A 72,089-nucleotide genomic window follows, 5' to 3' on the forward strand; every position below is an offset into this window, starting at 1 on the left:
ATGCAGACCACACACACACACACACACACACACACACACACACACACACACACACACACACACACTCATTTCACAAAAACTGCACATACCAACTCACAAACATGCAAGCTGAGCAAACTTTTAATGTTGATTGTGATACATTTCCTGTTAGCAGCACTGAAATATTTTCTACATTACTGAATGTTCTGTGTTTCTTCATCACACACATTCACTAATTTGGTGTCAGCCTTGACTTCCTGCCCCCCCCAACCCCCACCCTGTGTAAAGGATAATGATGGTGACATGCCCTTTGTTCATTTTATTTTGACTTAGGGTTGCATATATGTCCGATGCACAGTATGGATAGTTACATCAGTCTTTCTCACTATGTTGATTTTGTGCATGCATATTACATAAGAAACTTTGTCTGATCATGCTGATTTCAGAGGAGGAATTAGTTAGTATTGTAAGTCATGTATTTATATCACTGATATTGCATTCCTGCTTATTGCTCTACTTGTGAAACTGTTGATATAATTGCCCTGTTGACTGTTTTGTGTACAGTGGGTAAGTGAATGGTTTGATGCTGGTTATTGTGTACAATGTATAGCTGTATATTGCAGAAACATTTCTGTATACCAATAATGCCTTTGGTGGGCACCTCACACAGGTTCAGCTTGAATACATTTACGACTTACAGTATGCAGGTATATTGATTAGTTGCATCTTCTTACACATGTGTTCATATACTACAGGTTCCACACTTACCTTGACAGTACTGCAGGTACAAGTCATGTCCTTTGGGGCTGTCTCTTTCTGACAGTATAAGTACACAGTCACATATGGGGAAGTAAAGTTTGTGGCCATTTGCTGGCATCTGTTTTAATATTTATATGTGCTTAGTTGTTATGTGTATTCCTTAGCTGGTGAGGGTGTGTTATTCTTTACCTCTTAGCCAAGTTAAGAGCATATTGTGCATGTCTACATCTACTAGCTCTCTCTGTAGCTGAAGGATCTTCCTCAGAATACTCATCTGTATGGGCTGGAGGTGCTCCAGGAATGTGTAGTCGTGGCCCTTACTGTCATTTTTGCAGCTGTTTTATTCAGGATGATATTGTGCAATGTGGCACAGACTGAGAATTTCTGTGCAAGTGACTCGGTTGTACTGCAGGGCACCCCCAGATGTGTTTAGACAGTGCAGCTGTGACTTAAGCATGCCAAACACACAATCTATGATATTTCTAGTTTGAGCATGCACATTGGTGTATCCTTCTTCAGTGGGTGTGAGTGCATTTCTGATGAGCGTGATGAGCCACTCTTCAAGTGCATAACATGCATTACCCAGTAGATAGCCTTGTGGAATATCAACCCTAGCAAACCTTGTGTAAAGCTCAGAAGTGTGCCAGATGTGTGAGTAATGATTACTGCTTGGATTACATGCAGACACACTGAGGATGATCCTTTGGGCTTTACAAACAACCTGGCAGTTGATTGAGTGGAACCTCATCCTGTTGATGTATGGCTTCCCTGTTCACCAAGTGGGGCTTTTATTTCTATGTGAGTGCAGTCTATTGCCTCCAGTATCTAGGGAGTTATGCTACAGTATAAAATTCTTGCATTGTTCTTGACCTCTCCTCTGGTGTGAGGGGAAATACTTGAACTCCCTTGCATGTTACAGGTTTATAGGTTCATAGGTGTGTACTAGGCTAATGGCCGTGGGGCCTTTACAAGCCTAGACCATAGAAGTGCCCTGGCATTGTGCTGCCCCTCATTAGTTCCCAGTGCCTCTATCCAGTAGAGCCATTGGAGTGATCCCTGGGGTGAACTTTCTATTTCCCATCCTCTCATCAAGATTTCTCTTGAAGGGGCTAGTGAGGTGCTCTGCTTGACATGTATGGGAACTCTATTCCAGAGCATGGGCAGTCTCTGGGTTATGAACCTGTCCCTCCAGCATGTTCTGTTGATTGTGGTAATGAGATTGAGGTCTCTGGAGTGTGTGGTGTGGAGGGATTGGGATTTATTTAGATGTATCATTTCTAACAGAGCTGGGTCAGACATGACTTTGTAAGTCAAGCAGAGATCACCTCTTAGTAGACAATATGAGAAAGAGAATAGCTGGGGTTTTTTGAGTCTGTCCATGTAGGCCTATGATCCTCTTTGTGAGGTACTTTTGTGGCCTCTCCAGCTGTTGCAGGTGTCTAGTGAGGTACATGCCGAATGGGGCATTATACTCTATGATTGGTCTAATGAGGGAAGAGTAGAGAGAAATGATAATCTCTTTCTTCCTGGATGCAAAACCCTTGGCAATGAGATGTGCCACACAGAAGGACTTTCTGACCACAGTGGCAATGTGGTGGTTGAAGGAGAGGTTGCCGTCAACCTGTGTCCCCAGATCTCTTAAAATACCTTCAGTGTTCAGTGGGCTCCCATCAATGTGGTAATTAATGGGAACTGAGTTTTTCCCAAAGGGGATGACAACACATTTTTTGGCATTAAGCTTAAGGCCATGGTTTTGATAACAGTCATTGGTCTCAGTGACGCCTTTCTGTCGGGTGTCTGCATCACTTGGAGAGTTAATAATGGCTCCCAGCTTGGAGTCATCTGCGAATGTGGTCAGCCAGAGTAGATGCCAAACAGGAGAGGACCCATGACTGATCCCTGTGGGACTCCACTCATGACAGGTCATCAGTCTGACTTGGAGTCCGCCACTTCCACACTGAGTGATCTATCTGTGAACAAATTTGCAACCCACCTAACAGTATAGGGGTTGATGCCTAGTCTGGTGAGTTTATCAATAATTCCTGAGAGAGGAATGGTATTAAAGGCCTTGGCCAGATTGAGGTAGGCTGTATGAGAACTGCCTTACCTTCATCCACTGCTCCGGTGGCTGACTCAAAGAAGTCAACCAGGTTGAGCAGGCATGATCTACCTTTCACAACACCAAATTGCATGGTATCTAGAGTTTGGGGATTCCCTGTATCCTTGTTAATTAGGTCCATGATGATGTGCTCCATAGCCTTACATATCAGACACGGCATAGCATTAAAACAATTTTGCAATATTCTGCAGGCTGAGGTGTGTGATACCCCTACTATATCTCCTGTGGATCTCTGGAATGTACCAGAACTAATGTCCTTAATGCTCCACATACTGTAGTTTCCACTGGCATAGGTTCTCTTCAATTTCCCCTGGGTCTGAGGTAGGGGGCAGAAGAGGTTGTAGTGTTCCTGCAGTGTTTTCCTATCAACTCTGTCTCACACTAATATGTCAATATCATACAATCCATGATATGTTCAATGAGGTCTGAATAACCTTCTTCTCCTTGGTTGATGTTTGTCAGTGGCAGTATAGCGTTGAGCCTGTTGCACATACACCTGCAAGAGGGCAGCAGCAGCCCCTTACATTACTTTCTCTCTGAGTGCGATGGTGACTGTATTCCAATAGGTTTTGATATTCATGGCAAAGAACTACACCAAGTGTACACGATTACTTTATAGGCTCCTGAATGGTTCCGGCATCTAGGATAGGTTAATTAGCATGTAATTCCACTAGTTATGCTTTCATTAGCATACTCTGCCATTTACCTTTGTTTTGTGGCTCTACTCAACATGTAGAACCATTTAATGAATGTAAAATAGCGTGCTATTATGTGCGGGTCACCACATAATGTGCACATGGTAACAGTATGATGTGCGCGTGCGAAGGAATCTGGCCCGCTATGATACTCAGAATTGCAAAAATAGTTTATTAGATGAGAACAATTTCCTATGTTAGATATTTATGGACAGATTTGCCATTTATAATTAAGTTATTACTTTTTAACACAGTACTTAATTGCCTTAAATTGTGTAGGCCAGGCTAACTAACAACAACTAAAAATATAAAATCATTTTATTTCTGGAACTATGTACTTTGTATTTTAGAAAATATGACAAAAATGTGGTAGCTGAACTACACTGGAAAATATCTGATTTATTTGAAGTATATGTTTTGATCATCTGCAGTCTGAATGTAATTATAGATAGAAAAACTAAATCTGTTTATATTTCACTTGAAAAAAAAAAACATTAATAAGGGATGATAGCATGTGATACCAAGAGTGCCTTTAATTCAGGCAAGTGCACACACACAAAATGTTCTTTTTCTGTTATTTCCATGGTCTCTTTCATTTTGTTTTGTTTTTTTTAATTTGAGATTTCTGGAGTCTCTGCTAGTTTCATTATCTGAAAGGTAGTGTTCTTAAATGACTGTTAATCTTTTTTTTTATTATTTAGATTCTGGACATGACTTTCAAAATTAAGGTCATTGCCTTTGCACTAGCCTTTTCTGTTCTTTTTTAGGATAAAGTACACAAATTCAGCATTATATGGCAGGAACATATTTACGTTAGAGATGTAATCCATTCATAGAGAGTCCACACATGTAATGAACATTTCATCTCTACATTACATATTTTCTACTTTGTTGTCATTCTTGTGGAATTTTACAGTTGTGTCTATATGTAGTTGGAATCTGCACAGCTGGAGCCAGCACTAGGTGACTTAGGTAGTCACCTAGGTCCCGCTGTCTTGGGTGGCTGCCACATTTAATTTTTACTCAAAATACATTACATGTCTGCTTTTGTTAGCAGTGTTTGTCTTTAAGAACACATTCTGCATGTGTGTGTGTGTGTGCATCGTCGACACACACATGCACATCTACATTCCTGCTGCTTCTATGCATACAACAACGCATGCACATTTAAAACATTCCTGTTGCTGCTTCTTTTGTTTTGTGTGTGTGGAATTTAAACCTGCTTGGGTTCCTTCAAATGAAACATTTGTTCCAGGGACATATCTCCCTTTGGTGAGTAAGTATGTGTGTGGATGCAAGTACCCAGTTATGGATGACAGGTTAATTAATTAACTTGCTCAGGACCAAGCTCTGTACCTTGGTTACAGGAGATAAGAGCCTGAATACTCTACACCAACTACCAGACTGCTAAAGAGTTTCAGTGAATTTTCAAAGAACTGTGAGTTTCAAGGGAAGAGAAGTTTACTGTTGCTCGTGTTAAGTCTGTTTTCAATGTGTACCTGTTTTCTTTAGTAAATGGCTGTCAGTGTTTGTATTACAGAATTTGAAACTAGCACAATAGGCAGTGAGCTTATCTTTGGTGTTGAAAGCTGTGAGTTATACATTCCCACACAGATTGCTGAAATTGTGGTGTACTTTAAGGGGCGATGGTGGTGCTGCACTCCTGAGTGTGTCCTCCTTTGGATGAGATGCCTAGTAACTATAAACCTGCCATGGGTTTGCCAGTCATTCCCTATTTCTATATTACCAGCTTTCCAATTTTTTTTTTTTTTTTTTTTTTTTTTTTTATGTAACATAGGCAATTTATTGTTCATGGGCAGCAGGCAGTGAGTCTGTAGATGAAAGTTCTTTGCTAGCAGCAACCTCTTCATTAGCTACAGATCTCATTAATATGGAATTATTTAGATGACTTTAACTTCTGCAGAGATTGTGCATCTTGACTGATATTGGTGGATTGTAAAGAAGTTTGAGTAGCCTTTTATTTTTGAAATGTTCTGAAATTGTTAGTTCTGTCATTAATGGTTCATACATTTTGTTTCATTGCTCACTGGAAAGGTGAATCAATGAACATGTGCATGGTCCTAAAATGTGTGCCCAAAGGTAAACTTAATCCACCACTTGCCAGATGCATTTTCTTTGAATGTACGTTTCAATGCCATTTCAATGGCAGAAAAGTTTACTGTTCATGCTAAGGCTTTCATTCTAAGATTGTATTACTTTGTTTAAAAAAGTCTACCAGTGTTTGTGCTATAAAATTTGATATAAAAGTTTTAAATTTCATCCAAATATCAGTAATTGTTGTAGAAGTAAAGAAGAAAATAAAATTTACACTGACAGGTTTGAACAGTTTTTATAGTAAATGGGGAGAAATAATCAAGTAATGGTTGCTGTTGGGGGGCCAGATCCATTACCCTGTCTAGTGCCTTATTTATAGGTTCATAGGTTCATTGGTGTTTACTAGGCTAACAACCACAAGGGAGTTTTTAAGCCTAGCCATGCATTTCAAATCTCTGACAAGTTCTGATATTCTTGATAAGTGTAATCAGGGGCTTAGGAGATGAAACATTTACAAGCAGGGGCCTGGAAGATGAAACATTTACAGGTTGCCCATTGGACCTTGAGGAGGTCGGCATTGGGCATTTTACTTACGCTCTGTATTCCTTTAGTGAGGAAACTGTGGCAATTCCAATTGTTGGATATGCCTGGTTAGGTACATACCCAAGCGGGCATTGTATTTTGTGATAGGTCTGAGGAATGCCAAATACAGTGGAATAATGACTTCCTTGAACTTAAATGCCATACCTTTGTCTATAAGTTGTGCAATATAGAATTATTTCCTCACAAAGGCTAGATTACTGTGTATGTGTGCCCTGAAGTCCCTGACTACTGGGTCAACTCCAAGGGGTGTGTTGCAATATGATAGTCACCAGGGGTGGATGACTTCCCAAAGGATACCATTATTCATTTCTTGGCATTTAGTTTTAGCCCCTGGCTCTGACAGCAGTTTTTTGTCTGTGTCAGCCATAGATATCATCAACCCCCTACTTCCCATTTTCTATATGAAGTCAGGGTGTCATGTTAACTGCTACCATCTCTCTCGATTCAGTGCCACACTCCTGCCTTCTTTGACATTCATGCCTGACTGTCCCAGATCTTCTCCCATGCAATCCATTCATCTGTTTGCTGGACACCCTTGTTTTGTTTTCAGAGGTGGGGGAAACCCTACTGAGACACATTCAAACACCCAACAGGTATTAGCTGAAAGTCAGGATCAAACCAGCTCTGCCTAACCACCGATGTCAAATATGTGAGGAACAGATATTGCAGACCTTGAATCCTGAACTGCTGCTGCAATCATATATGTAAGGGAACTATTAGCCTTTAGAACTTACAGCAAAAACACAGTATTGAGTTATGGCCAATGCCTGATGCAGTCAAATACAGTGTATACTGTGTAGCTGTGCAACAGGGTTATAGTCTTTGGCTTTCCAGTATTTCACCTGCCACACTTTTTATACTCACATATATACATAATATTTCCATGAAGAAGATACCGATACCCATCATAGTACACGCTGGTACAAACTTTACTAATCTATAAATAATTGGTCACTGAAATATTTTCCTGTCAGCAAATCAATGTATTAAATTACATTAGCCGAATCATTTTTCAGAAAGAGCAGATGCCAACAGGCAAGCCAGTGTTGTGAGTTTGCCATTTTTAAGCTAATAATAAGACACCAGCCAGAAGATTTCATAAATGAAAAAATTCTATTCATGGGAGTCGAGCCCTGAAGTATGTAGTGTGTGGCATCTAAGTCAACCTCTAGTTATACTACTGCAGCTCAGCCTGCAATTCTAGAGTATAGTAAGAGTAATGTTTAGTACATGGTGTATACTTTATTTTATTATAATACTATATCATACTGAATGTTTTTTTGATTGTACAGTTTAAGGTGTTTCATCTTTGTACCTGTATAGTGTACCATCTTTCATCCTATTTTTAGCTGATGTACAGTTTAAAGTATTATTATCCTAGTTTTATTTGATGTAAAATGTATAGTGTTATGCTTCTTTACATGTGAAATAATACTTTATTAATCTGTGTTATATGTGGAGCTTTTCTCCCCGGGCTTCTGCTGAAAAAGGACTTGTGTCCAATCAGACTTTCCCGGTAACCAAATGTAAAATAAAATAAATAAATAAGTATAATAAATAAAATGTTCAGCCCTATATTGCTCTCTTACAACCTTCAGTTTGTAATGTACCATGGTTGTGTTCTACTCTAGGATCATACTGCTTGTGATTAATTCTATCTCTTTAGCCCTAGTATGGTTCTTATTATACTAAATTTATGTACTGCCCTCTTTCTACTATAATTTTGTACTATACTGGACTACAGCTAAGTACCACTGCTTATTTAGACTGTATTATAGTTTCTTCCATGTAGGTTCAAGTAGTTACTGTATCATCACCTCACCTTGTATGTCTCTGCCACAGCACAATTTATTTTCATCACATATCTTCGTTGATCATTGATTAAATTGGTGTATATATCTTTCCTGACTTTAGTGATTTGAGCCACCTGGCAAACACAGAAGCACATTCTACCTTTATTGTTTCAATTGCTGCCTTCATTCTACTTGGCCTTCAGAGACAAACTGCCTGAGGCTGACAGACAACTGACATATGTAGAACCAAAATGATACAGGTCATGAGAGGTGCAACTTCTATATAATTTGTATGATAACATGACATCTATACAAATGGTAAGTAAGTGACACAAACTTACTCATACCTATACAAGATCACACTAACTAACATAGTCTAAGGTTTTAAAGCATTGCTGTCTAAGCTTCTAATAATCAACAATCCACTAATGCAACTCCCTGATAGAGTCATTAGTCTGCAGACTGCATACTGTCCATTGTCATTATGTCTGGGTATCCAGGTAGAAATGTTCTCCTTACTGGTGACTCCATTGCAGGCTCAATGACTCTACAGTCACTAAGCTGGAAAAAGACAAGTTGATAGTCTTTCTGTCTCTTTCTGGTGCCAGGATCCATAATGTCATGAGGACTCTTCAGTTCATCAAAGAGGACGAATATGACTAGGATCTGGAGGCAATTCATATAGGTGTGAATGACCCTGGGGCACTCAGCCAAGAAGGATATCTAGAGAGACATGTTCTAGTTTACTTTGCATATGTTATGTACATGTAAGACTATGGACCTTAGTGGAATCTTTCCCTCAATCAGAACAAAGAGATGCTAACTGTATTTAGCACTTGGCTAGGTAGCGGTTATATTTCTAGTGGATTCTTTATGTTTTGGTTTGGGATGAAATATTCAACAGCCCAACTTGCTTTATAGTGATTGCCTGCACCTTTTGTTTTAGGGCTTCTGCATATTGGCCAAATAACCTTTTTAGGCACATTCTACTTTCTGGATGTTGCAGAATAAGAAAAGGTTTGCATTGAATACCAGTCTGGCTCACGTTAATGTTGTTACACAGTGCCAGAAATCTCAGCAATAAGCTGCTGGATCTCACAGCTGTCCTGTAACTTGAATTCATTCACATCTGTGTCATTACAGATTCTTATATTCAGTGTGTAAAGACAACATTCACTTTTTACTAGGTGTAGCGCCTAATATGCATTTGGAGTTGGAATCTGCAGAGAGGAGTCTTAGTATTTTTCAGAAATGTGGTTATCTGTAGACAGATTCCTAGTGACAGACAAGTAGAACTTACTTCAAATAACTCTATAAAAGACAAAAAATATAATTTCACAGCCTGGGTTTAATTTCTCCAAGTCTTTGATAGAAATGGACCCCATTCCTAAATCAGGGTTCCATTAATGTTCATGAAATTAATATTGATTCAGTCTTTGATGTTAGCCAAGAGTGCTTTTCTCAGCACCCATTGTGTGCTCAGTATTATCTCTTTCTGTAATTCTTAAGGAGTTACATGTATTTGTAGCATATTTATGCAGATACACTAGACAATCTCGATGTACTGAAATGTTAAAATTCAGTACGTCGAGACCGAATAGTGGAAAGTGCAGTTAACCAAAACTACACTATGCCAAATCCACCGCTACCGTGGTGTCGCATTCATGACTTGTGGTGCGGTTTCTGGAATTTTCTGGGGTTTCAGGTAAGTGTTGTGTGTTTGAGGATAATGGGTAGGGATTTTAGTGTGTGAGTGCGTGTGGTGGTGTTTGTTCTGTGTTTGTGTGTTTAGTGCGACCTCGGAGTTAGAATATATAAGTAGGGGGGTAGGGGGGTGCAGGGGGGCTTGCCCCTCTGCTTATAGGTAGGTTAAGTGTGTTTGTGTGTGTTGTTATGTTTATTTAGTTAGGTAGGTGTATGTGTGTGTGTGATCATGTCCTGGTTTGTGTGTGTGTGTGTGTGTGTGTGTGTGTGTGTGTGTGTGTGTGTGTGTGTGTGTGTGTGTAAATGGTCGCGATTGTAATGTTCGTTATTGTGGGTTTTCGTGTATGTGGTTTTTCGACTATTCAGTCTCGAAATACTGAAATTCGATATTTCAGTATTTCGAGATTGTATAGTGAATCCATCTATGCACAGCTGTGAATTCTTTTTTATTACTCCCATCGCTCCTATTACTGTTGGAACTGTCTGACTATGTTTCTTCCACATTGGTCTCATTTCTGCCTGCAAATCCTAATAGTTTATGACATGTGTATCTCTGTACATAAGATGTTGTAATCACTGTGTGCAGCAATTTCAGTGATTAATGTTGCTTTTGTCATTTTTTTTTATGATATACCTGGTTTTCTCACATCTATTTTTTGAACTGTTGGTAACTGGTGATCCCATGTGATATAAACTTCATCATTCTCTATAATGCTTTCCGGTTCTTTTTTCCAATGCTTCTCAGCTATTTCTATATTGTGGTGCTTGCATAATCTCCAATGCAGCAGTCTTGCCATATTATTGTCCCTCTGCCATGAGTGTATTACATCCAACAATTCATAGCCTGTCATAGGTCAATATCCATGTTCATGAAGGACCTTAGAAATATTTCTAATTGTGCTTAATGAAATAATGCTAAATAAAAATCTTTTTTGATATGTGATTTCAGTCATTCTTTCATTAATTTAAACATATATACCAGAGAAGTTGGGTACATCCAAAGATTCCTAGGCTTATTAAATCTTAAATTCCTTGTATAAAGAGTTAACCAACCATTTAGGGGTCAAATTATTTTACACCCCTTCCTGACTAAGCTCATAACTACTTGAAATACTCCTAATCTTTAATCATATTACAAACTCCTTAGCTCCTCCTTTAGAGCATCTAAATCTACTATAATGAACACCTCTGAATTCAAGGACTTAAAAGACAAAACTATTAAATCTACATGATGAGATGTCAAAATTCAGCTGCAAGATTTCCAGGTCCCAATGTATACTCTTCTGCCATTTATGCCAATGAATTTTTACGCTCATCTAATGAATGATTTAGACTATACAATTCAAGGCAGAACATAATGTATCAAAGAACAGAAAAAAATGGACAACTTTGGCAGAATTTCAGTATCAATAAGCCCTATGACAGAAGAAAAAAACAGTAAGGCATAGAATAAATCAACTTCTACCAGCAATGAAGTCTTTATATCTAAGTTCCTCAAAAAATTGAAAGGTATTGCCAGTCAAAGCAGAACATGAATTAAAAATAACATCTAGAGACAAAGATAATTATATAACTTTTCTACCTACATCAGATAATTAAGAAATAATATTCAGCATTGCATTGAATTAATTAATGATGCTATTACCAACACCGACCTAAGGATGTTGCTAACCTACTTACAGATGCATTTAATGCCAGCTTCACATCAAAAACAGTCACTGAAGACCCACAAATTCTGAAGTCCTTTTCTCACCCAATAATTGTTAAGGAAAACGTCCTAACTGCACTATCCAAACCTAAAATCCCCCCTGTTTGACCCAAAACTAATAGCACCAAGTATGCCTTTTCTGAGACCCTCCTAAAGCTGTTTAATTTAAGTATAACTATAGACAGTGGTCGCTCCAGGCTTCCTTTCATACTTGGGCACACTTGTGATACAGTATCCCAAGACTGGGTACTCTCAATGTCTTTGCTCAAAATTTCTGGGCAAAGACAAAGAAAATGGGGGGTTCAAAAAGGGGAAATATTAAATGTTATTTTATGCATTTGTTAACCAGGTAAAGCAACTGGACAAAGAGTCCCTTTCTCAGAAATAACACAGGATTGCTGTCTGGTTAAGTGACTTGCAGCTGTATTCTGTCATCATATATGTACTGAAGAAGATGCACTAACACACTGCATCCAGTTGACATTTATTTTTTCCCAGTGGTTGGATTAAAGCTACTTATTTCAACATATAGAGTTGGGCTTGTTTATGCTATGCTGATAGTTTACTTCTTGGATTGTTTTTGTTGCATCTTGCATGTTTTGTTTTTTTATGCGTATTGTGGTTTTGTAAGTATACTGGGAATGTCTATATAATTATACTAGATGTTTTCCTTGATTTGAGAATCTTTTAATCTGCTGTATACTTTTAGGATTTTATTTTCTTTTATTGCTGAGTTTGTTTATGATTGTGGACCACAAGGTGTTTTTTTTTTTTTAATTTCCCATTATGTTGAGATCTGGTTGGGATTGACAGTTCTCTACAATTATTTAACTGGCCATATGATTCCTTTGTGAAATAACCTGCCGTGGCACTATCTAGGTTGATGTTGTTGTAAGTTTTGAAACTTTATTATAGAACTTGATGAAATTAGAAGAAATGAAATCTTTAATTGATGATGCTGATTTCAATGGATTCAAAGATTTGGAAGGTAAATGTAAGTAGTTTATGATCTGACTTAACAGAGGAAAGAAATATCAAGGGAGTACTACACAAAGAAGCTATATTTGTAAGGACCATATCAGGAATATCATGGCCAGTATGTGCATGTTTTTTTTCTTTAAAGAATATATAGAATGCTAATATGATGATCTGTTTGTCACATGATTTTACAAATGTATAAAAACATGCAGCTGTATTCTGTCATCACATATGTAATGAAGAAGATGCACTAACACACTGCATCCAGTTGACATTTTTTTCCCACTGGTTGGATTAAAGCTACTTATTTCCATATATAGAGTTGGGCTTGTTTATGCTATGCTGATAGTTTTCTTTCTGGATTGTTTTTGTTGCATCTTGCATGTTTTGTTTTTTCATGCGTATTGTGGTTTTGTAAGTATACTGGGAATGTCTATGTAATGTTATCCTTGATTTGAGAATCTTTTGATCTGCTGTATATTTTAGGATTTTATTTTCTTTTATTACTGAATTTGCTTATGGTGGTGGACCACAAGGTGGTTTTGTTTTTAAATTTCCCATTATATTGAGATCTGGTTGGGATTGCCAGTTCTCTACAATTATCTAACTGGCCATATGATTCCTTTGTGAAACTACCTGCCATGGCACTATCTAGGGTGATGCTGTTGTAAGTAAGTTTTGAAACTTTATTACAGAACTTGATGAAATTAGAATAAATTAAATATTTAATTGATGATGAAAACCATACATAAAGGATTCAGAATTCCTTCCCACAAACGATTCCTCCCACAGATCAGACAGACTCCACAAAAATACGGAGGCATCCCCTTATTATATCCAAATACCTTCTCAGTATTTCCATATTCTAAGCCCATTCCCTCCTTCTCTACCGCAGAATTACTTATCACCTATTTTAAACTGAATAACTATAAAAAACTATGCATTATAGTCATATACATTCCCCAGGCAACAATATTCCCATTCTAGAAGACATCCTTGCCTGGACTACCAATAACATAAAAAATGAAACACTAATCCTAGGCAATGTAAATATTAATTGGTTAGATCAACCTCCACATCTATACCCACCTTATTTCTGATATCATCCGACCTGACACTAAGAATAACAAAGGTTCAATCTTGGATTGGATCATTGTTTCTGACCCTGATAACATATCCACCTCTGGTACTCTTGCAGACAGTATAAGTGACCACTCTCCAACATTCATAATACATAAGCCTACCACCCTACCTTGCAAGCACCAATATAGATACACCCGAAATTTGTCCCAATTCTCCCCAACTACTCTTAATGAAGCTTTGCAAAATACTAACTGGAATCCACTAAAATCTCTCCCTCTTAATGATGCTGTAGCATATTTTAATACTACATTTCTGACTATCCTGAACTCTCTTGCCCCTCTTTGGTTAAAAAGAGTCAAGACAAAACATGCCAGTTGGCTCACGAAGCAAACAAAGCAAATTATGTCCTCTAGGGATAAAGCCTGGAAAGCCTGGCTAAGAAACAAAACTCCTGCTACCCTCATCCATTACAAACCAACTTTGCAACCAGGCCAAATGTTTAGTTCTCAGAAACAAAACAAGATTACTTCCAAAGCCTCCAAAACCAACATAATCAGAACCCCAAGAAATTCTGGGGAACATTCAACTCCTTACTCCATCCTGGAACAATCCATGCCCTGATGCAGAAAATACCCACTGAATTAGCCTCTCTCTTTAATTCTTATTTCATCGATAGTATTGTTAAACTTACTACCACCTTCCCACCCATCAACACTAACATACCACACCCCACCACGCCACTTGCTATATCATCTTCATTACCGACTTTCTTACTGTTCCCCCATACCTACTTCCACCATACAAAAGCTCCTTCACAAACTAAAACAATGCACCAATGCCCCAGATGACCTACCTGCAGAATTCTTAAAGCTATCTGCTTCCTCAGTTGCATACCTCATCAGTATCCTCCGTAACAGGTCCATTTAGGAATCCTGCATACCTGATATCTGGAAAAAGGCATATGTTCTACCACTTCATAAAGGTGGCAACAACTCTGGCATTCCCAACTTCCGGCCCATTGCCATTCTGTCTCCTATCTCAAAAATACTAGAGAAGTGCATTCACACTCAACTCCTTAGCCACATGACTACAAACCACCTCTTTTCCACCACTCAACATGGCTTTAGGCCAGGACATAGCACAAACACTGCTCTCATTTCCTTCCTGGACACTGTTAATAGAGCCAGGGATGATGGATCCATAGTCTCCGCACTCTTCCTGGATCCATCAAAGGCATTCAACAGAGTTTCCCACTCCCTTCTGCTTACTAAACTCTCTAACCTTGGCACCTCTCCCTCCACCCTTCAGTGGTTTTTCCAGCTATCTCAGTCATAGGCACAAGCTACCATATGGCAACACTGCTCCTCTCCTTTCAACAACACCAACACAGGAGTCCCCCAGGGTTCCATACTGGATCCCCTTTTATTTAGTATATTCATCAACGACTTTCATAAAATTCTTACCCACAGTACTGTAATCCAATATGCAGATGATTCTACCATTATCTGCTCTTCCAAATCTCCCTCTACATTGCAGCACCTTACCCAAGAGGCTTTTACCTCAACTGAATCCTGGATGTCACAGAATCATCTTGCCCTTAAACCCAACAAAACTAAATGGATAACATTTACCCCACAAAAATCTAGCCCAGTTAATAAGTCTTGACTTTTCAGTTCATTCCCAAAACAATCCTGTTATTAATGTTGTTCCCAGTACCAAACTGCCTGGTGTCATCATTGACGATAACTTAACTTTTGACCTTCATATCCAGAATAACATAAAAAAAAAACATCAAAAGCTAGGTGCCCTCTATTGGCACAATCACTTTCTCACCTTCTCTGCAAAAAAAGCTCTTGCCTCCTCATTCCTGCTTCCTACACTCCTATACAGCGCCCCCATCCTAACCAATATTCAGTCCTCCCTAAAAACTAAACTCAATACATGCTACAATAAAGTTGCCAAATTTGCTACAAATGCTAAATTCTCCTTCTCACCACTGTTCGACACTACATCAACTTAATTGGTTGGGACTTTCAATTACCTTACATACCTACAACTTACTACTGCCCATAAAATCATTTACTTCCCAGAAATCTGCCCAACCCTAACTGACATCTTAACCATCTACCATCCAAATCAACACTTAAGGTCAGAAAACAAAATGCTACTAAATACTGATAAACCTAAGCTCTCAGATGGTCAAATATGTTACTCTTTCACTGTCTCCAAGCTTTGGAATAAACTCCCTCCTTCAATAAGACCTATCAGTAGCTCCACTGCTTTTAAAAACTCCATTAAACTTCACCTCTCATCACATTGGATATGCACCTGCACCCTTAATCACAATTCCATTCCCTGACCCCCTCCCCAAAACCATCTCATCCTATCTCTATACCTAGACTTTCTTTTCCCTTCCCTCCTATACACCTACTGCTTCTGCTGACACTAGCCAGTGCCATCTCTACTCTAAGCCTTCTGCCTCCTGTACACCTACTGCTTCTGCTAACACTAGCCAATGTCATGTCTACTGTAAGCCTTCTGCCTCCTTTACACCTACTGCTTCTGCTGACACTAGCCAGCCCCCTCTCTACTCTAAGCCTTCTGCCTCTTTTTCCTTTATACAATCTTCTCTTTCATCTAACAACCTTACCTGCCATCCACACCTCCTATTTCTATACTTCTACCATGAGTTTAACAATTTTCTACCAATGTCACCATGTTATACAATGTTATCACCTCACTACTTTATTGTAATTCATGCCATATTATTGTATGCTCTTATTCACTTATCTAATGTACTACCACTACCTGATCTATTCTGTATTATATGTTCTTTTATTTAATTACATGTGGAGCTTTTCTCCCTGGACCTCCACTGAAAATGGGCTCATCTCTGGCCCAGTGGACTTTCCCGGTAAACTAATGCAATAAATAAATAATTATGCTGATTTCAATGGATTCAAAGATTTGGAAGGTAAATGTAAGTAGTTTATGATCTGACTTAACAGAGGAAAGAGATATCGAGGGAGTACTACACAAAGAAGCTATATTTGTAATGACCATATCAGGAATATTATGTCCAGTACTGGATTTATTAACAATCTGGTCCAGGGAGTTTTTTCTTACTAAGTCTAGAAAGTTTTAGACATATACCACATTGGTGGTATCAGTACTACAATTTATTGAGGAGTAGTTAAAGCCTTCAAAAATAAAAGAATTCTTGTTTATAGAGAGTTTATTGGGTTGATTTAGAAATCATACATGATTTTCAATGGACATAGAGGGTGTACTGTAACAGGTTATAAACTAATAGCTGGTCTTTTTTAGTATGATTTGGATTTAAATTAATTCCATTTATGAGTCTCTGGAAATCTGTCTAGAGGTGATATGGTCCCTAACAAATATAGAAATGCCACCACAGTTGCCAGCATGTCTGAAGGCACGATAGTTTCAAAACCAAGGTTAAGGAGTGTTTGTCTTCTGAACATTTAAACCAAGTTTCAGTATTGTTTCAGTATTTTCATATATATAGATATGTTCAACTGCAGGAGAGCTTCAGGTTATCAGCTGCAGGAGAGCTTTAGGGTAGAGTAGTTCGTGGTTGAGACTTCTGGGAATAAGCATATTCACCTTAACGCGATCCTGTTTTGGATTTAATATGCTAGTTATATTGTGAGGTCCATTAGATAAACTCTGCTTAAAAAAGGCACTATGGGGTAGCAATGTCTTTAGCCTGTATGCAGAACCCCTGGAATGAGAAGTGCAGGCCATCCTATGCAAAGAAAGTAAGACTGATGAGTATCCTTTTCATGCTGCGACAAACTGCATCTACATGGAATGATGCTTACTGTTTAGCAAAATGTTGAAGACATTTATTTTTTTTTTCTTTTTTAATCTATTCTTGGAGAAGGAAGGATTCTGCTCAGGGCTAGAGTCTTGCCAGCATTTGTGGCATGCATGAAGAGTTCTGACATATCTCTCTGCATATCTGTCAGGGTTTTGCATCTCAAGTCTTTCACCCCCTTTTGGGCAACCACAATGTCATAGTCATATTTCTTAAGTGAAAGGATCTTAAGGGCCCTTGAGATATCAGAGATCCTAGCACCTGAAAGACAACTTAAAGTTACCCTGCCTTTGTCCAACATACTGAGATAAGACTCATAGCTACTGATCACTAACATATTTCTATTCGTAGAGTAGTCCAGTACAGTGTATTTGAGGTAATTTAACTTTTGGTGACTCTTTGTCGAAACTGTGTCCAAAGGTGATGAGTTGCTGGATGTTTGTTGAGGCATAGTCCTCATGGGTCTAGATGACTTTGGTAATGATTTTTGTTTTTACGTCCACAGCATAAGACATTTTAGAGTAAGATATTATAGACTGTGACAGTTGAGTGTGTTGCTCAAAGTATTTGTTGTTAGCATGAGGCCTCCATAATTGATAAATACTTGCAATTCTTACAAACAGAATTTCTTGGGTTGAGTAACAGTGCAGTATCTGTGAGGTAAGGTAGTTAAAACACTGTCTAAGGACACTAAGTGTTAAGAGGCTGGTAACAGAAGCGAAACAGACATAGAGACCTTCCATCTTGTTACTGGACTGTCCATGAAGCAGGCAGAAATATATGAAGGAGAGGTAAATCAAACTTTAGTAGTCTAAGGAGAGGAACATCCTGTTTGAACTTCTAGTACTGATAAGTACGAACAGATGAGATAAGACTGGGAAGAGCTTCCAAAGACAATTTGTAGTAAGGGCAGGTAAACAACCAAACAACACTGGTTGATTAGGAAGCTACCCTATGGTTAGGATTTATAGAAAATAAATGGACTGGTATAAATATTTGAATAGCTAAAAAGGAATGACTTTGCATAATGTAAGATCTGTGCTTAAAAAAAACAATGAAGGAGGAGGGGGGGGTGAGAGTTTTATGGTGAAATAAAGACAGACAGCAAAGAGAGATATTGAGATTAACAGCACAACATGAACCAGAGTGCAGCTATTTTTTTAACTACTTTGCTTGTTTTTAGATAGCTTGAGACAGACACAAAGAGAAGTTGAAGACTTAACTAAAAAGTAGCTCTTGGGCCTCAGACAATAATAGCAATTAACTACAACCCTAACCCTCCTTGGAGGAAATCACAACTTACACAACTAAAATGATGCTATTCACATTCAATGTTTCTGTTGTAAATTGATCCTTTACCTACTGTAAAATTATCTTTTACCTTTCTTTTTAATCTTATTTAACTATATATATATATATATATATATATATATATATATATATATAGTTTTCCTTCCTGTTTCCAAAAGATCTGTTACATTCATCATGTTCTACATTCCACCCTTTCTCATCATTTTCATATAATAAATACATTGTACTGATTTACTACAGAAACAAATACATTTTCTTCTTCCCCATCAGTGTTTTCTCTCCTATCAATTTTTTATTACCTATTTAATTAAATGAACAACATGCTCTTCTTTCACACCTACATTCACCACTCCTTCCAAACACCATTCCATAAATGCATTTCATCAGCCTTTCTTAAAGTTTGTCCAGTCTAGAAGATTGCCCCAAAAATTCTTAGCTCATACTAAGAAGCTTCTGTAGTTGTGACTTGCATAATTAGTGTATTCGTTTACACCAGTCATCAAATAATCCATGTCACAGTAATGCTTTTCTAGCAAACCTAAAGTTTCAAAAGTTCTTTTACAGAATGTCTCAGAGTCTAAGTGCATCAAGGTCCTGATATATTTGACCTTAAAACTCAGTTGTAGTATCAAATTATACCAACTGTCATACCTGATTGATTTACCATCCTCCATTCTCCATTCAGACTTGTACCTAGTCTCCGTTTTTACGAAGCTGAAATGATAACTACCTTGCCTGCCACAGTTACTCTCAACCATTAACTGCAGCATACAATCTCTGTGTGTTCGTTTCCTCAGTCTCCTCATGTATTTTGATTCTTTCTGTCTAAATTCACAGCTCTTCCTCAGTCATCTCATTATAATCCAGATTGACAGCTCATGTACTATCTTCTGACCACAGAATTTTACAGACTTTTTTTATCATCCACATACTGCAGCATACATTCACTCTCAGTATTTGCAATTGTATAATCCAGTTCTCTTCTACCAACAATTTCACTGCATACTCATCTGGTGTGACTCCTGTAGTCACAGCTATTTCCACCTCATTTTGTACAGAAGTATGCTCTACATATCAATCACCCATATTCTCAAGCTCATCTGTCTCAGTGTTCTCCACCATGACACTCACCATCAACAGTTCCCCAACATCATCTGGCGGTGGAATGAGTATGGACTTTTCCCTGAGTGCCTTGGATACTTTTCTCCTAGTCAGGATAAGGACAGCCTTAGGTCTCCCCAAAAAATAGTTCAGAAACAGAGAGAGAATAACCTGGTCAAGAAAACATAAATAAATTAAATAAATTACATTAAACAAATCAGCAGTAAGACTTTTACGTTTTCCAACTTAATTGAATTTTTACCTATGTGCCACTATCACAAACCCTTCCTAAATTAGCTTGAGCCCACTTGCTCTGAAATTCAAGCATGTGATCAGCTAAGTCACCTTGTTTGGTTTGAAGATATATGCTCATGGAGGGGTTTTGCTTCTGATAGTGATGTCAGTGGCACAGTTGGAATAAAGTTTATGGTCTTTGCTTTCCATGTAAAATGTAAAAGGTTCAGTCCTCACCTATGGCCAACGGCTGTGTGGAATTTGCTTGTTCTTACTGTGTCACTGAGGGTTTCTGTTACCCTCCCACCCCACAAGAAAAAGAATGCAGAGTTTTTCCACCTCAGTTGTGTTTGTGAGCAGCAGCACAGACTCTAGATGGTGCCTCTCAGGCAAAGAGTTGTATAGGCCAACCACTTTGGGCATTAAATGTAATACATGCTATCCCATAGGTAGGCAAACATTGAACATAGAGTGCATGACACATCAGGACCAGTATGTGCCTGACATAAAGCCCAGCCACCCTGGGTCAATAGCTACTGACCGGCTGGTGTCCAGTTTGTCAGCCGGGGTTACCTGGGATAGCTCTGTTGAACAAAAGCTGGATATAAAACCAATCAACCTGCCAAACATGAACTAAGGATTTCTATACTCAGTAAAGGTTCACTGACAGGACACAGCTAGAAAGTGGATGACTGACATGTTGGTAAGGAGGAGGCCGGATATCCTGTGTATCCAGGAGATACAAGAGAAAAGCAGCACAGCAAAGCCACTTGGCTTTGGATCCAGAGTTTACTACTCAGGGGATGGACAGACTAGAAATCATGTGGGTATTGTGGTGAGGGAAGAGACTTCAGAAGACTGGAAGGGATGTAATCAGAATTAGTGATAAACTTATGGCAATCATTCTCCAGGGAAAGGATAGGGCACCATACATAATCTCCTTCTTTTCCCCACAGCTGGGTTGTGATTGCAACAAAATCAGTGCATTCGGGCAGTAGTGGCAGGACCTTCTAAATGAAGCAAAGCAACTTGAGTTGATGTTGATAATGTGGGACCGAAATTCACATATCAGGACAGACAGAACAGGATATGAGGACTGCCTGGGTCCACATGGGCGAGGCAATAGGAACAAAGAAAGACAGGCTGTTCTAGACTTCTATCTGGCAATTGGCTTGATGGCAGCCAACACACTGGTCAGCAAGTGAAGCAGTCACAAAATAACCTACAAGAGCAACCAATATGCAACTCAGATAGACTTCATCCTAGTAAGGAAAGGGCATTGGGGTCCGATCAACAATTGCAAAGCCTCCCCAGTGATGCTGTTGGCCTACAGCATAAACCAGTGGTTACTACAATCAGCTGCAAACAGTGGCCAGAGAAAGCTTTAAGATTAATAAAACCTGGAGGTTGACTGCAGAGAAAACACAAGATTTCAAGGAAATACTCAGGGCTCTATCACCTCATGAAGAAAAAATAGGTGGAGTTGAATAAGAAAGGCAGTGCCTCAAAACAATATGTGTGAGGAATATAGAAAAGATATGCAGCTGAGCCATGTATGGAAGTAAGGTGCATAAAGATAGCTGTTGGTGGAAATCAGAGGTTCCCCTTTATAACATTGAATTCCAATATTGTTGTCTCACTTAACAGCAAGACAACAACATTGTAACTTCAAAATCCCAGAACGGTGAATTTCGCCTCCGGGAAACTAACCACTTGGCCACCACAGCTGTCCTTTGCCCTTTACTCCACTGTAGTGTGATCTCAGAGTTGGAATATTTAAGTATGGGGGTGTGGGGGGGGGGTGAAGCCCCCATTTCCATGGGTTTAATTTGTTTAGCTTTTTGTTTCTGTCAGTGGTGGCCAAGTGGTTTGTTTCTCGGAGGTGAAGTTCACCATTCTGGGATTTTGCTCTTTTGAAGTTACAATGTTGTCATCTCACTGTTAAGTGAGACAATGTTATAGGAATTTGATGTTATAAAGCAGAACCATATCAGAAGCCTGGGCAGTCATCAAAAGAAAGAAATAGTGCCAGAAAAGGTGGGACATAGAAATGATAGACCAGACTAAGAAAGGATATTGGTTAGATAACAAGGAGGCCAAGTAACTAGTAGCAATAGCAAAGAACAAGGCATCTGAGAGCACTCTACTAGCCTCTGTAAAGGAATCAACAAATAGTACAGTAAAAAGAAAAAACAAGTCTGTCAGGGAGCATACAAAGACATAAAGATAAACAAGATAGTTATCAGACACATTTTCTAAGGGAGACCAGCAGCTATCTGCTCACCATTCTACAGGACATCAAAGACAGATGGCAGGAATACTTCCAGCAACTCCTGAAAAAAAAAACAGTTATACTGCTCCAGGCACAGCCTATGATGAAAGAAGAAGAGGAGGCGCCCACCACAGAAGAAGTAAGAACAGCATTAATGTAGTCAGGGAAAGCAGTCATAACAGTATGGAGAGAAAAGTGCATCACAGATAACTGGAGAATAAGCATTCTAGTGTTAGTGCACAAGAACTTAAGGGGTAATATAGAGGTATCAATCTCCTGTCACACTGCATGAAAGTTATAGAGAGGGTGATTGATAAATGAATATGCAGAGTAGTAAAATGTAGGATGAAATATGAACCGTTTGGATTCAGGTCAGGATGCAGCACAATCATCCTGTTGTTTTCAGTAAGCCAGATAGATGAGAAGAAGTTGAATATGAGGAAAGAGTCTAGATGGGCTTTCCTAGACATGGAGAAGGCATATGGCAAGGTCCCAAGAAAGCTGATTTGAGCAGTCCTGCAATTGTTCACAGTCTCAGAAATATTGGTAGAATTAAAGCAGACTATGTAAAAAGACCAAATGACACAAATATGACAATGTTAAGATTCCCAAAGGGGTTCCCAATTGGAGTGGTGTGCATCAGCTTCCAGCTGTGAGTTGCTCATGCTGGTGAATGACTATATTATTAAACATGTTGGAGGGGACAGGTAAATAAAGTTGCTGTATGCAGATTGCATGGCATTTAGGCAGACTGAACAACAGCATCAGGAAATGGTAGGGGGATGAAATGCAAAACTGAAGTCACATGGGATGAAAGTGAGTACAGATAAGATAGTTATAATGGCAACACATGGGGGGAACCAGAAGAAGGTATGAATTGAGATAGAAGGGAAAATAGTGGAACAGGTTAACAGCTTCAAGTATTTGGTAGGTATGACTGAGAAGAAGAAGAATCTGAACGAGGAGGTCAAAGCTAGAATCAGAGGTTCTGCAGTGAAATGGAACAAAGTGTTAGAGATAGTGTGTGATAAAAGAATGCCAAAGAAGCTGAAAAGTAAGGGTTACTAAACAGTGGTGAGACCAGCGCTACTCTATGGTACATAAACCTTGGTGGTGAAGACAGAACAGTTGAAGAAGCTGGAAATAATGGAGATGAAGATGTTAGGATGCATAGTGTGGGCAGATGAATAAATAAGGATATCAGAGCAGAAGCCTAAACAGTTCTAATTTCAGAGAAGTACAAAAGAATATATTATGATTGTCAAGGTACATATGGAAGAAAGCAGAAGGTGACCTGGCAAAGAAGATTTGAGAAAGACATGAAGAAGTCAAGAGAAAATGAAAGTGTCTAGCAAAGAGATGGGTTAATTGTGTGTGAGAGAAAACTTGTTACAGGCAGACATTACTGTGAAGAATGTAGGAGAGTGGCTACAAATCATGAATCATGGCTACAACTGACAATACACTGACCCCATGAAGAAAAATAGGAAAAGGGGTATTGGTGATGATGAGTGATGTCATTTAAGAGACAGGACCTGGATAAGCTGGTGCAAGAACAGTTGAATTACGAGACAGCTTTGATGCTCTCTCACTTTTGAGGGTGGAAAGTTCAAGCTGGGTAGTTCTTAGCTTAGTGCTGAAAGTTAGATAGTCACAAATCTAGTTCCTTGTTGTGACAGTATTCTCAGTCAAGAGTGATACAGTGCTTACTTCCTTCACTCTTGTGCAGTAGTGTGCACACTAAACCTTAGCATGAAAGCATGCTGTAACCTTCTATGAAGGTTGGCAAACGAACAACAGCTCCTTCTTCAACTTAGGCAGACAATAATGGCCACAGATTTTGAGTCAGCCCTGTATGTCAGTGAAGGCTTTGCTCTACTTCAGGACAAATGCCACAATCCCATGTATAACAGAATGAGCAGTAGTGCTAACAGCATTTAAGTTAATAATGCTAGACATGATCCCATGTATAACAGAATGAGCAGTAGTGCTAACAGCATTTAAGTTAATAATGCTAGACACGATCCCATGTATAACAAAATGAGCAGTAGTGCTAACAGCATTTAAGTTAATAATGCTAGACACTATCCCATGTATAACAGAATGAGCAGTAGTGCTAACAGCATTTAAGTTAATAATGCTAGACACGATCCCATGTATAACAGAATGAGCAGCAGTGCTAACAGCATTTAAGTTAATAATGCTAGACACGATCCCATGTATAACAGAATGAGCAGTAGTGCTAATAGCATTTAAGTTAATAATGCTAGACACTATCCCATGTATAACAGAATGAGCAGTAGTGCTAACAGCATTTAAGTTAATAATGCTAGACACGATCCCATGTATAACAGAATGAGCAGTAGTGCTAACAGCATTTAAGTTAATAATGCTATACACGATCCCATATATAACAGAATAAGCATTAGTGCTAACAGCATTTAAGTTAATAATGCTAGACACGATCCCATGTATAACAGAATGAGCAGTAGTGCTAACAGCATTTAAGTTAATAATGCTAGACACGATCCCATGTATAACAGAATGAGCAGTAGTGCTAACAGCATTTAAGTTAATAATGCTAGACACGATCCCATGTATAACAGAATGAGCAGTAGTGCTAACAGCATTTAAGTTAATAATGCTAGACACGATCCCATGTATAACAAAATGAGCAGTAGTGCTAACAGCATTTAAGTTAATAATGCTAGACACGATCCCATGTATAACAGAATGAGCAGTAGTGCTAACAGCATTTGAGTTAATAATGCTAGACACGATCCCATGTATAACAGAATGAGCAGTAGTGCTAACAGCATTTAAGTTAATAATACTAGACACGATCCCATGTATAACAGAATGAGCAGTAGTGCTAACAGCATTTAAGTTAATAATGCTAGAAGTCTCTGTTTACTGAAAAAAGGCAAATGCTTATAAAAAGTAACCTTACTTCATTCGAATAAGGGAGCAGGAATTTTGTTGTCATCCTCATCCCTATGGTTTCTACTTTTCAAACTGTTTTCTTGAAGAATTAATGTAGTTGTTATGTCATATAATACATATGTGGCAATTCACAAGACCATGTTTATATATTTGAGCACTTGTTGTCATTCTGACAGAACAACTGTCATCCCAAAACTCATTTCTCCAACTGTAACCTCCCAGGTTCATGGAAATATACTTTCTAAAGGAAAGAAGACCTGCTGGTCATGTGATAATTGGTTTTTCCACATTTTCCAGTTGAGAATAAAGCTTTCAAATTTCTGAGTTCTCAGAATCTCACAGAGTCTGGAACAATATAATGCTTTCCTCATGTTGCCTGGTAGCATTATATAGCCATTTGTCATTGTCCTTTTATCTTGATAAGGTGTCTACTAAATGTTTGTATGCAGATATCTTTACTGATCTTATACTGGTCCTACAGACATCCTGTCTACAAATCAACAAGTGAATTGTTTCTGCTATTACATACCTTATATGTCTAAATGTTATTTATACATTGAAACGCATCATGTTTTTGATAAGGATGTATGCTAATATAATTGCCATTTAGTTAATTAATGTACCAGCAGCACAGGAATAATTTGATTTCAGAGAGCTACATAAAATGGCATCTCATGATTTATGCCATCATTTATGCACACTGATACTTGATTTATTGTGAAGATACATGCCATGCTTTTCAGTTTTCCTTCCCACTAATGTCAAAGCTTTTAAATGCACTTTGAGAAAACTACTCTAGGTCATTAAAAACAGCCTGATTTTTTAATCAGACTTCCATCAAGCCTTTGATTGGTAAAGAAATAGGATAGAGGAAGTCATAAATGAGATATGCTTATAGTTAGCATGTATACCATTGCACACAGAAAAAAAATAAGTCAGTGTGCTGATAGAAATAGTCATGGTAGAAGAAAAGACAGATTATAGCAATATATGTGAAGCAGGTTACACTTGCCCTGTTAACTAATGATAACATAATATGGCCACAACAACAAACCAATAACAGAACAGAGATGTTGCAGGCATCATGGGCATTACAAGCAGTTGAATTACCATGAACAGGTAAGAAAGGATTAACACAGTAATATAAACAACAGTACCACTGATGCAGTGTTAGCTTATGATAAAAATGCAGTGCTGACTAGCCTGCTTCTCTTCATCCTGAGCTGTATTACTTAGTTTTGTTACACAATTTCCTCATCACTAGGGTGAGTGCCAGATGAGAAGGGCCATCATGGGAGGTTCAGCTTTTTCATTTTGCAGCTCGCTTTCCTGCATGCAGCCACAGAAGTGCCAGGGACAGAATGTGTAATGGGCGGTAGTAAAAGGCAACTCCTCACTTCCTCAAGGTGGATTTCTACTCAGGTCGCCCTCCTCTTCCCTTAAAGCATGAAATGTGATTTCCCCATTCTCCACATGGTAAATCACACCACCAATGTGCCACTGTGGACACATTTCTTCCAACTCCAACAGGACAGACAAGCAGGCTATGCTGCTTCACTACTTCCTCCTTTTTTATAAGCTACTCAGATTCTAGAGTTGCTAATCAAACCCTTGTCACCTTGATCACAGCCAGGGCTCCTTCCTCTGTGCTATGCAGTCCGGCTTCACAATTATATCAAGGTGCCTATGCTTGTATTATTATATATTATTCAATGATGGGTCATTGATATTCAAAAACATGCATGCTGGTTGGAAAGAGAAACCAGTATGCCCACTGTAAATCAAGCATGTACCAATATGTAAATCAAGCATGTACCAATAGAAAAAAGTCCGGCTGCTAAAGTACCATTGCGTGGAAGACTATTTTCTATTGATATATACTACAGAGGCATATTTCTCAACTGTCCATATTTTTATCTCATACTTATGGTCTGTTCCTCATAAAATATGTGTTTTTCTGACAAACCACTAAGGAGTGACATTACTATCTTTAAGACAATGCATGCTAGCACAGACCCAGTTATTCCAGCAGCTTTCATAGTTTATGAGAGCAACCTTTACAATATGTCCCTATTTGGGGGCCTTTGTCCCCCTTATTTAAGAATCTGTTCACATTTATTGAGCTAAGAGGTTGAGAGGTATGTACGAAGGGAAGACCAAATAAAAAAAAATATCAGGTACATTCTGTACAACTAAAGAAACAGAAATGCACCTGATTTTCCTTGTATTTCAGCACTGTCTCTTCTGAACTGTCCAAATTTTAAGAGTAAAAAAAAAAAAAGCAATCGAGATTCTTTTTGCTCTGTTTCTTCTACTGAACAGCACTGATGCACTGTGCAAGTGTAGGAATGTAAGTCCCATACACATGCGCTGTACATCAACAAATGCAGAAGAACAGGAAACAGTGTGGAGGAACACTACAGAACTGTTATACAAAGACATTATTTAGGAAAGGTAAGACAATTTCTTTCTTAAATAATGTAATTGTATAATTGCAATAACTGACTTCTGGGTGTGGGTTTATGAGGATTTACCCATGGTTGGCTTTGTTTAATTGCTCCACCTGTGGATAAATCCTCATATTCGTACACCCACTTGTCGGTTATTGCTTAAATGTGTCATAGACATTTATCTCCCACTAAATGAAAAAGTTAGAACATAGCACTTTTTTGTACCATCTTTGCTTTTGCCTTTGTGTTTGGTTTGCTACTCTGGATATAATGACATTTAAAGTGCAGTGAAAAAAGATGTGTGAATATGTGGATGTGGTTGGGACTGCAGGAAGGTTGAGCTGTGGATGAACTTGAAGGAATAGGGAAATAGGTGGCTGCACAAAATGGGCTGATCTATTGTGGCAGCATATTGAGAAGTACAGAAATCAGAACAAATGAAAATCGAAGTTAGACTACACAGAGGGGAATAAAATGTTACTGAGGCAGTTTGGTGCTCAGAGATGGTGGGCAAGGTTAGAAAACAATGCCAGTAACGAGGCAGAAGTTACAAATTAGGGTAGCTTGATATGAACTTGGAGAAAATGGATATAAATATAAAGAACTGAAAGGGAATATCAGACAAACATAAGAGAAGACAATTGGTTGAGTCATTCTACAAGGGGGGATGGTGAAAGCAGATGAATTAATCTAAGGCCAAAGGAGTGGCACTGAAAAACAAGTTCAGATGGGGAAGTGGAAGGAAGAAATCCCAAGTAATACTGAGCACACACTGGAAAGAAAGGAAAATGATAACAGTTTGTAAGAAATGCTGATAATTTTAATTAATCTGGATGACTGCAATGCGAAACTACTGTGTGCAATATTAACTGTGGACTGTGATGAGGATGATCCAAACGTATTAAAAAGTACAATGAGAAGCATTGTGAAGATGAAAGATCTAAAGATAATGGAATAGACGAGACTTGCATTAAGGATGGATTAATCATGAACCATGAAGCCATGAATGAAAGAAAGTATGCAATATGAACAGCCTGTCTAGACATGAAGCTATAGGAGGTTATATTAGGAAATACATGATGATTTGATTGTTGAGATCAGAAAAAAAAGCACTGAAGGAAAGACAACAGGATAATTCAGAGGCTGAGTAGGAAAAGACTTAGAAGACTGATGGATGAGCAAAATATACTCTTTTGATTCATTTAATTTGGAATAGGACTTCACTGGATACAGGGACTGGAGAGGAATTATTTGATATTTAAGGCAGCTGGCATCATAACCACAACTGATGTAATCACAGCTTCAGCAGTTACAAATGGTAACCTGGTACAGAGCAGGAATTGCACGATTGGGGAAACTTAAACACATTGCAAGTTATCCAGAAAAAAGGTAGGAAAAGTAGGAAAAGAGGCCAGTCACAAGTGGATTACCACAGGGATCAGTCCTTGGATGGCTCCATTTTGGTGTTTACTTCTCAGAAGTCAAGGCCAATGTCAGTGGTCTCTGGCTGATTAAATTTGCAGATGATTGCAAATTAGGAGCTGTCATTGAATCTCACACTGACACAAATATTCTCCAGGAGGGGCTGACACAGACAAACAACTGGTGTCAGAGCCATGGACTAGAACTAAATGCCAAGAAATGCATAATTGTATTCTTTGGGAAGTCATCCATCCCTGGTAACTATCATAATGACAACACACCCCTTAGAGCTGACTAAGTAGTCAGGGACTTAGGGATGCACATTGATGGTAATCTAGCCTTTGACCATTATGTGTCTACAGTGGTGAGGAAACATTCTATGTTCTGTAATTTATAAACAAAGGTATGGTATCTAAGTCCAAGGATGCCATTGTTTCACAGTATTCAGCATTCATCACACCTATAATTGAGTACAATGCCCCCTTTGGTATGTACCTAACCAGGCATGTCCAACAATTGGAACATCCACTGAAACGTCTTATTAAAAGAATATAGGGCATACATGTCCTATGCAGACTGCCTAAAGTCCCTATCTCTGTATTCTGTCTCTACAGGCTTTTGAGGGGAGATCTATGCCTGGCATAGAGGGCATTGTCAGACCCCACTCTAATAGACCTCCTGCATATCCACAAAACAAACAGCACCAGAATTACCAGTTCTAAAGATTTAAACCTTGTCTGTGATATAAATAGGACCTGCTGGAGAGATAGGTATGTATCCCAGAGACTATCATGTCTATGGAACAGGCTCCCCATCCACATGAAGCAGAGTCCCTCCCTATTCAAATGCGACTTGGACAATTGGATGGGAATCGGGAAATTCATCCCTGGTTTGGCACCTATGTCTCTAATGGACACAGGTAACCTGTAAATGGTTCATCTCCCAGGCCAGTGCTTGCACTTATCAAGGGTATCAGAACTTGTCAGAGATGTGGGATGCATGGCTAGGCTTAAAAAGGCCCTTGTGGTCATCAGCCTAGTAAGCACCTATAACCTATGAACTACAGTATAGCAATCTGTATAAGAAACTGCTGCAAATAACAGAAAGATATGACAGTAGTTAGTTCAGAGTGCCAAAATAAACTGCTGATCAGTGATAAATTGCATCATTGAATACAATGATAAATCTAGTTCAGCATAGTTGTACCAGAAAGGATTCTGTGCATAAAGAACAAGAACTTGTATTTTACCAATACTGACTGGCTGAGACTGCAGTAAAAGGAAAGGATTTCAGGGTGATATTCATCACTAGGATGTTAAGTACAGCATAGTATGAAAAAAAAGAAGCAAGCAGGAGTAGAAGCAGGTAGGGGCACATTCTTAACAGAGAGTTCTCAAAAGTATTCAACAGAAGCTTTTATTTATGTTATTAATCTGTTAACCAGATAAACTTAACAGAGAGAATTCGAAAGTATCCAATAGATGTTTTTATTTATGTTATTAATTTTTTAACCAGGTAAGCCCGTTGGACTCAATTATTCTTTTTATGGGGTGACCCAGGAACACTTTCTGGCTGAATGATTTGTTCAGTCACACAGTAAGCAAACTAAAGTGGAAGGAGTCAAACTGAAGACCCCTGACTACAGGAAGTGGCTCTTTTGCAAGTCAGAGACTTAATTATCTGTATTAACTGAAAGACTATGCCAATATCATCCTCTAAGTGATGTCACAGTGTAACACACATAGGTTATTCTGCTCTCTGCTAAAAGCTCCATCTGGCCAGACTTGGCTTGAATTGCAGAGTTGATTCTTTCACTCTGCACAGTTCTAAGCAAGCAATTAAAATGCAAAGTATTCCTGACTCACAACAGAAAAAGGACATTTTTATCTAGTAAGTCTTACAAGGTTAATGCATTAGCATACTTAAAATAAATATATAGGGAACTAATAAGAAACATCATGGGTGTTGTCTCCATTTCTGCAAAAGAACTGAGATCAGAATGGTAGACTTCATGAATGGAGAGAGAGCAACATGATGAAGGAAGTGAAGGACTTGGGGCCTGCTGCTTCGTTGCTATTCCTTGAATAATACTTCCTGGAATATACAAGAGTTAAGACCAGAGAGGAGAGGAGAGGTGGAAGAGAGATGATAACATGTATTTATTTATTTATACATTCACGTACCTACTCTTTTCACTGTCTGTCTATCTATCTATCTATCTATCTATCTATCTATCTATCTATCTATCTATCTATCTGTCTGTCTATGTGTAATGTCTACCTATCCATTTATTCATTTTGTCAGCTGGGTAGATGGGCTTATTATAAGACCATTTTCAGGCATGACCTAAGTCAAAAGCACATTTAAGTAGCAACAAATTCAGAGGTCAGCAACTAAATGGACATACAAATTCAAAGCAAGGGTTAAAAAGCATAACATAAACAAGCTTACTCATGCATAAACAAACCAAAACAAGTAAACAGACATAAGACTGCAGTATGCTAATGCTGTTCTATAAATAAGAAAAACACCTCTCCTCTCCTCTCTGCTCGACAGTGGTACAGGAAAATAATTTTCTTGGGTGGCAAAAGCCAGCGTACTTTTTTGGCTGGGCTTGTATAGGTCCCAGGGCCGATAGTCTAGCACCTACCTATGAACCTATAAGATGAGTAAGTAAAACTGCAGTTAGATTTCAAATAAAGCAGGAAGGTAGCCAAAGATCCAGAAACCACAGTTAAAAATTCAAAGGAATTTACCACCTCCTTTCAATGTATTCACATATGCGCACAAATGTTAACATGTTTGTATATTTCCAGTCAAATCAGTTTTCAAACAATGCAGCGGAATTAGAATGATGGATATGATTAGAAGTAATGCAGGTAGCAGTACAGTTAGACATTATCAAGGACACAAAAGCATTTATATTCATATATTAAATGGATAAACTGCTTTTCATTAAACAAAGATAACTCTGTCTGACTCTGGACTCTAATATCCTGGTGTAATTGATTCCAGTTTACAAGTAAAATTTGCTAAAGCATTTTTCCTGATTGCTTCCCCAACTAGTGCTGTGAAAAACTGAGTGATTTAACATTCTTCTCCCTAAGAGCATATGGGAAAGTTTAGAAGTGCAATTTATTTGCTAACAAACTACCATAGTGCTTCCATATAAACATTTATTTGAATGTGAATGTTTTTAACTATAGAGTAGCTCAAGTGGTAACTTGGTAACCTTTGGCCTATCAAATGTAATGTAGTACTGTTCAAACATGGAGAAAAGGTGAAGAAACCTGCAGAATCTGTAACCTGAATAGTATATTAGGATAGAAGTTTAAGGTAATCAAAGGACAAGCATACTAATAACAAAGAATAAGGACATTAATGGTAAAAGTTTGGAGTTGGATGGTTTGATATGTTGTATCAGGCTTTAAAGCGATTGCTGACTGTTTTTGGTATCAGTTCAATATGAGGTATGAATCTGTATTTATCTGAACAATGCTTTGATTGCTTTGGGTGCAAACATTTAAAAATGTGTTTTTTTTCTAAAGCCTTTAATGTCACCCAATAGTATCGCAGCTGTTTTGGTTACATTTGGTGTATGTGAACTAATAGTGGCTCACTGACTTATGGTCAAAGATACAGCTGGCTTTCTGCATGCTTTCCAGCTGGATCTGGCCAATGCACAAGTATATCATCAGTATTAAAAAGTCATTTGTCTGTACTTATGATAATGTTTATGTATGGTCAAGTTTAATCAAGAAAAAGTTGTGGTTAACACTCACAGGTGCCAGTCTTAGGTGAATGAAAAGGAGAGACAACATTCTGTACTTGGTTCTCACCAACATGGGCGACTGCTGCACCACTCCCATAATATGTTCCTCCCTGGGGAGATCAGATTATTGGTCTGTCTCATTCGATGTTCTATCCCATCCAACCCTACCCCAGCCGTAACCAGGCTAACAAACATCTCAAAAGATGACTACAACTTCCTAAGGGAGGGTATCAGTAGCGTCACAACACCGCCCACCTCATTGGATGCAGACAACTATGCTGAAGAGTATGCCAATGCAGTATACAAACACCTGTACAAGTGCATGGACTCAGCAGTACCCAACAGAACTAAAACCTGTTCCTCAAGGAAACACAAACCTTATGGTAGACATCCTCTATCAACAGGTATTACAACAAAAGTAAGAAACTGATGTCCAAGGGTAAAAAGGAACAAATTCCAAATTGGAAAAACTCCCTCCTCAGCCTCAATAAGCAAATTAGATCACAAGTGAAAACCTCCAAAGCCAATTATGAGTTGAAACTAGCCTACGAAACAAAGAGAAACCACAAGTCCTTCTTCAGTTACATCAGGAACCTCCATGGCAAAGCCCAGGTTAGTTCTGAGTTAGTACTTAATGTTACCACTTACACTGATCCTGTTGACATAGCCAACCTGCTAGCTGATAGGTTCAGCACAAATTTCATCCCCCTACCCCCCAAAGACCCTTTCAATAACCACGATACTTGTCCCACACCTCACATCTCTGTAGATCAAGTGTTAAAGGCCAATTCCAAGGCAAAGAACACAGCTTCAATAGGACCTGATAGTATCCCAGGCTGTACTCTGCACCATCTCCAGCAAAAACTAGCATTACCATTGAGCACCCTATTCAACCACAACCTAATTACTGGCTTCATTCCACCAGAGTGGAGAACTGCCATTTTCATCTCCTTGCACAAAGGTGGTGCCACTACTGATCTGGGAAACTATCGCCCCATTAGCTTGACAAGTCAGATCTGTAAAGTCATGGAGTGTATTAAACAAGGACATAGGCAAACTCCAAGCACTTCAGATTTGTCAGGTGCAGATCTTGCCTGTTGAACCTGGTTGACTTCTTTGAGACTGTCACCAAGGCCCTGGATGAGAGAAAGTCAGTACATACAGCTTACCTTGTCTTGACCAGGGCCTTGATACGATCTCCCACTCGGACATCACCGAAAAGCTAACACAACTTGGCATAAATGCCTATCTCATTAGGTGGGTAGGTGGCCAAATGGCTCACCAATAGGACCCACAAAGTCAAAATAGGCAACACCACCTCTGACAGCAGACCTATCACTAGTGGTGTTCCCCGGGGATCTGTCCTGGGACCCCTACTGTTTGGCATCTACTTCTCAGAGATCCAGACAAAGACAAAGGGCCTGTGGCTGACCAAGTTTGTGGATGACTGTAATTGGGTGCTATCACTGACTCTCCAAACGATGGTAACATACTGCAAGAGGGTCTCACAGCTACACATAACTGGTGCCAAAGTCATGATTTTAAGTTATACTCAAAAAATGTATTATCATACCATTCAGCAAAAACATGGCCCTTACTGATTACCACATCAACAGCAACCTCCAAGCACACAGCCTGTGGTGAGAGACCTGGGTACTCAGGTTAACAACAATCTCACATTCGGCCATCATGTGGCAGCAGTGGTAGGAAAAGCCTTTTACTTGGTTCATTTCATAAGTAAATGGATTGTATCCAGAAAACAGAAGGTTATTACTTCCCTGTACTCCTCGCTCATTAGGCCTATAATTGAGTATAATGCCCCATTTGGTATGCGTCTCTCCAAACACCTGCACCAATTGGAAAGGCCACAGAAATACCTCATGAAGAGAATCCATGGCCTCCAACATCTGTCCTATGTGGACAGGTGCAAATCACTATCACTCTCCTCGGTATCATACAGATTGCTCAGAGATGATCTGTGTCTCACCTACAAGGCAATATCAGACCCTACCCTACTAGAGATACTCCACATCCATAAGTTTAACTCCTTGGGCATTAGCTACTCAAAAGGCCTAAATCTAATATATGATATCAACAAAACCTGCTGGAGAGACAGGTTTGTCTCCCAGAGGCTGCCCTGTCTCTGGAATAGACTTCCCATACATGTCAAACAGAGTACCTTGCTGACCCTCTTCAAGTGCAACCTTGATGAGTGGCTGGGAAGCCACAAATTTGTCCCAGGGGTTCCACCTTATTCTCTCATTGACAAGGGCAGCAGGTGCTGACTGAGGGTTCTTTTTTGGGGATAAACTCTTTGCTAGGCTTGTAAGGGCCCCATGGCCATTAGCCTAGTAACCTCATATGATCCTATGATCTTTTAAGTGTTCCTTCTTCATTTTACCACATATCTTATTTGTGACTGCATATGATGCTGTCAGCATGTTGCCACCTATCCAGAAAATTCATGCTGTGAGTCAGAAATCAGCATTAACTTACAAGCTCAGTAATTTGAGTATATAATATGTTATCAAAAAATTCAGTTAGTGGACAAATAATGACTATAGGCTTGAAGTTGTTGGGAATCCAGGGGAAGGAACATTTAGGAATAGGTATAACAAAGGCTTTCTTGAATTGCTGAGGAATACTATCAGAACTTACAACAGACTATAAAAGTGTGTCAGAGATTTAGCAGTTATAAGAACAGCTGTCAGTAAAAGTACATTGGGCATATCATATGGATTAGGGTTAGTTCCTTTTCTTCAAGTTTGTCCAAAAAGTGACCATGTGTTTTTTCTGAGATATCCCAAACGTAGAAAGGATGGTTAAACAAGTCAGTATAATTTGAGTTGCCAATTTTTAAGTTAGTTGTTGATGTAGCTAAATGAGACGGAGAAATACATGTAGGCCTTCTGATTTCTTCAAAGAAGGAATGTGAAATGGAGTGTAATGCTCCTTTTAAGATGTGTTGTTCAAAGTAAACTTCATCCTTGATCTTCTGTCAAAATCTTTAAAGAGGAAAAGACTTCCTTGTTCAGTTATAGGTTGTTAGTGTGTTTTTATTTTCAGTTTACACTTTTGTCACATATCACACAATGCCTGCTCTGCTGATCATCAAGTTATTTGTTTTATTTAATCTAAGTTCCAGCTCTCTGTTTAAGAAGTGCTGTAGACTGGATTTTAATGAAGGGCAGTAATGTTCGTTTACCCTTTCAGAAGTGAAAAGATGAAGTTTATCAATACCTGTACTTAGGTGAGAATTACAGTGATCTGGTACTGTTATTGGGTAGTTAGTTTGGTAAACAGAGGGACAGCTAATCCTACAAACTAGAGTAAAGCATTCAAGTTCTTTGTATTCTGAGAAGCTGTCAGATGATATAATATTAGGAGGAGATTAGATAAGTTTAAATGAGATCTGTTATAAAACAATAGAAGTCAGTCATAGAATTATGGTAGTAAGTGACGTCTGAGAATTTGTGAGATGCTTATGACAAAATGATCAATAATTTAAAGATTCTTAGTACTTGGGTTAGATCTAGTTGAAAATTAATTTGTCTGTGTAATCCCATATAATGTTAAGTAGTACAAAAGGTGTTTTTGATAAACTATCTATTTATACCCATGTTAATAATAAAGTTCCTTTTAGGTGCCACTTTTAATATTTTGCCTATGGTGTTGACAAAAAACTTAGTATGGAAGAAGTTGGCTAATATACTACTAATACTTGCAGACTGAGAATATTCCTAGTTATTAAGTGCATTTGTAAACACCTGAGGATGTTTTTTTTCAGTGTGCACATGTTTTAACCTAATATTGATATTATGAAATTACTGTTTTATAATAATATGAAAGTACAGACTGCTCAATGGGCAAGAAGAAAAAAAGTGAGTCAGAAAGTGGAAGGGCACAGGAAAGAAAGAAACACCTCAGCTGACAAAGTAAAGTTGCACGATTCAAACCTGATTAAACACAATACAATTGGACATAAAGCCAAATGACAATATTAATGCATTAACAGAGGCAGTGATACAGGGAGTAATGGAAAATACATAAAAGTCGGTGGCTTCTGACTGGTGATAGAAAAGGGTAGTTAAGCTGAACCGATGACAGATGCTACAATCATATGACCCCCATAGACCTAATAGTACGCCATTATTAATGCACCCATGTTCATTGTTTGTTTTTCTTTCTCTCTTTGTTTATCTACTTCATGAAGTGTTTAGAAAAATAACCATGAATTGGAATCTGTGCTATCAGGTGTAGATACAGTTTTGAATTTTTGTTGCTCTACACGTTAGTCATGATGTTATATTCTGAGATATGTGCCCCCACCTGTGCTGTAGTATGTCTAATCATTGTTTTGTCACATACAGTGTCATGCACCAGATCAAAAATATCTGTGTAACACAACTATGTGTAGACATAAGGGAAAATATCTTTGGACATTCTTATGTATAGTATGACATGGGGGATGGGGGCACTACCGTTTGTCTCTACTTTTCGGGTGATGGTATTACTTCATCCTTCATATTGCACAAAGAGTGCAGCTTTGAGACTGTGGCTCGCTGGTACACTTATACAATATGTTTTGGTTATTACCATGCCAGGGTCCTTCTTCTAGGCTGCAGAAAGGAGGTTTTCCCACTCATGCACCATCTCTTGCAGAACTTTTCATGTAAATCATACCCACCAGCTTTTTTTTTTCCTCCAGGATATGTGAAGTGAAATGAGGTTGTAGTTCATGTAGAGTTACCAATACATCCTCAAATATATACGTTCCTCTTTTCCAGACTAGATAGCCATAAAGCAGAAAAACATTTTCTCCCTCTTTCTGGGGTTAGTTATACAGCAGTACTGTCCATTGCATCCCTTGCAAAGAGAAATAGATGATTGGTCACTAAATGCTTCTAATCTCATCTGACACTAGCAAAGTGTAAGCTTAATGCCAGTTACAAATCAGATATAGCACAAATCAGTGCCATGCTATGCCAGTCATGACTGGCTAAAATATTTACATTTTTGGCAACATTAAGCCAAAATAAAATCATATTTCTAACAGCAGTCTTACATTATGTTTCACATTGGTTGTACATAACTAATCAAGAAACTTTTTTAATTAATTAAAAATGTTCTTCGGTGATTTCAGAGTACAAATGGAATTAAGCTAAATATTTTTAGCACTGAAATATGATTTTACATAAGGAAAGTTCTAAACAGTTTCTTTGCTTATCTATATGCATTTACTCCAGACTTTCTAGTTACCACGATCTTCATTCTACAAACTCCTTCTTTCAATAGTTTCCTATAAAATATATTTGTTTCATTCTAATGCATCCTCATTAGCTATGGAATGAATAATATTTCTTCTTTAGTGAATTATAGACTAGCGTGTAGCATTTAGCAAAACCTCTGCTTCCCAATTAACACAGACAACTATACAAGTTGTCACTCCAGAGTGCTACACATTGGCTACAATACTTTTTTACAGAGCATTGAATCCAAGTGTATGTTTAAGGTTTTGATCTGATCTGTAGTGGTTGATTTAAAATACTATAATGTAACTAAAGTGGAAAATGCTACTATCTTGTAAAAAATCTGTTTTGGCAAATATACCAAAAATATTTATAACCAGCAAATGGTAGTCTTACTTAATACCAGCTTCTCCTGCATAGCTGGTTTACACATTATCTCACAAAAGAAGCTTTGCCTGTGATTCCAATTCCTAGCCAATATTTAAACATTTAGGCAATAGTTTTTGTTGTAATAAATATATTTTCTTAACTCTTTGAGGATGGCATTTCAAGGACTAGAAGTTATAGATGTGCATTTTTTCGTCTCCTCACCTTTATAAACAGCAACATATGCTGTTTGATTGTAATAGAGATTTTACAAGACGAGCCTTGATATTTTTCTTAACCTCATCTGTAGCTCAATAAATCACTAACAGGCAAGAAAGTTAAGCACTGTTTCAGTGGAAATAAGCAGACAGATGTAGCACACATTCTCCTGAAAATAATTCAGAACCTGTTTCAATTTATCAAATGCCCACTTTATCTGTCAAGAACAATGTCCTTTCTAAAATAAAGGGCATTGTGTCTGCTGCAAAAACAAGTGCAGATGTATTTTTTTCTGTAGACAAACAGAATAATGAATAAACAGGCAATGTTTCAAAGAGTGACATTGGAGGTGGTTACACTGCATTGTAAAATCATGTTTAAGCAAATCTGTAAGAATACCGCTACTTCCTTAACAAGTTACATTTTAATTTTAAAACGTAAACAAACATGCAGGTAAGATGAATAAAAAACACATGCACACACACACACAAACACATACTCACATGTGCATGCACACACATGGAAGCACAAACAGATATACAAGCACAGTGACTTTGAGGGTAGAAAAGAGCTCATTTTCACAAGCATAAATGATACCTAAATATTTCTGTATAGAAAAGTCCTAGAAATGGCAATCTTTCCATTGGAAAAAAAATAATTACTTCTTCTTCTAGTAACTCTGCTGTCATAAGGCCCTGTGGGAAGATAGTAAAAAAGAAAACGGCTTGCAGAACAGATAGACATTTCAAATTATATAGTGAACTGGTTATTTCATTGCATGGAAAAATCGATTGTAAAAAATACAACTGAAACAATAAAGAAGAATTTAATCTTCAGTTTTATTACTTTTGAAGTTGATTTGCCTGTTACACCTCACCTTACACATCAATTGATAGAACACTATTTCTCTGTAAAGCAAGAAGCAATGGCTCATTGATTAGCGAATAATGAATTAACTGAAAGGGCTGAAAAGGCAAATAAATGCCTACAGTTAAATCTACTTCCTTCTTATCTAGTCATAATAATTGACTGTTTCTTTAACTTTATGAATCTCATCTCAGGTGTTCATTTACCAAAAGATGAAAAAAGACAAATGACTATTTGGCCAGTAATGACTTCTGAGGAATTTGATTTTGTTGGACTTGATGAGACTGATGTTATGTTTTTTTTTTATCAAAACGCTAATAATATGATAAAAATGATACCTTGCCATCACATTTCTCTTTTGTCAGAGATAATGAACAGTTTCAGATAAAGTCACTGATGTAAACAGAAAACAATCATTGCAGAACTACTATAGAGTTTATTTCTTCGAAATACACCACAAGACACAGACTAAGTTAAAGTATTTCATTGCTGTATGCATCATGACATTTGTTATCACTTTGTGTTGACACAAATAAGTATTTACAATGCGTATCATTTTATAGTTGTTTCTGTATTTTAATGCATTAAATAAGGTTATTATTGCATTATATAAGGTAGTGTTTTCAGTAATACTCCAAAACAACGCCACACATAAGTCAAAAAATAACAAACAACACAAGAAGCCAATGCACCACTTTTATTCTCCTGGTATCTCGGCCTTTTGCCTTCAATGGATAACATTTCACATATCCAACCGTCCTTAAATATTCATACTCTAATAAGTTAATTAATCAATTAAACAATTAAACAGTGTTTTCAGTAAATTTGACCACCACTCTTATCTTTTTGTGATTTAATAATAAGTTTCTGAGTAATACAAACTATGCATTAGACATTGTGAGAACTATTAACTCAAACTAGAGAAAACAAAGTTACTCAAATTAGTGATTCTTCCAAGATTACTGTTAAGGAATGAATAATATGAGATACAAATGTGGCTTATAAAGCCTTACCTGTTGGTCTTTTCCAAACCTCTCTCAAGTAAATAATTCTCAACAATATATGTTTGTATTTCAAGACTACAAGCAAATTATTTTAAACATCTGCAAGGTTTCTGTCTCCATTGCAACTACCAATATGAAAACAAGAATGTGGCTAATGGGCTCTACTTTACAAGACTGAAATCCCACTTACCTGACTTTCATAACACAGAGACAAAAAAGACGACAATCACATATCACTGACTTCCTGGAACACCAACTTTCAACTCCAGGTAAGTAACCACTTGGCCAAACTAAAAAATAAATTAAAACCAAACAAATTAAACCCATCCATGTAAGGGAATTCACTCCCATACCTCCCTATGTGGGGGACTGTGCCCCCCCACCCCTAACTAAATATATCAACTCTGAGATTGCACTACCATGGGGTAAGGGCAAAGTTTAACAAGGTGGCCAAGTGGTTACTTACCTGGAGTTGAAAGTTGGTGTTCCAGGAGGTCAGTGATATGCATTTGTTGGCTTTTACATCTCAGCATTATGAAAGTTTTCATCTCAGCATTATGAAAGTTGGGTAAGTGAGATTTGGTCTTGTAAAGTAGACCCAGCTGATGCAATCAATGATATTTAAATTCACAAACCATAAGGATTGCATTGAATAAATTTAGTCAGATGATAAAACATCCAGGACAATTGTTTTCAGATTGTTTTAACTTTAATGTATAATTTATGTTATGAATTTATTTAATACATTTGTTAATGTGAGAAGTAGATGATTGAATGGGGCATATTCAGCCACAGCCAAGCTGGACAACAATTACACACACATGATTGTAAACAAAACAAATAAACAAACAAACAAACAAAAAAATCAGCCAGGTCAAATATGAAGGACGATTAACTGTAAATATGTCTAACATGAGATTGTAATGAAACATTGCCTTCCAAGATGAATGCCTTAGATTAGGTTTCAAGTTTTGGTTGAGTACCACAGAACACTGCATTTCTTTGCATTTAGTGTAAGATGCTTATTGAGTAGTCAGGTTAGGAGACTGTCGTGTATTGTGCAATGTTTGTTGAATATAGCTGCATGTTGAGAGGGAGAGTCAAAATTCCCAAGATCATCTGCATAGACATGTTGGTTGAAACCTTAAGATTAGATGGGAGATATAAATGAATGGGACCTAAATCTTACAACTGAGGGACACACACACGCACACACACACACACACACACACACACACACACACACACACACACACACACACACACACACACACACACACACACACACACACACACACACACACACACACACACACACACACACACACACACACACACACACATGGATCCTAAGAGGGAAAGCAAAACACTTTTAAATCTAAGAACAAGGTCATGTCAGAAATGCAACTTGAAAGCCATTGCATTGCTGAGTAACCAAAACTAAAAGAAGGAATGGAATTTAACAGCAGATTTTATTTTACATTATGAATGCTTAGGTAAAGTCAATAAAAAGGGCTGCTTCTAAAGCTCTCATTTATTACTGTTGGTTAATGTAGTGTCAACAAGATTTAGCATAGTGAGATGTGGGTACCCTTTCAGGAATCTATACTGATGATTGATAAGAATGTTATGTAGATATGAAGGTAATAAGAAACCTGATCAAATATTGTTTTCAGTATAATTTAATTTTCCCAAGATAACATAGGAGAGTTGTGTGTAGCCTGTTGGTTTATCTGTTTGCTGCATTGCTGAATAGGGATACATACTGTCATTTCGTAATCTGTGTAAAAAATTGCAGAGTAAGGGGTGATTAAAGAAAGAGAGGTTGTACCTGGGAAATAAATGAATCGTTGCATTGTTTGGTGAACTATGCACGGGTAAAGACCATCAGAACCAAGTGATCCGTGTTAATGAGAATTTTTTTTTCGGCTAGAAGGGAGGAAGTTAAGCCTCTAAGGAAGGTGGCAACTGTGAAATATTAGTATGGTGAGTTTGAGAAAGGGTAAGAAATTATTTTGGAAAAAACATCAACGATAAGAGATAGACATGGATTATACATATTTGAGTGGACAGCCAGAAAGATAACATCCTTCCAGAAATGGCTTGGTTAGGTAAAAGTAAAAGTTTATTTATTTAAGTACAAAGCCTTTAGATCCTTGGAAAACTTCTTTGCTTGATTACTTGGGATACTATATTATTGTCATCCTCAATGGAGGTTGTCTTTTTCACCATGAATGTTAGGCAATTTTTTTTTTAGCTTTGAGTAATATATTTAGTTTTGTTTTCATGTATTAAGGAGTTATTGTACAGTATTAGAGGAGTGGCTGCAGATTTTATATAGTATGGGATAGGTATTATTATTTTAAATAATATTAATTATTTGTAGCCACTTGACTATGATTGCATTATGGTCCATAATGTATGAAGGGCACATTCCACAGACCTTAATCACTATACAGCTTAAGGAGTACAGTATAAAACCAGAGATTAGGTCACCAAAATTTCATAAACTTGCAGTTACAGTGTCCTCATCCCTGTGGGCTCCTGGTGACTGAATCTCTTCACCAACTCTGAGTAGATAAATATCCTGTTGGAGAATACCTTCAATTTCATCACCACTTGGGAAGGAAAGTTGTGCTTTTCTATCAGAATTATTTACTAATGAACAGAACTGGCATTTTTGTGCCTGTCACTAAAATATTTATCTCATATCTGATATTTTTTGGTCATAGTCCCTGTGGGAAATATCTTTCAATTAATTGATGTTTGTGAGAAGCAGATTTACTTTTGTATCAAAACTTGTGGCTAGGGGCTAGGACCTGTGGTCTTGAGGTTTTTCAGTACAATGTTTACCTCTAAAAGTATGTTTCCTGTCATGTTGTTTTGTCAACTATCCCAAGCTCCACTCCCTACTAGTCAAACACTTTTTGGCAGACAGATGGTTGTGAGTTTCTGTGGGGATTCCCTTGTTATTTAACATTTTTTTTAAGGAAAAGTTAAACTTTTTGTCAAAAAGTGTTGTTAGGGACTGGGACTAGTGTGTTTGGCAGCTGCCAATAAAATGGTTTACCTCAGAACTTATCTTTTCTGTCAGGAGTTAAGACTGATGCTTCAAAACTCCACTAACCACTTGTCAGGCAACTTCAGCAGCAAATGCACAGGCCCAGGTTCTGGAAAGTTAAGCATTCCCTCCCTGATCTACAAGAAGATAAATATTATCTGGGAGCTGCAATCTTCACTACCCCTTCACCTCAGCAGTTGATAAATACTCCACTGTGGCCATCTGCTGTTTCCTAGATCGCTCATCATTTTTTCTTGGTCCCTCTGGTGTTGCTCCTTAGGAAGATATTAAGGATCAGAAAGCAGGCATGCCCTCTGTGGCTGTTCAGCTGCCCTTGTATGGTAAAGAAGAACTACTCTTATGTTCATAGGTTCATAGGTAAATTCTAGGTAATCAGTCTGCAGACCATTACAAGCCTAGCCAGAAACACTAGTCAAAAGTTCCCTCTAGCCTTAAGGATGGCTAGACAAGATGGACTGGGGGAGAATTTTAAGCATCGGAAAAGGGACTGGATGGCGCTCCTTTGCTAAGGCAGTCTGAGGAGATTCATTCCCCAGGAAGGGACTGTTGTTACAGTCTGATGTCCCTCATGTCTCACCAGCCTTACAGGATATCATCTTTGCATTCAGCAATTTGCCTGAAAGTCAGTCACTTACTCTCAGAAAGTCTGATAAATTATGCAATGTACCCCAGTCCCACAGATTTATTTTTCTAATCCTAGGTCAGATCCTGCAGTAATTTCTCTGTCAAAATCAGCTTATGTGAAACTCCTTATGGCAGCTGGCTTCATCCCTTCTGCCATGCTAGGCTTGGGAAGAAAATTTCTACTTCTTAAACTTAAGTCTTCAGAATAGTGAATTGTCAGACTTGCACCTCAGTTTTTTTTTTTTTTTTTTGGTTTCCTTTCACAATATGAAAATGTTAATTGCTGCTTCTTCAGAGACTAAGGTATTTCTGAATTTGTTAGTATCCTCTGTGTCTTAGGTAATCAAACTTTCTTTAAAATGCACTCATGCCACTGCACTACAGTTTCTAGACCAGATGTCACTGGGTCAGTGATAACAAGATTAGTAAGTCTGCTTTCTCTTGATTTACTAGAAGCTGAGATCCTGAATGCTCTTCAAATAATGAGGTGTTACTTGATCTTTGCTATGCTGAGGTCCTTTAAGGTTAGATGAAGGAGGAAAAGTTATTTCGGTGGATTACCCAGATTTTTCAACCCCCCTGACCAATGTATAAGAAAAACTTTTCTTCCATTTCAGGTTCCTTTTTCAGGAAACTACTGTTCCAGCAAGGCACTAGCATACAAAATATCAACATTTCAGAAAGCAATGGCAGGTATGTTCAAAGAAGAAATGATGGTCCTCCCAAACCAAGGAAAAGCTATGAAATAGACTGATTACATATTAATTTGCCCCCACCCCCACCCCTGCAATCCTGTAAAGCATTCCCAAGTCTAGGTATTTACTTTCCTCTGTGGAACCAAATAAGAGCAGACACTTGATTTCTGAGAATTATTTGAAAAGGCTACAAATGGCAGTGTGATTCCTTTCCTCCTTTTCAAGGGATTCCTCTTCATTCTGGCAATCAAAGCTCTCTGTTCACTTCTATTCTACAACAGATGGCATATCATGGGGTTATAGAACCTGTTCACCCAGAATTAATAAAGAAAGGATTTTGTTGAAAGATCTGTCTGGTGCCAAAGAAAGAAAGAAAGAAGAAAATGGGGACCAGTCCTGTACTTTTACATCACATTTTCAGTTTTCTGCTTTGCCCCTTGTTTTACTACAGCTCTGAGAGTGTTTACAAAGTGACTGGCTACATTGCAGGTTGCATAGCATTCACATTTTTTTCACATTAGACGACACCTTATTTTTACAGATTGTTTTATAAGTTGTAAAGAATTACTGGCTTGGGTAAATAACCTTTTTCTAAGCCGGGGTTTTTGGGTGAATATAGAAAAATTGTCTCTCACCCCATTTCACAGGACAGGACAATGTTTCTGGGACATCTACTAGACACATTACTCATGGTGGTTTTCTAGGACAAAACAGAATGTTACTAGGACATAATGGACTTCAGTACCTGCCATGGAATATCTGAGAATTCAAGGTTTCATGGCCTCCACTATTCTCATTGTCCCTTTGAACAGGTTTTACATAAGGAATATTCAATGGTTCATCAGATCAGTTTGGATCCAAGAACATCACACCATTTCATTGTAAATTCCAGTGATGGGGTTTGTGAAGAAGGGGATAATCAGTTGTCATTCAACCCAGGTCTCCCTTTTTCTCTTCCAGCCCTCTTTCAGTCTGTAACCACAGATGCATCAGACTTTGCTTAGAGAGTCCTGTCCAAGGGAATAAAGGTCTGGGGCTTCTGAAACAAGCAAGACAAATTAAAGGACAGAAGTGTCAAAGTCATGATGCCTGTAACAATTGCTGTCAAATTTCTGAACCATCTTGTGATGTGGTTAATAGGCAAATGAGAATGATTCAGTTCCAGGACCCTGTGCAGACTATGAAAGCTAGAGAATTAGAGAATCAGTTCAATCTTTCCCTCCAGGGTACTGATATTTTGTAAAAACAAAATCTATATGTGGGGAAATCCTCAAGTAGGTTTCTTTACCTCCATCTACAACACAGATAAAGAAATCCTGCTCAAGTACTACTTGCACACAGGCCTGGAAGACTGATACCTTTCCTGCCCATGGTCAGAAATATTCCTTTATGCCTTTCCAGTATTTTCTCTCATAACCAGAGCTCTTCTAAAGGTGCTAAATGACCCTCTAAGGTGATTGTCATGACCTCTTTTAGCCTAGGCATCAGTGGTTCTTCCTTCTTTTGAAATTGTCAAAGGTCAATTAATACAAGCTTCTCCACTGAATGGGCTGTCTTAAACAAGCCAGGGATTGTTTTATACATTCCAGTCTTCATCTTCTACAGCTAACTGCCTGCAGGGCAGAAATGTAATAAATTTTAGGCACTTTTGTTTTTTTTTTTTTCTGAGAACATGTGCAGGTATTGAAGAAGGCAATAAAAACCTGTTACTAGGAAACTGATGCCATGGCAAGAACCAACACACATCTGTGGCTCTCACTCCTTGGCCTGCACTGTGATTGACTATTCTCTGCCTTTCTAACTCTTCTTTTAATGTTCATCTTTAGACCGTCTCTATTTATCTACCGTTGGATCATATCCTTTCTATCTTACCTCTTGTAAAACAGTTTTTTGAAAGGGGTTTTGCGTATCAATTCAGCAAGATGTTTGCAGGCTCCTCCTTGGGATCTTATTTTTGTTCTGGAAGACCTGTTTCCTTTTAAACCTATTTGCAAGGCTATTTGTAGTTCTTATTTGGAAAACAGTGTGACTCATTGCTCTGACTTCTTCAAGATGAGTATCAAATTGCAAGCTGTTAATATGTAAGACAGGGTAACAATGAGACAGAATCTTTATGTTTTAGAGTTTACATTGAGTCAGGCAATTCAAATCCATGTCTTCTTCCCAGATCATAAAAAGTTTTTGCACCCCAGTGACTGGTTTTATGCTGCTTTCCTTGAGCTGTACAATGGTTAGGAGGGGTGGAAGGTGCCCTAATACTTTGTAAGTTGATCATCTAGTAAGATCCTTGGCTGGACATCCCATCTTGCTTTGGCTACTGATATAATGATGAATGTAGGTAATATGTAAATTGAAGAGTTCTGTGTGAAACTGCAGTGTCATTGTTCTATGTTTAAACAATTGTCATAATAACGTGTTGACTAAAACAACATAAATTAGTTTCAACAAAACCAAGGGAAATGTTTTTCTATTTAACTATTCAAAGATAAACACATCGGATATGATTTAATCTAAATGAAAAGTTTCTATATGAACAGTAAAAAAAACACCCTGTCAGAGGCCAACAGTCAGATGAAATATTAGGAAATTACAGGACTGAGCTCTAAGCAACTGAAATGCCAAATTCCATAGATCAGATCAAAGAAGTGTCTTCTTCAAAACACAAACTAAACTAAGTATCTCAGCATTAAAAGTGAGACATGGCACAGAAATAAAAGAAAAAGTGAAACTCTCCAGAAGACTACACCCCAAAATGTACCCAGGTCCTCATAACTAATCCAATAGAAAATCACTGTCTCTGAAATACTTAATGACTAGCTAGGGGGTCAGCAACAAGCTTTGTATAACCAATTGCAATCTGGGAAACAAGTGATTAGAAAAAAGATTCCCAGTCTTGCCAGAATCTAATGAAAACAAAGAGGGTAGGCAGTAGAAGAAGCACAGCACAGCAAAGGGCACAACTGGTGAACATATAAAACATTCAGAGTACTTACAATCTCATTTTATAAGCCAAACAGTGAACCCTGATGTCAAACAATCCAAGTCACAGTCCCAAGTCTGAAGAAGATCCAGAAAGTCAAACTAAAGGAAGATGGACCTTTTTTTTATATAAAGGAATGCAGGTAGAACAAAAAAGAGCATTTGACATTATATGGTGGTCAAGTAGTAATACTGCTATTATTACTAGTAATAACAACACTAATAACAATAATATAATCACTGTCTGAAAAGAGATTTCACTTTTGTGAATAAATGCTAAAATCAGTCATAGTAAGAACAGTCCCTAGCTACACTTAAAATAAAATCAATGCTGCTTGGTATGAAAAAATTGGAGCCATTTTGCTTTCCTTATTAAGCAGAACTGCCTTCAATGAAACACTTTTTCAGCAAAAAGTTACTACCAAAGAATTCTGACACATGATTCTATGTCGTCCATGCATATTTATGGCTAACTATCTTATATCTTCCTATCTTCTTGCAGAAGTTATTTGACATATCTTTACTGCATTTGCTAGTTTTTCTCGTACAAAAAATTAACTAGCTGACATAAACACGTTGCATTATCTCTCCACTCCTCTCCATCTCCTTGACAGCTCTTTTAATGACTGGTCTTTATTCAAACTGGATCATCATGGCTCTAAATAGAGGTTTTAGCACTCTATGCCATGGAGCTGGTTTATTAACTTATTTTCTTAACTCTCTTTTTAAAACTAGAAGTGCTGAGTATCTAATTTGACTTCCATTGCAAATGTAGGTTATTAAGGACAATAATCAGTCAGGAACAGATACAGCATCTTAGGCTAAGCAAGCAGGATCTGCACTTGGCAAAACTGAAGTGGACTGGGTTAAGAGTTTGTAGGTAACCTATGTTCTTATTTATTAATTTCCAAATGATGCTTTCAATAGCCTTGCAGATGACACTGTTCAGACTTACGGGTCTATAATTAGCTAGATCCACTGATGCCCACCTTTGAGCAGGGGGATGACTGTTGTCCTCCATTTGTCTTGCACAACAGCTGTTTGGAGGCAGATATTGAATAGGATTTGTAGACTGTTTGACAGATCCTATTTCAAGTTGGGCAGTAGGTAGCCTGTTATGTTATATGGGCCTATAGAAGTAGTGTTCTTGGAGTTGGAAGGTGCTTTCAGATCTTGTTCTTGGGAGATTTGAGGAGGGGTGTAGATGTGGGTATGTGATATGGAAATGAAGGGGAAGGGAAGAGGGTGAAGTTAGAGCTTAATTTATTTGCTAGCAGACTGGCTATGCCCACAGGGAATGACTATGTGATGTAACCTGGTGCTGGGGTTTCTAACATAATTAAAGAAGGTTTTATCATATTTGCCTAGTTGACTATGTTTACCTTGTATCTAGCTTTGGTTGATTTAATCAGAGACCAGAATTCTGTGAAAAGTTTAGCAAGAACAATAATAATTGAAAGTTACATTTACTATTGCATGCAACAAGTTTTTTTTTTAATTTATTGCTGAGCCTGTTTCTACTTGGATTCCATCATAGGGGATTATATTTAAATTTGGCATTGTTTTTTTTTTTGGCGCGGGACAGCTACATCTCTGCTGCTATTCACATGTACATAGAATTTGGCATTAAAGGATTCCACATAGGCAGTGGGGTAATCAGATTGGAGGGGGATGTTAAATTTAACCAGGTCTTCACTCAGTTTTATTAGATCAGCCTTCAAATAATCTCTGAATACTGAGGTATTCGAATATGGTTCTGGCTTCAAGTATATGGTAAATGTGACTGATTTATAGTCTGATTTTACTACAGAGCAAGTTACAGATGGTGAGAACTAAGTCCAGGATGTCCAGGATTTTTGTCTCCTGTAGTTGAGTTGCAGGCTAACTGCTCCAGAGAGTTTGTATTTATGAAGTCAGGAATTCTCTGGGCATGCATGTTAAGGGATGTATAAGTCTCCCAGTTAACGGCTGAGTACTTGAAGTCTCCTCTGATAATAGTGGTTTGTATAATGTATTGGCCAAGAGAAGAATAGAGGGGGTCTTAAATTTAATTATGACTTAATAAGGGTTATTTTTTAAAGGTTAATTGGAGATGGAGGAGTTCCAGGTTGTTATCCTGTATCATGAGCCTTGGGTGAGAGAGTTTGTTTTACAAATATAGATACACTGTCACCTTAGTGCCTTTGTCTGCTGTGGTAAACCTGACACATGGTACATGTTGAAAACCTGCACTGATGGGGTGCTCTCAATGGTTTTAACCACATCTCATTGTCAGTTCATATATCAAATCAATCCATTCGGCCATTCCAGAGTAAGGATTTCCTATAGGGAGTGGAGTTTTCTTTTTTTTTTTTTTTTTTGAGGCTCATAAGATTGAGCAGCAATACCTTTTTTTGAGGCTCATAAGATTGAGCAGCAATACCTTTCTGTTATCCAGAGTCTGTTTTGCTATGTTGGAATCTTTTTGAAGACTGACATTGCCTAAAAAGGCACTCTTTCAGTAGACAAGATTTTAGACAATAAACAAAAGCCTGTGGGAGATAGTTATAGGTCATACCTTAGAAAGCAGTTATCTACCTTCTACTACCAGGCTGATATACTGGGCTCCACCCCCCCCTCTCCGAATGACACTAGAAAGTAAGCCAATTGGTGAAGTCAATAGTTTTTTGTTTATATTGCTGCATCATTCTCATTAATGATAAAATGCTTCTCAAGGTTAGATTCATACCTACTTTGATTACACATATTGAGAGTCCCATCATATATCTCTCCATATACTCCAGGGAGGTTCATCTCAAGTCATTTACTTTCATGATTGTGCCAAGTGAGTAGTTGTTGTACAAGGACTTGAGTGCATGTATGATGTGTCACATCCCGATAGCCAATATGTAACTAAGCATTACCCTTTCCTTATTCAGTTTGATGAGAGGTGCATCAGTATGTCTCATTATAGAGTCATCTACGACTAAGATGTCACATTGTGTTGATGTTTCCCTTATGGTCTTTTGAGCTAAAACATTGTTGCACTTGCATGCATGTTTCATGGTGGATGCTGGCTGAGTTTACTGTGAGGTGGCTGAAGATACTGGTTTCTTAGGTTACTTTTAGGGGGTCTCTGTGGTTTAGGAAGGTTACTTTTAAGAACATCTGTATATTTAAGCCTGTGTGCTTGGTCTGTATTATGTGTGATAGGTATAGTGTGATTCTGTGTTTTACTGACCACCTGCTAGATGTTTGTAGTAGCTTTATATGAAAGCTTTGCTCCAATAATAATGTATGACTACATCTCTCTCACACTGTGTCAAGATTAAGTAGTAGGTTGTTGTCAGTAAACATGAGACAATTGCTGAATTGACTTAGGATGCCCATTTCAAGCAAGCTGGTCACAGAGGCAAATGGAAAGTGCAAATATATCGTTCTAAATGCTTATCGATAAGGCCTGAAGTGGGAGTTATACCTATGAGGCTTGAAATTGATCACTGGAGGTGCTATCTGTCTAATTGTGGAGATAGTGCTGGTCACAACACTGTTGCATACAACTAGAAATGAATGATGCTTTGTTCCTTCTCTCACCAAAAACAAAAAGTAGTACTAGTCCCATGCTTCTTCCTAAGAAGTAATATCAAAACGCAGATGTTGGGGTTTCTGTACACTTGCTATAGTCTTCTCTTGGTAGATACTCTGAAGAGAGCTAACAGCAGCTGGATGCAATAGAAAGCCAACCTGCACAAAAGGCCTCATCAAAACTGCAACAAACCAGCAAGAATCAAAGCCTCTCTGTCCCTTCTCTCATCAGGAGCAAAGTGGTAGCATTAATCCCAAGCTGGTTCTAAGAAACAATTTTCAGGTTTTTCAGAGATTGGTAATCACTTGAAATGCCAGGAAATAATATATCTTTACTCCTTCTCTCACCAAGAACAAAGCAAATGTACTAATCCCAAGCCGATTCCAAGGTTCTCCATTGATTGGTAGACTAATCCCAGATATTACAGATTTTAAGAATAAGATGGAAAAAGGGATTGATACTCTGAACATTGCAGTTTACACTAAGTGAAGTGGATGATGCAAAACAGAGTCTAACTCAAGCTTTAAAAGTCAAATGGGAGGGCCTTCCAGTTTGAACTTTCAGAGCCCAGTAGAATAAGTATATGAGATGAGACTGGGAGGAGATTTCAAAGCTAAATTTAAAGTAGGGTGGGCAGCACTAAAGCTACTGATCTTTTCTGATTTTAAAACTGCAGCAGAGAGTCAAACACTGAGTGCATGTGATGCAGGCCATAAATCTTATCAGAAAATATTGCTAAGGTACTCTGTGTGTTAAGTTTCAGTCATGGAAGCAAAATAACTAAAGAAAAAGAAATACAATCTGAAGCCCAAGTGCAAAAAGTTACCCAAGACCTTTAGTAATTTGTCTGTCTTCCACTTAGATCAAACCACCACTTAAATTCAGGAGGCCCAAAGATCAACTGGCCAAACAGAATTCTCAAAGCAAAAAATAAATCTCAAAGTGAAAAATAATCCTCAAAGTAGAAAATAAATTGCAAAAAGAGTAACAAGCATTACAGAAAAGAGGAAGGAGGTCAATAGCTATGTTGGTTAGGCAACATAAGCACAAGATCAGAAAAATAATTTAAATTAATTCCCTGGCTGTCACATGTCTCATGTATTCAAATGAGACAGTCAGGTTCAATGTGTTCAAGTCGTTCAGAGCTGTAACTTGTACATCATGCTTCATACTTCATATGCTTACTGACTGACTTGTTACTTCTAACATGCACATATGTGAATCACCATTCAAGCTTACATCCACCCTGAATGACTGCACAAAAATGGTAAAGATCTCTCACACGCTCAGTAATATATATATAGTGGCTGACTAGGTTCAATATACACACTAATCTACATCCTCCTCCTTTAATTTTGTTTGACATTGCAAACAGACCTCACCTCCAGGGGGGCAAGGGCCACAATTCCAAAAGACCAGTCAAGAAAAAAAAAAAACAATCACACACACACAAAAAAAAAATATTTTATAATAAATTGGAAAAAGCAGAACCATAGCATATGAATTAATAAACATTTTCTGAAGTAAAAAAGTCTATAACTCCTTAATTATTGTCATTATTCATTGTGTGTTCACCATCTTTCCTCCAAAAGTCACTAGTTTTAGGAGGGATTAAGAGGGACAGAGCTAAAATTTTAGTCAAAATCAGGGACGTCCCTGAAAATCACGGACAGTTGAGAGGTATGATTGCAAAATACAAGAACAAAGGCATTTTTAAGAGATAGACATTATTTCAACATTTCAGCAAAACATAACTGACTTCAAGTCCAAGTCGCATATTTAGGATCGGGTTTACAAATTCTGCCTGATCTAGTTACAGAGAAATTCTGACTGGGTTTAGCAACAGGAACAATCCCTGGGGACTCATTAAATATTGGAACATCTGGGTTTACATCAAAGCTGTTGAAGAAAGCACACTGTACTTTTGAATTCAAACAGTTGACGAGTCAGTCTGGAAATAAGAGTAATTGGCACAAGTAATCTGCTGCGGCACTGGTTCTGAGACAGGTAACACATGCCTACGATTCCTTCTGTAATCTATTCCTTCAAATTGTATGATATAAGATCTCAGTTTCTCACAAATGTCCTTTATGATTCCTACATGATCATGACCTTTGGATGCTTCCATTCTTACAACATCTCCTTGTAGAAATGGTCAAAGGGATTTACTTGTTTTATCATAGTACAACTTTTGTGACTGATGTTGTCTCGAAAGTTTAGCCTAGACCATTCTATTGTTTTTTAAGTTTGGTACTAACAATCATACCTCTCAACTGTACAGATTTTTACAGAATGTCCAGATTTTGGCCTCATATTTTTGGTCCATTTTTCATAAAATTGTGGTTTTCTGGCAAATTAGTGGCAAATCATTAAAAATTGAAGTTAGAAAATAATGACAGACATTTGAGTTTCAGACTTCATATCCTTCAGAAAATCCAAATCCTGTTATTCTATCAGCTTAAGTTTGTTAGAGAAATATTTAAACATTGTCCCTATTTTTGGGCCTTTGTCCAATTTTTTATTTATGGCTTTGTCCAGATGTCTTGCTCTAAGAGGTTGTGAGGTATGCTAATAATTGTTTGCTGATTGGAAGAGTTGTTTGTGTCTGCCTGGACATCAATCTTTGAGCAGGTGAGCCAAGCAAGTTGCTTCAAGGAATGTTTCTGAGATTGAGTAAGTTAAGGAAAACATCAGTACCAGCTCTTTTGGATTTCTCCAGCAAGTGCTTTGCACCCTGAACTCCATGTTCAGCTAAACCACTGGCTTATGGACACTCAGGGCTACTGGTAACATGAACAAGATCTCAAGACTCAGCAAATTTCTTGAAATGCTGACTAGGAAACTGTGCACCATTGTCAGACATGACTCTGTACAGACTACCATGGACAGAAACATGTCTCTTCAATTTTGTAATGACTATGTTGGATGTCTAGTTAGGAAGAAGGTATTTCAAACCAATTTGAGTAAGAATCTACTAACACCAAATAATGCTGACCATTACATTTGAAAATATCTGCGGCAACCGTCGAACATGGTAATTCAGAAATTTGATGTAACTAAAATGGTTCTTTTTGTTGATGCAGTTTGGTGCTGTTGCAAACTGAACATGCTAGAGTTTCTTTTTCTATATCTTTAGACATAGAAGGCGAAAATAAAATGTCTCTTGCCCTTCTCTTAGTTGAATCAGTACCTGGGTGACCATGATGCAAAATTTTGAGTCTATATTAGATCACAGAGCACTTAAAAAAGCAAACAGTGATTAATTGACTCTATGCAAGTGAAAGCTTACAATTTTGAACTGTCAGAACAGCGAGTTTTTTTCCTAGGGAAAAAAAAATCGCTGTTCCAACAAGAACCAAGAAAAAAAAACATACTTTAAACATTACATTAAGTGGGGGGCTTTGCCCCCCACACCCCCTACTTAAATATACCAACTCCGAGACCGCACTTCAGTGCTGAAAACAGCAAAGTAACAAAGTGGCCAAGCAAATTCTTTCCCAGGGAAAGAATTCGCTTAAAAGCCACTTCGATATTTTGCCATTGCAGGCTTTTGAGTTTGACCAAGACGCATTCGAAAGAATGTGTCTTCAGTCTTCTAATAGGGAAACAAAATTTTGATATATTTCTGTTGTAATGCTTTAGGAATTACTACTTTTGGACCTATCATGATGATTCCATCTTCCATCATGAGTTCATCTCTGTAAAGTAAATACTGTTGAATGTCTAGTGGTAAACAGGTTTGTCGTGTTGGCCATCCTTGCCTGATAATGTTTTTCAGCTTCTGGAGAATTGGTTCTGAAGCTGTGTGATTTCTTAGTTCATCAAGCCTTGATGATGACAAATTTCTGACTTTCATGACTTCAATGTCTGTTGTTTCATTTTCACGCTTCTCTGTCATTTGTCTGGGTGTGTGTGACAAGGTATCAGCAAGGTACAAGTGTTTGCCCTGTTTGTAAACAATGTGGAAATTGTACTTTTGCAATGTTAACATCATGTGTTGCAATAGAGCTAGGGCTGTATGCACTGGCTTTTACAAAATTGTCACTAGTGGTTGAAATCAGTCTCATTCTCAGACAATCTTTGAGGCCTAATAGTGACTGCATGTGTCTTTTGACTACCTAAAACTGTAAGTCATAACTGTTTCTAGCAGAATGGCATGGAAGACCTACTGTGACATCAGTCTGAAGCTCTTAATCACCATAATCAACTAGTTTTGCACACTTTGCTGAATCAAGTTTCTCACCACCTTTTACTTTAGCAAACATTTGTGCTGATATAACATTACACTTGGATCCAGTGTTTACTTTAAGCTCTATAGGTTTCCCATTAATTTGTACAGTATAAAATATTTCACTCTTTGCTGACAACTGATAATCTACTGTATTAACTGTTTCTACTGTATTAACTATTTCATCGATCACAGAGACACCTTCAACATAGAAAGTTTGCTCACAGCTCTTGGAGTTTCCTACAGTCTCTATCTGATCTACTTGCTTCTTTGGATACTCTCTTTTAGCATAAGTCTGCAGCACTTTAAACTTGCAAAGCCTTTTGAAATTATTCCTCTTTTCACATTTGTGACATTGCTGACCAAAAGTTAAACACTTTTCTTGTTTGGGTTCATGACTGCCTCCACAATGGCGACAGTTAACAATGATGTTGGGTGTGGCACTGCCTCTCGGTTTATATTTCTTTTTCTGCAGACTATCAACATTTGCACCAGCAGAAACTGCAAACATGCTTTTATCATTTGAAAGCATATTCATATATTTTTCTGTAATTGCACGTATTGGACAAATCTTAGTGGCTTTGCTCAATGTTAATTCTCTATCTCAAAGCAAAATCTTTCTCGCTGTATCACTATTGACATCACATGCAAGACGGTCTTTTATCAACTCATCTCATAGATCACCAAATATAGGTATTTTTGTTTTATTTCTAAAGTCAGTAATATATACTGCAATAGTTTTACCAGGCTTTTGATTCCTTGTGTAAAATTTATGCCTTTCCATTGTAATATTAATTTGAGAGTTACTTGTTTCTCTAAATTTACATTTTAAGCAGTCAGGGTCTTCCTGTATTTCAGCCTGTATCACAGCATGGCAGTTCTCCCCCTCCCTTTCATACTGAGCAGGTGCATACACAAATTAATATTCTCACTCATTGGTCTCTGAGCCAGCTAAATTGAGAAGTATAAATGCTCTTGTATGTGCATCATTATCAGAAAATGGAGCCTGTATGAAAATATATTCTTGCTCAAACACTTGCCAATTCTCTGCAATATTATGATCAAACACCAGAGGTTCAGGTCTGTGAAATCCCCCTGCCATAACAACAATTTTTTTTTAAACATAAGTATAAACCTGGTACTTGCAATTTTGCTCAAGTACATGACAATCTCTCCAAAAATGCTTTATTTTAATACTATAAAAACCTCAAAAACTCAGGACACTTTGGAAACTTCAAAAAATCTTAGTTACTGTGAAAAAGTCAGACATTGCAAAAAAAAAATTTGGACATTTTAGCCTTTTGAAGCATTTTAAACACTTCAGAGATTATTTCAAGCACTTTAAATATTATGCCGCTATCTTGGACATTTCGAACATCTTGGAAATTATTTTGAGCACTTCGAATGCTATGTCACATGTTTGGTGAGTGAAAATCATTTGAAATGAATTTAAGTAACTTCAAATAACCATTGACCTGTTTGTGAGTTCACTTCTGGATATTACTCTACTTCTGTGTGCCTCATGGTTTACGTGTTGCTTCTACTTTGGATCCCATTCTGACATCATGTCGCATGTCTCATGTATTGAAATGAGACACTAAGGCTGGGTATGTGTTCAAGTTGTTTATTATACATACACACATCAGGAGCTGTAACTTGTACATAATGCTTCATACTTCATATTTTACTGACTGACTTGTTACTTCTAACACACTCAGATGTGCATTTCCATTTAAGCTTACATTCACCCTGAATGACGACATGAAAATGGCACTGATCTCACACGTGTTCAGTAGCTTATATGCATATGCTCTCTAGCTACAGTGGCTGACTAGGTTCAATATACACACTGATCTACACTGGCTTCTTTTCTGATTTTAAACTTCCAGCAGAGAATCAAACACAGAATGCAAGTCAAGGTCAAATGTGTGAGATAGAAGCTCTCTCTAAAAACTTGGGTACAATTATGTAATGTTTGCTTCACATTCTTAACATTCTTGAATTCAATGCAGCAACTTCAGGAAATTATTTTTATTTTGTACGCATTTTAGCAATCACATTTTAAAGAGCAGCTTTTGAGGCAGCAATGCAAAGTTGAAGTAAAAGAAACCAATCCCTTTTCTGCCCACAAAGGTAGTTGTGTTCTTTATATTGTTCTGGCAAATGAGCCTCACAGCCACAACTAGTCACTCATGCTGATCCATGACTTGTCACTTGTTCTGGTACATAACCTGTGGAAGAAGGAGATTTAAACAAACATTTAAAACAGAATATAGTCCATGTTGCACTCTGGATATCATTAAGACTAATGTTTAATTTAGAACTTCCACCATTATCTCAGCTAGGTGTGGTCTTATATTGATAGAACTGGCATACTTTGATTAGCTAAGAACCTCTACATCCTGTGGTCAAATCCCTGGGTATGACTCTTCAATAAGTGGATGTCTGGTTGAGAGTCTTCAAGAATGGCCTGGATATGTCTCAATTTACATCTTGCAATGGCACCATTAATCATTTGTACCACGTAGGATTGTGGTTCAGTAATCATTTGAAATATTAGGACTCAGGATTTTGAGTTGGAGAATGAATAAACAAAAACATGGACTTGCGTATACCAAGTCCAAGATTGCCATTTCTCAAAATTTTCCCTTTTGTCTCATGTGTGATGATTTTGTGCTGGAATATAGAATTTCAGCTGGGGTAGGGAGCTTGTCCCATAAATGGGATGTAGAGGCACTTCCTCTCCAGCAAAAGACAAAGCTTGAAGAAGAAGAAGAAGAAGAAGAAGAAGAAGACTATTTGACATTCATTCTTCACCACATTTGTGGTCTTTTAGGTGGACAGGTGGACTAGTTGGCCTGGTTGAAGGACAGATTGAATATTTGTGGAATATTGTTTGCCATAGAAGTATTTGTAAGCATCTTTTGCTTTTTGGTGATTCTTCCTGAAAAATTTGAAAGGAGAAGTCTGTTTTTTTTCAGTTTGTTTCTAGTATTAGTTGAGTAACTATGATTTGTGTACCAAACATCAGCGTTCCGAGGCTTACTTCAGTATCACAGTGTGGAGTAGCACACTAAGACATAAGACCATTGTAACAATTAGGTTGGTGAAGAATATTTATGTGGTTTGAACTTTTCTTCTGCAGCTTCATTGAACTGTGAATATTATGAACTTGATATAGCCATAATACTTAGAACCAAGACAAAGAAGAACAACCCTGTTGAACCAGTAACCATCAAACAAAAGAAAAAATGGGGTAGATGCCTATGGCCAAGCAATGTCTCTGGTTTAAAAAAAAAATTATAATCCAAGGCATGAAAGCAAGGAGTTTATTGAAAGATTTAAGCGCTTTTGTCCCAAATTTAAAATCAAATGGACTTCATCAGAACAAATACTATCGGTAAAAACAATGCTTCACCTTCTTTCAGGCATCTGAAGAAGGTGAAGCATTGTTTTTACCGATAGTAAATTGTTTTCTACTGACATTTGCTCCGTTTGTTTTTATTGGTTTCTTTTACGCTTTTCAAAGTTCTAATTCTGTTTATATAGTGTAGCCCATTTGTTATAAAAATATTTAGAGTAAACAGGTTAAAATGAAATCTATAACCAAAAGTGACCACCAAAGTAAAACGATACCAGTAAATGCAAGAAAATGCAATGTAAGGCGAAACCATGAAGCCACGGAGGGAGATTCAAACCAACAGGTTTGTTCTGCTATAACATTAACGTTGACACAATTTGTTGTCATAATACGTTTTCATTTAAAGTTACTTCGTCAAATGTGGGCGTGCAATACCTGCTGTCGATTTCACAATACAAATTTAGTTAAACATACTTTTCTGATCCTGTCCCAATAGTTAAAGCACAAAACTGAAAAACAGAGACAAAAAAAAAAACACCATTCTCCACCCTAACAGCGTCCTAATCTAATCGCTGGAATTTAGCAGCATGAAGCTTTAAAATGCCACCAAAAGACACCATGTCATTCATGCCAGGTTTCATGCTGGCATTGAGATGTAATTGCCAGAGAAGCTTCTTATATTTGAGCCTGAACTCCCAAGGGCCACCCATTGTATTAATAGAGACCCTTGCCAGAGCAAACCAATACAAATTCTTCCTTTCTATACCCTCTACCTTATGTTTACATAGTGCATTGTTCATACTGGAACATTGTGTATCATAGTAATGCTCAAAAGTCCTCTTTCTGAGCATGCATTCTTTTTTTCCTACTTATGTAGTATGAATGACATGGGTCATATACAACACCCAATCACAGTTATAATTCAATTTCAACTCCTTTTCCCATGTTTTCAGTTTTAAACTTGATCCTTCATGTATGTACCTGCATTGCCAACCAGCCCAATATTTTCTCATTTGTCGATTATTTTTTTCTATGTCCTAAGATTGTATCAGCTTTTTCTAACCTTTCCTTGAGGTTTAATTGCCTCTTAAAAGTAAATTGTGGCTCATTTCCCAAAATCACATTGACCATCTCATTGTACCCTATCCATTTCCAATTATCTCTTATAATGTTGTTAGTATAGTTACTTTCTACACCATATTCAAGTAACATGGTGTTACAAGCATCACTGACATTATATATTTTCTTCACTTTGATTCTGTTTAACAATGGACACTTTTCCTAACAAGAGACTGTAAATATTTTTTCTCCTTTTGTCCTCTACTTCGTGTTTGATGGCATCCAGCATTACAGGAGGGTAACCCCTTATCTCCGAACATATCGTATAGTTCTTATAGTACCCTAAAGAATTGATTGTTGTCAGAGCTAAGTCTTGAAGTGAGAATCATCTGTCCCTTGACAAGACTTTTCTTTTGAAAAGGTAGGTGATTGCTTGAAAAATGTAAGAAGCTATTGGTATATGTTGGTTTCCTATATAGTTTAGAGATAAATTTCCAATTGAGTGTGCCCCTGGTTAATGTTATATCTCATCATGGCAGTGTTTAGCTGTGAACCTCAAGAAATCAGTGCTGGAGTTTAAAAATTACACAAATTCAAGGAATTGTTCAGTGTCACCTTTCCAAATGATAAATATATTGGCCAAAAACCTCATGAAAGTGATGATATATTTCATATATTTAGACTTAAAGATGACATTTTTTTCCCAGTACCAGAGTACATTTACATATAGAGGGGCACAGGCAGCACCCATTGCCATGCCTTTTGCCTGTCTGAAATACTACCCTCAAAAAATATATAGTTATTTTCAAGTACAGACTCCATAAAATTGACCAGAATATGGCATTCCTTATTTGTTAAGAAGCCACAACTGTTACAGGCTTCGCTAAACCAGTTCAGTCCTATATTGTGTGGAATGCAAGAAAATACGTCTTCTATATCCACTGTAGCAAATGTACTTTTTTCCTCAAACATTTCAGTCATTGTGGCATGAATCTTTCAAGATATAAGTGTATTTATTAAACAGATTCTTAAGTTTTCCAGCCACAAAAACTGCTAAAGGATTCAATTTAGACTCTGTTGCAGCAACAATAGGGTGCAAAGGTGGATTTGCTGTATCCTTATGTATCTTCGGGATACCCAAGATAGTGGGAATTAAGGGGAAATCCACCTTAAAATATTTGTATAGTTTGTAGTAAATCACTTCCTGATCTAAGAGATCTTTAAACATTGTATCTATTTTATAATAGGCCCTATTTACTTCATTTCTGGAGACTCTAACATGTTTTTCCTCTCTATTTAATACATTATACATTTTAGCAGAGCAATCTAAAGCATTCATCAAAACTATTCCACCACCTTCGTTGGGTTTCATAGTTCTAATTACTCTGTTATGAATTAATTAATTCAAAAGATCAAATTCATGCTGAGATTAATTGTGACCATTTCCAAAATGTTGCTGATAAAGCTTCCTAATATCCGATTCACAAATTTTTCAAATAATGATAATGTAGGGTACAATGTGGAGTTATATGTACTTTTCTTAGAAAATCGTTTATTTGAAATAGTCGTCTGGGACTTGTCATAAAATATAATTTTAAGATAAAGTAACACCTCACCTATGTCTATATTTACTCTAGGCACAACATAAATAAATCAAAGTGTCGTAAACCAATGTCCTGGTCTCTGTAATTATATATTTTAAAACCCTTATTATTGTTTCTATATAACTCTCAAAGAATTAATTAAGAAGGTTAATATCATTATTATTGTTAACAGACACAGAAGAACAATCAAGGCACAGCTCTGCAGAGTCATTCAAGGACTGCACCACCATCCCCTCCTATTTTTTTTCCTGTTGTTTCTCTGTTGCTGACTGTGACTGTTTAAAGTCTCTTGTTGCTCTGTGAGTTCCCTTAATTCCCTTTTTTGCAATTCTCTCTGATTGCCTCAGGAGTGGAAACGGTTCTGTGCCTCAAAAATATTTCATACTTCATGCCCTGAATCAGTTTTTATATTTAAAGTATCAAACTTAAACTGGTTAACATTATACTGAGAGGCATACCGTCTAGGATAAGCAATCCCCTTTGCATACTCAGCCTTACCTCTTTTTAACTTGTTATATTTCCTAGCTTTAATTTTGCCAACCTTATTGTCTATTTTAGCAAAAATATTAAAATGAGAAAAGCAAAGAATGTCCCAAAGAATTAAACTCCTTTGTGCATAACAACAGAAAATCTAAGTAGTAAAACAAATGAGAAAGCAAACACAGCTCGGAGGATAAAACCTAAATTAAAAATAAAAATAAAAAATAAAAAAATTAAAATATTTAATTGATCTGTCATGAAATAACAAAACATTGTTCAGTGAGGTGTCTAATCTCTGGATATCTTCCAGAAGTGCAGTCATATATTTTTTCATTAAAATGAACCACTGTACCCATTATATGGCACCCACAGTCATCATAAATCCCAGTTAATTGTTCATATAATTCATTGTCTCCTATACCATTAGGTATTTTTCATACTCTATGGCCCTTAGGGATGTGCCATTTAGAGATACATTCTTTTAAGTATAAATTATCTAGCTGCAAGGTTTTGAACATGGAAAATTTTAGTTTAAACTGTCATAAGTGTTCATCAAAAGAACCACTTACTGTTTGTATATCTTCAGCCTGCATAGCTTTAAAATCCATACTGTTTTGCTAGATATAAAAATCAAATTTCACATAATTTGCAACAATTCAATAATGGGATAAACAATACGGATGCCACTCTGTTGTCCAATCCATATTCCTCATATCCCATCCTCTTGTTGCATCATTTACAGCAGACCAAACCATTCACTCAGGGGGAGTATGGTTTTTGGCTACTTCCCTTTGTTGATTCAAGTGGGTATATGAACTTCACAATGGGTCTGATGACCCAAAACAGTCATTAGTTCTCTTGCTGATTTTTGTGGCCACAGGAGTTAATAACTCAATGAATTGTGTTAAGCAACAATTGATCATAGGAGGTTACTAGGCTAATGGCCCCAGGGCCCTTACAAGCCTAGCCAAGTTCAATCCATGTTCCCAAGGGTGTTTGGTTCAAGCAGACACTAAAATCAGCCCCTATTGCCCCTTTCTAAGTGGGACACAGGTGGAACCCTCAGGGTGAATTTGCATTTACCCATCCAGTTGTCCAAATTACACTTAAATAGGGCCAATGAGGGGCTTTGTTTAACATGAATAGGAAGCTTGTTCCAAAGGTGGGCAACTTCTGTGAGACAAATCTGTCTCTCCAACAAGTTCTGTTGATGTCACATAACAGACTAAGGCCCTTTGAATGAATGACCTGTGTACCATTTGACTTGCGAATGTGCATTTCCATTAAAGCTGGGTCAGAGATTGCTTTATATGCAAGGCACATGTCACCTCTGAGCACTCTGTATGACACAGAGTAAAGTGAAAATGATTTCAGTCTGTTCACATAAGGCAGATCTTGAAGACCCTGTATTTTCTTTGTAAGGAACATTTGTGGTCTCTCCAGTTTCTGCAGGTGTTTGGAAAGGAACATACCAAAGGGAGTGTTGTACTCTATTATTGGCCCAATGAGAGAAGAGTACAGGGGGTAATAACCTGTTTTTTTTTCTGGATGCAATGCCTTACTTATGAGATGAACAATATAAAATGCCCTTCTTGCTACTGTGGAGATGTGGTTATCAATTTAAGGTTGCTGTCAACCTGTGTGCTCAAATCTCTCACAACTGACTGTGTGCTTAGGGTATTGCTATTGATGTGGTAGTTTGCAGGAACATCACCCTTGTCAAAGGGGATGATAATGCATTTTTTTTTGCATTAAGTTTAAGACCATGACTTTGGCAACTGTCATTAGTCTGAGTAAGTCCTTCTTGCAGGATGTTGACATTCCTAGTGGTTTCAATGATTGTTCCCAATTTGCAGTCATCAGCAAACCTTGTCAACCATAATCCTTTAGTTTAAGCCTGTACTTTGGAGAAGTACATCTCAAACAGTAGGGGTCTCAGAACTGATCCCTTTGGAACATCACTGGTTATGGGTCTGCTGTAGGAGGTGGAGTCCTCTATTTTGACCATATGTGTTCTACCAGTAAGCCAGTTTCCAGCCCACCTGACAATATATGGGTTGATATCCAGCTGGGTGGGTTTATCAATGGTATCTGAGTGCAGGATTTTGTCAAAGGCCTTGACTAAGTCAAGGTAGGCCATATGCACAGATTTACCCTCCTTTAGGGCTTTGGTGAGTGTCACAAAGAAGCCCATTAAGTTTAACAGGCATGACAGGCATGATCTCCCCTTGACAAAGTCAAACTGAGTCATGAATTTGGAGATTTCCTATATCTTTGTAAATAAGGTCCATGATGATTCATTCCATGGCCTTTCAGATAAGACTGGTCAGACTAATGGGTCTATAGTTCACAAGGTCTGTAGATGCACCTCCTTTGCACAAAGGGATGATGGTAGCTATGTTCCATTCTGCTGTGAAGAAGCCTGTGCTTAGGCTGTGATTGAAAGGTGTGCCCAATGGTGAGGCTAATTCTTATTTTAACCAATGTAGAACACAGCCTGGGATGCTGTCTGGTCCCATAGATGCTGTGTTTGTGGCCTTGGAGAGGGTGTTTAAGACCTGCTCCTTGGTGATACTAGGGGAGAGGCAATTGTTAGGGATGCTTTGGAATATATGTAGTGGGGACAGAGGAGTGAAGTTTCACTGAACCTGTCAGTCAGTAGGTTTGCTATATCCATAGGTTTTGTATATGTAGCACTTTTAACTATGAGTTCAGCACAAATCTGGACTTTACATTTGAGGTTATGGATGTAATTAAAGAATGCCTTGTGGTTATCCTTAGTTAGGGAAGTCAATTCGGATTCATAGTTAGCTTTGGAGGACTTCACTAGGAGTCTTATTTGGTTGTTTAAGTTGAGGAGGAATTGCTTCCAGTTTTGAGACCATTCCTTCCTACTTTTAAACAGCAACTCTTTCTTCTATTGTATAGCCTATTAATGGCAGTTGTCGACCAGACAGATTTATTTTTCCTTGAAGATATTGCTTCAGTTCTATTAGATATAGCAGAGTCAATACAATTGTAGAGGTGCTCATATAAAGTATTGGTGTATAACTCAGCATAGGTGTCTGTTCCATCAGTGTGGGGGGGGGGGCTATAAAGCTATTTATGCTGTCATGTAAGAGGTTGTAATTGGCCTTTGAGAAGTTTTTTAGTCTAGTTGTTGCTAAGGGGTGAGACTGATTTGTGATCAAATCTCACCAGAGATGGCCACACACACTGTAGGTGGTGCAGTGGTCCCCCATGCACCAGATCCAGGATGTTTGACCACCTTGCTGGTGTGTCATCCAGCTGGTCCAGGGCATTGGAGTTAACAAAGTCCATGAACCTTTAGGCAAGTGAGTTAGAACACGTATGATTTGTACAGTCAATGGATGGGTAATTAAGTCTTCCAAAACCAAGCTATTTGGTTGCATCTTGATTGACTCAAGTAGATCCAAGTAGACTGAGTGGACATCCTGATTCATGGAAGGGATCCTATAGCTGGCATTGACCTGAAGAGGGGTCTTAGCTACAGTCAATTGTACCTAAAGTAATTCAAGGGAACTGTGCTATTTAACCAATCTAGAGGTGCACTTATCTTTAATGAATATTGATACATGACCTCCTTTAGTTCTCATGACTTCAGTTTGTGGTCTGAAAATGTGGAAAGAAATGTAACCTGGTATAGCTGGGATGCTCACTACAGTCCTAAACCAAGTCTCAGTGACTGTGCAAGTGTCAGCATCTTCCAAGGTGAGGACTGCTTCTAGTGATTGAAATTTTTGGTTTAGAGTTCTAGCATTTATCAGCAAAACTTTGAGGTTGTTTTTAGAGGGTATTTTTACATCAGGAATTTTGTTCTTGTGACGTTGCCTAAAAAATACACCATGGGTTGACAAGATCCTTAGTCAGGAATCAAAATCCCAGGGGTGACAGATAGTGGATCCCCTTTAAATGACACCAGAAACTAAGCCAGTTGTTGAAGTCAATCATTTTTTGTTTGGATTGAGGTAAGGTAAAATGCTGCTTAAGGCTAGGCAATAATACTTGCCTGAGACACATAATCAGAGAGCTCAGTCATGTCTCTCTTCATATAGTCCAGTGAGGTACATCTCAAGTCATTCACACCAACATGGACTATGATGGAGTCATAACAGTGCCTGTTGTTGAGAGACTTGAGTGCGTGTGTGATGTGGTGGATCCTGATACTTGACAGAAAGCTGACTGTGACTTTTTCATTATCCATCCTGGTGAGAGGGACATCTGTGTGTCTCACAATTGAGTTGCCAATGACTAAGATCTTTGTTTTTGTGTTACGCCTTAGGTACTTAACTGTTGTGACAGTAGTGTGTGATATACTATGTGTACTATGTTCTGCAGATTATGTATTATGTGAATTGTCTTATGTTTGTGTTTGGGAGGTCTCTGATGTTTAGATAATCTTCTGGTAAGGACCTCTGCATATGTGGGTTTATGTGTTGTCGGTTTGTTAGGTGTAGGTGGTGAGGTGTGCATGCTGACAACCTGCTTAGCATCAGATGAACTGACTGGTGAACGACAGAGCCTGGATTCTAAGTTCTTGATATAGATACATCTATCGCATAATGAATTCGTGTGGACTAGAAGAAGTGAGTTGTCAGTGTACATGAGGCAATTGCTACATTGCCTCAGGATGCCCCTGCCAACCAGGCTGGCTGCAGAAACTGTGGGAAATTCTCTGTCCATAATGCTAGGTAAGTGGATGTGGTCAGAAAACAGGCAGAGGACAGAAAGGGTCAGGTAACGTAGAGGACAGGAGAAGTGGACAAAAAATATGAAGGGCTGGTGGGTAGGATCTGCGTTGGTTGTATTAAAGAATTTAGTCTTGTGTGCTCAGGGTGGGGGGCTATTTACATTTACATTTACAGTGGGTCTACAATAATAAGCAGAAATACTATGTTATAAGCAGGTAGGATATATGTGATATAAAGCTCTCCAGTTAATACGACAAGTATAGAAATAAGACGTTTTGGGTGTTGGTCAATGTTTTTAATGTTTTGAATTGGTAATATAGGATTTATATATTTTTGCAATGTTAATTATGTGGATGAACAAGTCTCAAATATTTTTTAATTGAGTTGGTCATATGACTAAATTGCATTTAAATGGGCTATTACAGAAAACTGTTTTACTCTGATGAAGCCCAGTGCAAAGCTGGGTGAAAGCACTTAGTTTTAATAAATACTGTCTTGCTTGTACTTTTGGCGGTGGTCATTTTTTATTTTTTATTTTCTGAGTTTGTATCCTTTGGGTAGTCTTTATAGGATCTGTGTTGGTACCTCAGGAGCTTCGCTGAATGTATCACCTGTCAGTGAAGGACAATCATGAGAACTCACCAACAGAGCACCAGCAGAGTACTAAGGGAAAATTTGCAGGCAGAAGTGTTTGCGCCTATAACTGTCAATGGTGCCCACCACTGCTCTGCAGTGCAGGATGAGCTAATAAGTGCAAACCCACGCAAATGCAGTGCTTATGTAGCAAATGAGACCAAACTGATTTATACTCTGTTGCATATCATCTGCTCTGAGGTGATCTCTGCTTAACATACAAGGCCATGTCAAACCCAGAGTTGTTGGACATGCTCCACTTAAAGAAATCCCAAGCCCTCAGAGCCTCACGCTCCAGGGATCTAAACCTTGTCATCACAATGAACAAACCATGCTGGAGGGATAAGTTCCTGACACAGAGACTACACATACTCTGGAATAGACTGCCCATACATGTCAAGCAGAGTGCCTCCTTAGCCCTCTTCAAAAGGAACCTTGACGATTGGATGGGAGATAGGAAATTCACCCTGGGGATCACATCATTCACCCTGCTAGACAGGAGTCCAGGGTAGTAAATATTGTGGGAAGAAATATCTAGGGAACTGTTATGGCTAGACTTGTATAGGCTCTAGGGCTGATAGCCTAGTACCAACCTGTGAACCTATGAACTAATAAAAAAGCTCAAAACTGAGCCCTATTCTAGCAAAATTCAATCAAATGAGTTCTAATTGCACACTCCTGTGACTATAGTGCAGGGGAACCCTCTCCAACAAAAGATGGCCTGGTTTAGTGCTCAGGTTATGCAAACAAAACTAGATTCAGCAGGTCTGAATCTAGTCTATGCTGCAGTAAACAAAGTGCAACAGTTTCAGAAAAATAACAGTTCAAATAAGCAGTGATATGGTAAAAATGCAGTTCAAAAGTGCAGTATACCATGAAAAAGTCTACTTACGTTTTGCAAAGATCAGCAGATGCCTTCGATTGATCAGATACATACAGCAGAACAGTGGCTGGTCACCAAATTCTGTGGAGCTTTGCTAAAACAAGCTCAAAGCTGTGCAAATGCAGTACTTATGTAGCAAATGAGAGCAAACTGATTTAGGCAAATCAACCAATAAAAAAGCTCAAAACTGAGGCCTGATCCAGCAACCTTCAATCAGATGAGTCCTAACTGCACTGCACATTCCTGCCATTAGGGTGCAGAGGAACCCTCTCCAACAAAAGATGGTCATTTTAGTGCTCAAGTTATAAAAACAGAACTAGATTCAGAAGGTCTGAATCTAGTCTATGCTACAGCAAACAAAGTGCAATAATTTCAGAAAAATAAACAGTTCGGTAAAGCAGGCACAATATGCCTTCAACCAGCAACTCCCAACACAAAAGAGCAGAGGCTACCCTGTCCTCCCGAAAGAGTGTAGACCACAATATTTCTTAATGTAAAATAAGTAGCCTGAAGCCCAAGAACTTAAACCAGAACTTCAGAACTAAGACACTTTTAGAATTACAAACTAAGCCTTCAACCAGCAATTCCCAACTTAGAAGGGTGTAAGCTACCACTCCTGCCATGAGAGTGTAGACTACAAACCTTCTTAATGTAAAACAACTGACTTGAAGCCCAAGTGCTTAAACCAAAACAAAGAGATTTAGAATAACAATAATTTCAGTTTAATTAGGCTACTAACAATCAGTAATACATGCAGGAGAATAAATACAACTGAACACTTTTAAGAACAAGCAGCAAAAGCAAAATAAATTAATACAGTAGGAAGAAACACAAATACAGCAAAAGCAGCTGAATAAAGTGCATTTATTTTTTTCTTTTAAGTTAAGTGGGAAGGGAGGAGACAGAAGATAGTTCAAGGTTAAAAAACTAAGGTGGTGGGTCTTCCCAAATGATCTCTATACTCAGTAGAATGATCTGATGAGATGGGACTGGGAGGATTGTCCAAATCAGATTTATAGTAGGGGCAGCCAACTCAAAAGCCATCAAGCTTAACATATAACAGTTGAGTGGATGGGTGTTATAAATAAAATGCAGACAGAGATTACTAATATTTAGGCAGAATGCAGCAAGCAAGCCAAACAAGCACTCCAGCTAAATAGAGACATTTCTAGGTAAATGAGGAAAACTATTTCTCAGCTCCTCCCAATAATTACCTGATGTTATTCACTGCTTGAAAAGGAAGAGAGACTGAAACAGCCCCTCAGTAAAAATGTTGGTTATTGGCCATTCTCTTTTCCATTCTACTTGGAAATCACCAGCTCCACTGCCCAAGAACAACTCATGCAAGGATATAGCGTGTTCACTCTATTGAAACTAAGAACCAAGACAAAGAAGAACAAGTCTGTTGAACTAGTAACTATCAAACAAAAGAAAAAACAATGGGGTAGACACCTACAGCCAAGCAATGTCTCTGGTTTTAAAAAACTATAATCCAAGGTATGTAAGCAGTTTACTGAAAGATTTGTTAAGTGCTTTCATCCCAAATTTAAAATCAAATGGACTTCATCAGAACAAATACTTCCATCACTGCACCAACCCCTTATAAATTACATCTTTCTCACATGATTAATTAACAACTTCCAAATAAGGCATTAACACTAAAGAAAAGTCATGTTTAAAAATCACAATTAAAAATGTCCCTTATAAAATGACCTTGAAAAAACAATTTATTTTCATAACAATAGCAAAGCTATATGTTGACTTCTATTTATATAGTATAGTCCCTTGCTTTCATAGGCAGTGGTGGTGCAGCGGTTAGCATTGCTGCCTCACAGCAAGAAGTTCTCCAGTTCAGTTCTCAGCTGGAGTGCCTTCTGTGTGGAATCTGCATGTCCTCTCTGTGGTCGAGTGACGTTTAAAGACATGCAGGTAGGTGCATGCATGAATGGGTGTGCCTTCTTTGAAGGTTGGGTGTTGGGCTGCCACCTCAGCACCATAAAAATCCACTGCCAATCATTAGCGGACCGGAGCTCCACTATGGCGACCACTAACCAGGAAAAGCAAAAAGACATTAATTTTAGTCCCTTACTTTCATATCTTGTTTTATAGTTTTTTTTTTGAACCTGAGGCATTGCTTGGCTGTAGGCACCTATCCACTTTTTTCCTTTGGTTGTAGGCATTTACCCCTTTTTTTCTTTTGCATAATCCTCAGAAAATTGCTGGAAGTCCATGGCTATGAATCCTTATTGGTGATTAATCCGATTGCCACATTATATCTGGTAAACATGTCATTGCTGGTACATGTAGTATTTGTGTATCATGCAAGAAAAAATCCAGTACTATGAAGTAACTTTTTTCTTCAAACTCACATAGATCTGCAGCAATTTTCTGCAAGAAAAACTTTTGGTAACGGAGATTGCAGCAATGATTCTCTCCTCTAGGGTGGTTTACCTATGATGTTAAACTGTGTTATAGGCACATGATTTGCAATATCCATCCTGATTTTGTGCTACCATACCAGCAATGGGCTCTTTCACAATATTTAGGCCTTAATGTAATTTATGTGTTTGCTTAAGTACTTAGCATTCTGAAGGTATTTGGTTTCATATAATTACAAACCATTGTGTTTGGATAACTTTAGTCTGACAGCATAGTATTTCTATATCAGATGCTTTGTGTTCAGTGGTTAAGGTATTCATCCCTTACATATTTAATGACTATCAGTAGCTTATGATCATGTTTAGTAGCTTGTTTTAGACTTTTTAAGCTTTTTGGCATTTACTGGTTGTTTTTCCATGATACTTTGCACATATGCAGCAATATCTCCTTGGGTATCAGATTTCACCTGATCAAATATTAGTCAAATATTAGATTTTTTGAAAATGTGTAAGACACAGGCAGTTGCTTTCCAGATATATATGAATTGCTGTGACATTAAACATCTCAGAGTAAGACTTAAGCCATGGTGCAGGGGTGCCATTATAGCAATAACCCAGGCCTGGGTGTGGGTAATGCTGGATTTATCCACGGTTGGCGTGGTTTGGTCCCGAGGGCAAAGCCCAAGGGACCAAACAAAGCCAACCATGGGTAAATCCAGCATTACCCACACCCAGAAGTGGGTTATTGCTATTATACAATGACATTATTTAAGAAAAAAAATAATTACTTTTCTTAAATAATGGCATTGTATAATGCCTCCTTGCTGCCCTTCCACAGCTGTCTGGTATTCCGCAGAAGTTCTGATGTACTGCGCATGCCTACGCAGTACATCAGGGCTGTGGGCAAAAGCAATGGAGAAAGCAAGATCTCCATTGATTTTTACTGTTTTGCTATGTTAAATGGGTTTAACATAGTGAGACAGCTTTAAAAAAAGCAAAGGAGAATCTCTGTTGCTTATTTTAAAGCTGTCTCGCTATGTTAAACCCATTTAACATAGCGAGACAGGTTTAAAAAGCAACGGAGAAAGCAAGATCTCCGTTGCTTTTACTATTGGCGCTATGTTAAAGGAGTTTAACATAGCGAGACAGCTTTAAAAAAGCAACGGAGATCTCCGTTGCTTTTTTTAAACCTGTGTCGCTATGTTAAACTCCTTTAACATAGCGAGACAGTGTTTTAAAAAAGACTTATACTAATGGAAAACGTCTGGGCGACCGG

Source organism: Protopterus annectens, chromosome 5.part0, assembly GCF_019279795.1.
Source record: "Protopterus annectens isolate FY-2018-M chromosome 5.part0, PAN1.0, whole genome shotgun sequence".
Lineage (NCBI taxonomy): Eukaryota > Metazoa > Chordata > Ceratodontiformes > Protopteridae > Protopterus > Protopterus annectens.